Below are 72,089 nucleotides of genomic sequence, written 5' to 3'. Positions count from 1 at the left end.
TAAAAAATCAGAGAAAAAGGGTATTGATTTAAATATAAATTTAAAAATACATATTAAAAACATCAATTAAAAAACACATAATTAGAATAAAAGAAAAAAGAGAAAAGAGGTCAAACGCTATTACGTCTGGCTCAATTGAAAAGGGTTCGCGTGCTAAGGTCATTTTTTTAATTGTTATTAGGACAGGCATATTGATCGCCCTAAATCTTTTTGAAAAAATAAAGAAAGATAATATGTTATCTATTTTCTCTAAATTTCAGCTACTGTGGTGATCATAAAATCAAAGTTTATGATTTTTTACCTAAAAATATTGTCAATCCAGTTTGATCTAAAACACCTAAAAAAACACCCTATATACATTAATAAACCCTTAAATAGCCTTAAAAAACCTAAAAAAATAGCACAAAAACCTAAAACTAAAATTAATTTTTGGGAAAAGATCTGGGTTTCAGATAATTTGAAGGTAAAAAAACATTTAAATGAAACTCTTTCATCAAATAAAATTCATTGGCATCAAGATCGACTATTTTAATGGTTGAAATTGGTGTCAACCTTGATTTTCTTTCTTTATCATAAAAAACAAGAAACTTGCTCTCCTCTCTCAACCTAAATACTTGAAAATAAGAAAAATAATTTTTTGAAATAAAATTGACTATTTTGAGATTTTGGAAATTGGAGGTATAATATTTATAATTTGGAAAGTATATGGACTTTAATGAACATTGCTCTTAAATTTTGAAAAAAGCCATCCATTTTCTTTATTTTTTTCACTTTGATCCCCTATCTTTTAATCTCATCATTTTTCTTATAAATTGACCTCAATTGACATATAATGTTTTTCCTTTATGGGTGAAATAAAAAAGAAAGAAAGAAAAAGGATTAAAAAAAAATACTATGAACAATGAATCCATAATGTTTTGTTTGCAATGCATTTTAGATAGTGAATCCTCCATATATTTTAGAGTTTTGCTAATTAATAGTAATAACAGTATTGGAAGAAGAGGTAATAATATTATAATAATAGTAATAGTAATATAATCATAATGAAAATTATTTTTTAGTTATTTTATATGTATTTAATTTTTTAAGGTATTGTTCTACTTTATTAGTGATTTTTTTATGTTTTATGTAAATGAAATTTATTTTTAAAACTAAATAATATTTATTTTTAAATAATATTTCTAATATAAGTAACGTTACATAATATATTTTTATTTTTTATTTTATTCAATCAATTTTATAAAATTTTTATTTTCTTTTCTTTTTCACAACACTTCACCAAAAGTATCAATAAAACATGTTGCTATCCGCTCGAGGAAAGCATATATACATGAACTGATTCGGGATGCCGGTTCTCTAGAAAAGAAAAAGGCGTTTAAGTTTAACGCAACATCTACTCTTGCTGGATTGGCAATCCTGCGGTAGCTTCGTTTCCGCTTGAAAACTAAAAATAGGAAAGATAAAGTAAGTTTAGAAATGCGACCGAAATTATATTTTTTTAAATTTTATTATATGTTGATATTAAAAATATTTTTTTAAAATAAAAAAAATCATTTTAATATATTTTTAAATAAAAAATACTTTAAATCTTAATTACTATTACATTTTCAAACAAGTTCTGATTAGAAATTCTTTTTACATATCTAACCAATAAAATGAAATTGGAAAGTAAAGTTTATTGAAATTGTATCTCTTAGGCATCCATCATTCCTCAATAATTGGCCATGAAAAATTATTGAAAATATAATAATAATTGTTTTTAAAATATTTTTTTATTTAGAAATATATTAAAATAATATATTTGTATTTTTTTAAAATTATTTTTAATATTAATATATGATTTGAAAATATTAATAAAAAATAAAATAAATAATATTTTTTTAAAAAAATTTTAAAACAAAAAGACAAACGCTAAATGGAGAGTAGAAAGTTGAGGGTATCTTTTACGTGGAAAATTAATTATACCATGGATGGCGTACGCAACAAGAAGTGTTAGATTACTAGTACTATTAGAGTTCCACACGTCTATGCTTTATTAATGCTTGTTGCCTATTATAACTTGTCAGGTCTCCTTAAGTAAGCATCGTTTAATATCCATTACTTTTCTTCAATTAAATAAATTTGAATTCCATTTATTCTAGTTTATTTCATCCGTACAAGGAGGTGTTTCCTTATTTATTTTTATGTTTTAAAATCGTTTTTGAAATGATTTACAATTTATTAAGAAAAAACTACCCTTATTATAGAGCTCAAGCTCAACCACGTTTTTTTTAATAAATAAATAAATAATGCTTGCTAGGTCCCATTAACCCAAGAACTCCAGAGGTGTTAACATTAAGTTCCACGACTATATTTCTTAATTTTTTCTTATTTATTAAAGAATATTGTGTACGAACTGTGAAGCCCACCAAACAATGAACCCCACAAATCAAATCAAAACATTGAGGATTAACAACCACAGGGCAATGCTTTAGGTGAGGGAGGTCTGGACTTCGAGAGTATTTTGTTGCGAATTATATTCCACTAAAATTTTAAATTATTTTTATTAAAAATTGTTTTTTAATATATTTTAAACTATTTTAATACATTGATTTTAAAAAATAAAAAAAATTATTTTACTGTATTTTAGCATGAAAAACATTTTAAAAAACAACTACAATTAGACTTCTAAAAAAACATACTAGCATCCTCTAATGCAATAATAATTAAATATTTTTTATTTTTATTTTTTATTTAAAAGTATTTGAGCTGAATTATATATATTTTAATTAATCTTAAAAATTTTAAAGTTAATAATTATATAAATTTTTAATAATTTTTAATATTTAAATTAATAATTTCTAAAAAATAAATTCATTTAAGCTAACTCAGGATTAAAGAACAAAAATAACTAGCCCTTTCGGAACAATTCTATTTTATCTTTGGATGAATTCACGGTTGTGCTTGATGGTCAAATGTTTCAGGCGAGGGGTGGTACGCCGTCTCTGAGTCCAGCGGGTAATAACTAGCTTACACAGGAGAGGACGTTTCTCTGCCCTTATTCTTCCCTCCCTCAGGCCTTGTAGACGTTGCCGCTTTGACTGTCAAGCTCAGGGGCGTTTCTCCCTGTCCCCGAGAAGATGGTAAGAAAATTAAAGCAGCCACCATTAATTTAGACCTCCGTGAAGGGAAGTGGTCGACCAGCGTGCCGTTCTGGTCACGTTTGCACATTGATCGCCCTAAATTCACGTGCAACCCTAAATGCTGAGTCAGACGCCCGTACCGAATAAATGAAGATTCTTCATTTTTTTTTTATTTACGTGGGTGTTGGGCCAACTTGCGTGCACCACGACTAATCTCATGATTCACTGGACATCCTGCAAATCCAATGAGCATGTAAGACACTTCAGGGATAACAGGAGTGTATGGTGAGATTTGAACCCAGAATGCAGAAAAAAAGAATAAATTCCTTTAATTGCTGGGCAAGACCTCAAGTAGAAGAGATGGAAGGGAAATTTAGGGCTAAAATCTTCGAGTCTGGAGCTGTAGATGCTTTATAACTGGTATCGCAGCTGATATGTCCAGCTGGGCACATTGTATAATTGCCATTGTTTTTTATGTCCAGCGTCAGTGCCATCATTGCTGCGGTAATTTATATAGACTACACTCACTTCACTTTCTCGGCATCTGCTTCTCCTGTGCAACTCTATATCACATCACTGGCAACTTTGCCCTTTCGGAATGAAGTACATGGAGGGTTTTTTTTTTTTTAAAATAAATAAATTAGCAAAGCAGTATGAGACTTCACGGGATAATACTATTTGAAAAGAAAGGAAAAAAGAAATATCACATTTTAATTTTATCATGAAGTGTGATATTTACTAAATATTATTATATCCAAGCATGATATATTATAAAATTTAAACTCTTACTAGTTTGAAGAGCACAACAGAGTTAACAACTCTCTCTCTCAAAACCAATGTTCATGGTCCTTGTCTATCTAAAACCCCATCAATCACCTTTTTTATTTCCCTTTAAAGCATCCAAAAATTAAATCTATTTTAGTCTTCAAACATCCTCAAATGTTTTCCAATTTAAAATTTGTTGTTGTTGCCACCCATAATGCCTATGCTCTAACCTCGTTTCTAGTCCTACAAGTAAGGTAAGCATAATACATCGCTATGAATTTATTTTTGATTTAGTTGAAATGAAATCATTGTTATTTTTTTTACAGAATATCTTATAACATATTTATATTATATCATTACCGTGATATTATTGTTTCTTATGTGAACAATATAATCACATATAATAGTGGGAGCAGTTTTTTTAAAATGATAATTTAGACATGACATATACAGGACTAAAAGAAACTATCTGTCATGGATTTAGGTGAAATTATAATGACATTAATGTTAAAATAACTTGAAGGTGTCAAATTGATGAATAATAGTATTATCCTATATCGATTATATACGATGAAAGTTTTAAGACAATAATTGATTTTTTCATCTAAAATGAATTGAACATGATTGTATTGTATTTAAGTAGTTAACCAAAATCTTTGTGAGTCCCAACTTCTAGTTGAATATGTACAAGTGCCTCACAATCCTTCAAAGTCAGTTAGTAGAAGGAAAAATTATTTATTGTCAAATGATTTGCTAAAAAGGATTGATGATACTATGTTTGACAATCTATTTACTAATCAACATAGATTTGACTATTCCAAGTTTAGTGACAATAAAGATGATGAGATGTTAGCAAGTGAAACTACATGAATGAGTTCAACCATATATATTCTAGGTTGATTTTTTATACATCCTAGAGCATATCAAGCTTGACCATGACTTGATCCATATATCAATTGAGGATGTGAGACACACACATTTCATCTTAGGTATAGGGAGATAACACTAACACTACAAGACATTGTAGTTTTGTTTGGACTTTTTATTGATAGATGTGCGATCATATCTACTAGCATGTGTAATCAAATTATATTATACATGCGTGCATTTTAATTGGCACCCCCTCTTTCTGAATTGAAGAAAGGTAGCATGCATCTTAAATGGATTGAGGAGATATTTACCACATCATTAAATGATGCTAATGACGATGTCTTGTATAGGCATCTATTAAATTATGATTTGAATGTGTTGACTATTTATTAAGTATATAAATTAGTATGATAATCTTAATGTGTTATGTATGTATGCCAATGCATATAAATTACATGTATTTGGTAATGTATTATTCACATACCTCATTGAAAGATATGTGTTTTAATTTATTCGACGCTTTTAGATGATTTTGATGTTAAGATTTGTTTTTTTTTTTAATGCTTGTACACACATTTATGTTTTATATGCATGAAGAAAGCCAAATAGGTAAGGCAATGTTTGCTACTTCTACAAGTATGAATCAAATAAATCAAAATAGCAATTGGCATTTTAAATATTTGTTGTTCACATGAAATAAACAAATCGTTTTTTACTTAATAACAATTATGGTCCTAAGAGCATTTTCATATGAGCCGACCCTAAATGCCTAGATTGCCACTTATGACTTTCTAGACTATAGGGGGGGTTATATTTCAGCTCCCATTAAGAAACAAGTATTACAATGTGTATTTTTTAATTATATGCATTTATATTTTTTAATTGTAACTTTAAAATGCAATTAAACAAACATATTTGTAATGTTAGGTGATGTAGTAGTAGAATATTTGTGATAATCCAACACATGTGTTTTAATTTTATTAGAGCGAGCTGGATGTACAACAACCTATCCATGTATTTTTCAAACCATATGCTTAGGACAAGAACTTCGGTTCAACAAGTTATTATTGTTTAATATTTATGATATTTGTCTTCTACAAGTCATATGGACTCTGTATAAGGAGACAAATTAACAATTTCTCTAGCTGTTTGCATTAGCGAGACAAACATACAGACATCAATTTTCCTGTTGATAATTTTTAAGATGGTTGAGCTGTATTGCCCAGAACAAGTAATGCAACAATTCAACTATAGACATCACATTTCAATCGACATTAATATGAGTTATACGTTGCATGCCATAAATTATTGGGATAAAAATAATGATTGGTTAAGCCACCTTGAAGCTTATATATCATAGTGAAGTGCATGAAAGAATGATATATTTACAAAGATGCATCCTGTGATTACAAATGAGAAGTACATGATTTGGTACATGAGGATTACATGTTGGGTCATTATATCAAATCCCAAGCAAGTTCCTCCACCTACATACATACAATACGAGCATCATGCCCACTATTGCCTAGCATATTCAAAATATCATAAGTAATCAAATCTTTTTAGAATTAATACATGTTAAATATTGAATTTTATTTATTGATCTTTTAATTTAACATTAATGCTTTATTAATATTAGGTTGGCTTGTTCCAACGGGAGGGATGAGAGGTTTTATATGTGCCTTGTAATATTGATGAAGAAAATGAAGGATACACCTATGCATCTGAGTGATTCAAAGTTTATCGCAATGGATTTGATATTTTTGGAGAGAACTTAACTCTTAAGGATGCCATGACAAAAGATGAGGTTACAGAAGCAAAAGCAGGAGCAAGATGCAGTCATATTATTGACGAGCTCGTATCATTCAATAGATGACGTAGATATTGATAAATAGATGAGTTATATTGATATATTTTGAGATTTCAATTCCTATAATTTTATATTAATTAAATATTTGAGATTCCTTTAACATGTATATTTATTTATTTGCATTCCCGAGTGTGATTATGAAATGTGATAATTTATTATTTTGGTTATTATAGTTCTTTACAAGTATTTTTACAAAATTTTGTGTATAGTTTCTAATTAAGAGAAACTTTTTTCAAATTTTGTTAAAATTAGAAAATTTCTTACTCTCTAACATTGTTAACTAAATTAAATATAAGATTAATAAACTAAATAATAAATTTCATAATAATTATTTTTTTTTTGATTTAGATACATAGAAGATGTGTTATTGGAATCCTTATGGAATGACTACTATAATTTAATTAATATTACGGTTTAGAATCACAGTATTTAATTAATGTCACAATTTTGAATCACAACATAAATTATATATCATAATTCTTAATCATAACTTTAATTAAATATCATGATTCTCAACTGTAAAAATATTCTACCAGAACTTTTTATCAATATGCTAATTCACCATTTTTTTTTAAATTTCGATATTAATTGCACAATTTGTCGTCTAGTTAGAGTGCATTAGTACGCTACATACAGTAAGAGGATAAGATTGGGTTGGACAGTCATTAGCAATAGCTATCTTAGTTTGGTGCACGCTGGATTAGATCGAGCCATTGTTTTGTTTTGTGATCGGTAGGTAGGAAACAAGATAAAACGACAAGGCTTAGTGCCTTTATAATTCCTCGTGTATATAAACATAAAAATAATAATCTAACTCTTTTTAATTTTATTCAACTCATATAACTAATTTATGTTAAATAAGTAATCATTTTATATTGTTTTATTTATTTCCTTCTTATAAATAATGTAGTTTTCAGTATAATTATTTTTAAATAATTATTTTTATTACTATATTTAATTACTAATTTATTTATTTATTAATATATCTGATTACCCTCTTAGATAAAATTATTGTTTATTTTATTTTCCAAATAAGTAAAAATTCTTTTCATCTTAAGAATAAATAAATTTATTTTATTTTTCGTAAGTAATTTTTATCTAATTTATGTTTATAAAAATATATATAAAAAAGTTCAAAGTCTAAAAGATTGAAGGATAATTTCGAATTTAAGAAAAACGAGCATGGGCTGTACTAAAATGAAGCTTGGATAACAAAACAACAGTGTCTGCATCATCCGGAAGAGAATAGCAGCCTCAAACGCCAACTCCAAAGTAAATGCAACTGGGCAAGCATCAAACTGGAAAACAATCTGATTACAGCAGTCAGCATGCAGATGGATGTATTTTGATTAATTTGGGACTAATTGTAGTTCAGTTAAGCATAAACATTCAAGCACCAAAACACACACACACACAAGCATGCAGATGGATGTATTTTGATCTTCTGAGGTTTCCGCCTGGGTTGTTGAACACTAAGAGCCCGTTTGGCTACGAGATAGAGGTTGCGTTTTTTTACAAACATACTGGCTTAGTGTTTGGTTAAATAAAAAAAATTGTTTACTGTGCATGAGTCCCTTAATTTATTGCATTCTAGCCACAGGAAAATAAAAAACAACAAATTGCTGCTTTTTGCATGGCAGACTACTGTTCAGTGAACACTGGAGCATGCCTCCACTGTTCACTATTTTTTTTGAAACAATGGAAGCATGCACTGTTCACTAAACAGTGGAGCATGCCTCCACTGTTCGTTGAACAGGTTTGTTTTTTTTTTTTTACCAGTGTATTTAATTGATTTCACTCGTACTATTTACGTGAACAAAATTTTTTTTTTGTTTTTTTAAAATTAGTTTAAGGTGAATTAAATTTACTCGTAGTGTAATCTTAATTTTATTCTTGATAATATTTTATCTAATTTTGTAGTTCTTGTTGGATGAATTTTGTACGTAATGAAATTGTAGATAGTTTTTTGTTAAAGTAATTTTTTTAAGTGTGATTTATTTCATGACATAATAGCAATTGTTAAATCCATAAAATTTAAATTAAAAACCATCAATATTAATATATATTTTTTAAAATTATTTTATAACCTTAATTTCAAAAGCATTCTTAACTAAACACATTAAAACTACTTTTTCTTCAACCTTAATTTCAACCACAGTTTTAACCAAATATCTATTTTTTTAAACCAACCTCAACTAAAAGTATTTTTTATAAAATAATTTTTTTCAAACCACAACCACAACAGCTACCGCAATACCAAACGCGCTATAGGAATGTAAGTGGTGAACCTATCAACGTACGTTACCTGGTTTAGAAGCTGTCTTGTCACAGAGATCCCAGGTTGTATAGAAATTCATGGTAGACTATAGCTTACAGGTCTATGAACAAGGTAACAATATGAACTTCCATTTACATGTCAGCTACCAAATGACCAAGCCCTAGAGCAGAAAACAACTCGGAGAAGGAAGATGAAACCTCGATTTTCTCCTGTGTCGATACTGGAAGCTTTGTTTGGAGATGGATCTTACTGAGTTTTCCAAGGCTACAATCATATTTTTGACACTCTGCTGTAAAAGGATATATTCTCGGATCAAACAGTAAGATTTTAGATTTGCACTTCACTCATATGCCATAATAACAGTGTACTAGAAGGATTCGTTGTGATACTTGAAAGGTTCTTAGGAAAAGGATTGAAACAGAAATAGCTTTAACTTGAGAGCATCATATAGTGAGGTTGAAAATGGAATCTTTCTCTAACCTCTTCTTTCATATTTACAGCAGTCTCCTGAATCTTCTGTAATATTATTGCTAAACGCCCCACCTCACCTTGCAATACCTGAGTATGAAGCATTCAGAAATGCTTTCAGAAACCAATATTCACTAATGGGTAGAAGTCAAATAAGCAGCCAACAGTTTCAACCTTTTTCTCAGAAATTAGATTCTAAGGTGATGCTCGTTAAGGAAGCTCATAAGAAATATCCTCAGCTAATACAGAACTCGTTTTGTTACTTCCAGCTGCTCTTCTAGCTCTGAGATGAGTCTGTCCTTTCTTCAGAACTCGTTCTCATCATTTTTAATCATTTTCCAAGTTGCAGATCCTTTCTGCAAAAAGCAAAGTGAGTTTAGCTCCATCAAGTTATAGCTGGATCTTGAAAAGCTATGTTAATTCAAATCAAACAATACCCTGAAACTAATATGCTCCGATCCTCAGATCATGACTGGCATTGTTGACATTGATAGGAAACAACTGAGCTCATATCTTTCAACTATCCTCAATCTTGAACTGGTTGGGGATCTATCTCTCTCGTTCAGTTCTGCAATGAGCTAATCTTTATGCAAGCTGGTATGGCATTGATCTTTATTTATCACTTCAACCACCTCATTGTTGATCTCAATATATCCACTTTGATAATCCATTGGAACATCCCTAAGCTGGCTCTTGATATGATATGACCTAACCATTACTGAGTAAATGTCAAAACTTATTCAAATTGAAGCTGGACCTGAGGCCAGTGCTGATCAATCACGAGTTTCTAGATAAATCGAACAGGGTTTATTAAGTATGGTTACCATGTTTTAATAATAAATTAGCTTGAAAATAACTAAAATGAGATATATTTAATTGTGCCAACAAAATAACTAAAAGAAGTTTTAGGTATCAGAGATAATTCATTTGTCAATGAGTTTCATCACGAATTAATTAATTAATTATGAAATGGCAGGAATTGATGCTCTACTTTTGTTAAGCTATGAGAATCAATAAGAATTATGTAATGACTACAAAAATAAAAACAACCAATTTTTTGTTCTTGTTTACAGAATTTGAAAATAATAAAAATTAAAAAAAAAAAAAACAATAATATCAAACAACCGGCCGGCCTTGATGTATCCCCTCTCAACTTGCCTAATTTCTTCTTTACATTTTGGCTCCTACGAATTCACCAATATTCCCCTTCGCTTTATTATTTAATCTCCAAGAAGTTAATTTTATAGTTTTTAAAAAGTTTCAACATGGTTCCTTAATGAATAGTTAACAAAAACTTTCAAAACTTTCGTTGTTTTTCCTTTTCTTTTCCTTTTTTATAAGTTTTCAGCTCTTGTTTCTTTTTCGAAAAATAAAGGTAGATTGTTGTAAATCTAAAAAGATAAGAGAACTATATTTTTTTTAAAATTGCCAATCACATGTACAAAAACAAGTTATGATGATGATACATAATTCAATATGTTAGGTAATTTGAGTGTTTTAGCGTTTAACTAATATATTATCACAACTTCATGTTAATTTTCTATTCTTCATAACTAAGAGTCTAGAGGATTAGTGATAAAGACATGGATTCCTACAAAACAATACTTGTTGGTGGGATTTTAGGACCCTCTTAATTCTTATGATTAAGTCAATAACTTTATAGTGAAGAGTTTTAATAAATAAGTATTAAATTCTAAAAATAAGAATGTTTATTTTTAGTTTGTATATGATAAATGCTGAGAATATATTATAAATGAGTAAAGATTATGAACCCCTTACCTGGGTCATTTAAAGAGTATTTATAACATTTGTATCTTGAACTCTTCTTTTTGTTCGAGTGGTCGAAAGTATTTTTCTTTTTCATATCCAAATTGAGAGAGAGTCCCTTACATCAACATTAAGTTGATGGGAATACCACGTGCCTATAGAAGACAGTCCTATATAATTCCATACATAACATTAATGTTGATAGAATCAACCCTTATAATTAATATTAATGTTGATTAACACATAACCAGTTCTTAGGAGATTTTCACATAGCAGGGGTGTAAGGAGATGATAACCCTAGGTTATCCTATTGTACATTAAGGTCTAGGACAATCCTATACCAAAAAATATTGAGTCTAGCATCCATCTAGGTTTAAAGGCACATGGATTTATAGTGTAGTCAAGCTCAAGGGAGTTGGATTTGATATTTTGTCAAACCCACAAGAGCTTGGTCTTGGCACATAGCCGAGCTCAAGAGAATTGGTTTGGCACCTTGTCAGACCCACAAGCATTTGGACCTAGCATGTAGCTGAGCTCAAGGGAATTGAGTTTAGCATCTTGCCAGACCCACAAGTGTTTTAGCCTAGCACGTCACCAAATCCTCAAGCGTTTGGGTCTAGCACGTGGTTAAATTCAAGAAAGTTAGGTTGATATCTTGCTAACCCCTTTTCCATGGGTTTTGATCTCTGTTGAGCTTTTATGATGGATCATCTTCTTTTTCAACCCCTTTATCCATAAGCCTTTTGGGTAAATGGGTTTTAGTACAAAATACATTGATCCATCATGATAGAACTAAGATTTTTGGTATTTGCAAGTGCATTTATTTTTCACAAAACGATTCCAAAAAAAAAAAAAAGAATTGAAAAAAAGTTTTACAAAGGTAAAAGATCAATTATAAATGTTAATAACTTTATTTTCGATAGCAAACCGGTTCCAAAAAAAAAAGAATTGAAAAAAAGTTTTACAAAGGTAAAAGATCAATTATAAATGTTAATAACTTTATTTTCAATAGCAAACCGGTTCCAAATTGCATGTTTTTTTTAGTGCTACTAGTGCCCTAGTGGGACCACACCCAAATTCTTGTTCCTTGTCTATTGTATTGGAAGCTTGGTTTCTAGTCCAATTCTAATGGGTTTATCAACTTGCTTTGATTCATGTTGTGCCATGTAAAATGTTGATTTTGGTGTTAAATGACTATATTTTATGAATTTTAAATAGTTCATATCTTTGAAAACTAAACTAGCAGATGATATATTTTTTGGTTTATTTTTTAAAAAATTAAAAGGTGGATGACATGTCCTCTACTATTAGGAAAAAAGCTTGGCTCGCAGGCCAGACGCGTGGGCGGGCCCACACTTGTAAACCATTAGATAAAATCCAAAATTAATAAGAAAACTATTATGTTAAATGAGTAAATCAAGTTTCAAAATTAAAAAGATGACTTTGGATTTTGAAAACTTGAAATAAAATATTCATGTGTTAGTTTCAGAATATTCATGGATTTATTCTCTTAGAAATCACATTAATGATGTTTGGACAATTGTTTTATGTTAAACAAAAAGATTAATCCAACCTTTATTTTTTTTTTTGTTTTTTTATGATTATCTGATTTAATAAAAAATTAATTACAAAAAACAAAGTTACTCAATATAATTGGGTCAATTGTCCATATCATGAGATTATATATCTTGATACATATTTATTTCTTAATTTTTGAATTTAAATTTTAGTTATCATCAACGAGTTTTATTTATTATCACAAATAAGTCTTGGTTTATTTAATTAAATTTGTGCATATAATTTTTGGTATGCAATTATACTCCTTTTGTTTTGCCCAAAAAAGTGTTGTAATTGTGTGCACATTCTTTTTTTTTATGATGAAAAAAAAAAAAAAAAAGATAGTTGTGGTACTTATTGAGAAGAAAAGAAGGCTAGAAATCTTTTTTTGTCAATAACAGATCCTTTATTCTTATGGTTTTGTTACTCGTCACTTTATACAAACAAATATGTATAATCAAACTCTTAGGATTTGAACAACACACTTAAAATAATGCACTTCCTTTTAAGTCTATGAGCAAAAAAAACATTTTGAACTCAAAATATATCTACAAGGATAGGATCTCAGGCTCTATAATAGATGGTCAAAAAGGGTAAAATAGACAGGATATCAACAAAGAGAAAGCCTAGAGATGTATGCAATGAATCTCTTGGAATTCCAACAACATACTTGAAAAAATACACTTCCTTTTAATTCTACGAAGCAAATGAATTTTAAAGGAAAAGGAAGGCAAAAGAGGTTGGATAACAATAGAAAGAGAGGAAGGTAAGGGATGTGCTGCAAAAATGTATAAAGCACCTCTTATTTCAGCCCTAATTTTACTAATTTCTTCAGGGATGAAGAGTTATGTTATGATAAACTCAAATCCAAGTCCAAAAAACATTATCAAAAGACAATCTCGAACCCAAGCCCGAGGTCCTGCCAAGTTAAGTGTACGTGTGAGTTAAATTCATATTATTTAACTAATATTTGATTGTGACTCTTCAACTTTTTTTAATGAGATAGAAGATCTTTGGTTTCATGAAAACATGTAAATCAACAAAGATTTATTAAACAAATTCAAACAATATACCAATCGATCAATACAGTCGAGGGGAGAGGGAGGGAGAGAGAGAGAGAGAGAGAGAGAGAGGTAAAAAAATCTATGACAATGGCTATATTTTTTTTTTAGATTAACGTGGGTGTCCGGGCCAGTTTGCGTGCACCTCGACTAATCCCACGGGTCCTGAAATTAACGATCATATAAGCCTCCAGTGGCCATCATATGAGCAATCTAGGGTTCGAACCTGAGATCACAGAAAATACAAACCTCTTTATGCCAAACAATGGCTATATTTATGTGTTTGATAACGTGTTATAAGTGATTTTGCAAAACTATGTTTGGTATTGAACTGAATACCCGAACTGTGAGCTGCAGGCATAACAAGCTGTGGACCCTTTACCATATTTCGAGTAACTTGGCACATGACATGCTCTATATATATATATATATATATCGCGTATTTTGCTCGTGGAGTTTCCAAAACTACACCGATCGACTAAAGACATTGGGGTTTTTTTTTCCTCGGGATCAAATAAAATACCTTTCGGAGTCGCCATCTCGAAAGAGGAGTTTGGGCTCGAGTGCCCTGCTATCAGTGCCCTACGATTCTTTCTTGCTTTGCTGGCTGCCATTTATAACATTGCACTGAAGGAGACACGTCCAGCAAATTAGGATTTTGCCTTGAGCACGTTGAAAATCTGCTGCCTACAGGTAATAATGATCTCGAGTAGCCTCTTTGCTCTCGAAAGACTCTTTCTTGGACGCTTTCTTGGACTGGTTATGCCTTATTTAAATGAGTTGGGTGATTATTTTCAGTTTGATGTGATTTTTATTTATAAAAATAATTAAATTGAAATTAAAAAAAAAAAACCAAAAGTAAACTTAACTTAATTCCAACCAAAAATGCACTTGACATTCATCTCTTATTGCCACCGGATAATTACATGAAATCCAAAAGTTCTCAATAATAATCTAGAGGATTTTTTTATTGAATTTTTATTATAATTTTTTATCAAAATTATTTTTATTTATCTCATCTTTTTATTTTGAGGTGGTTGATAACTTAACTTCATAATTTGTTTCTTTTTTATTTATCCTTTTATAAAATTAGCGTGATTTGTAGATTTGATAAGATAATTCAAGTTTTTTTTATTTTACGGGTTTGATTGAGAGTCTTCATTTTTTTTTTAAAATTGTTCTTGACTTTTTATTATAGCATATTTTTTTCTTATAAAGTTAAAAAAATAGTTTTAGCAAAAAATCATGTTACTAAACTTTTTTAAAGTAACAAAAATAAAGGGTGTGAGGATATATCATTGTTCTCTCACACTCATTGTATTGTAGATTACAATCTTTTGTTTTCTTCTTTTGTTATTGAATATTTGTTATGATATTTTTTTCAAATTTATTTTTGTCAATTTTATTTTTTAATATTGGGGTGGTTGAGGATTTGACTTCTTAGTTTGTTTCTTTTTATTTTTAATTTCTATAGGAATGATGTGAATTGCAGGTTTTTTAAGATAACCCAGATTGCTCCGGTTTACGGGTTTGGTGAGGTGTTTATTTTTTTAATTAAACCTGATTTTTTTTATTATCTATTTTTTTTCATATAGTTAAAAAAATAATTTTAAAGAAAAGTTTTTTTTAAAATTTTATAAAGTCCATGGACCTATTTACAGTTTGGCTAGTTGACTTGGTTATTGGGTTGACAAGTTTAACTCTCTTTTTTTATTAATTTTTTTATTTTATCCTTAGATATTGGATTAATTGTATTCAGTTTCATAATTAGTTTTGTTTTTTATGATATTATCGTAGTCTCAAAAAACTTCTTAGTATTGGGTTGATGTTCGATTTTGAATTGTCAATTTTTGCTATCATATAATTAAAATAAATAGTTTTTAAAAAAATTATAGTTCTAGTGGATTCTATAACCTAGTTCATGAGTTTGGTGTGTTAGCCCAAGCTATCCAATTCACAGGTTTGACGAGTTTACCTACCAGCCATATTTTTTTTGGTCCTTTCATTATTTTTAATTTATTTTTATTTTTTAGATTTTATCCTTTAATGTTGGATTGTTTGAGAAATAAACCACATAATTATTTTTTATAAGATTATCAATATCTCAAATAAGTGTCTATTTTTAGATTGTTGTTTAATTTCGTGAGCATCTCTATTTTTATTATATAATTAAATAAAAATAGATTATATAAAAAGTTATTAAATTCAATATAGTCCATGACCCGAGCTGCAGGAGGGACCAAGATCAATTCAATTTGTTATTATCTCGACATATATAAAAAAAAAAACTATCATCTTGAAGTTTTTTTTTTAAATCTAAGCCATATTTTTACTGGCCATTAAGATTGTATTTGAACTCATAAAATTGATTAATTTAAATTGGGTTAATTCTAACATGATTTAATTAAAAATTTAAGTTAGACAAAAAAATGACTCGAGAGATTTTAAAATTGATCTATTTAATTAGATTTAATGATATTGTCAAAAAAAAAATTCTTTCTACTCTAAATAATGTGATCTAACCCGTAGTGTAGCGCCGTAGAATAGACTAATGTTCTTCCTACAATGATCTAAATTTACTTATATATATATATATATATATATATATATATAACCGGTATGGCTTTTGAAGCACGTGAGGAATTAACACCTTGTGCTTTGTAGTTGTATAACATCAACAGGGCCACTTCTTGCATGGATATAGTAAGCATAGATACTCCGAGGGAGATCCCATTTCATGCACATCTCTTGTTTCTTTTCCTAGAGAACCAGTGAACAGCTATTGCGATAACGAAATATATGATTGGACTTTATATATATATTATTGGAGAATTTTTTATATATAAATTTTGAGTGATTTCTCATAATATAGTATATATCTAATAGATTTTTGCTTGAACCAATGAAAACCCATTGTTGTAAGCTTTAATTTAACATGTATATTGTATTTTTTTTTAGATATAAAATAAAACAAAACAAAAATGGATCAAATATTATGTTAATCTATCTGAAAATCCTTAGTTGTTTAAAATTTTATTTTTCTATTAAAACTGGATTATTTTTTTACTTTTATTGCCTTTCAGTTAAATCATTTTTTTAATGAAAATCCGAAATTGTATAGGTGTGTTGTTAATTTATTTTCAACAATATCACACTTGTTTTTAAGAGCATGGAATTATTTTTATATAAATATTATTAGGAATATTTAAGATGCAAAATCTACCAATTTTATTTTTATTTTTTTCAAATTCTACTAATACCTATGTATGTTTTAAAATTTTATGTTTGATCTTGATATATATATATGCTTTGGCACATTAGGCTGGCATGTTGGATAAATTTAGATCCTCTTTTGGGTTGTACAATCTATTTTTCATCAAACTTTGAACAATAAATTCTTCAAATTAGAATTTTTCATTTTTTTATATTATTTTGATGTATTAATATCAAAAATAAATTTTAAAAAATAACTTTTACCATATTTCCAATCATTACAAAACTAGATTAATTTATTTGTGTTCAAATGGTCTTTCCATGGATGCATTTGAGTCTATAGTGTATGTGATATTTTTAACAAACATATAGATGCACACACAGTGTGTATTCAAACTTCAAATAGCTCACCTAGGCCATAAAATTAAGTGAAATACTAAATACTGTAAGTTTGTTTTTTATTATTATTGTAATTCATCTATAGTGAAATATGCCTGGGATATAGTGAATTTTTTTTTTAAGCTTTATTTAAGGGGTATGATGGTCTTTACACACAATTAATTTGTCATTCTTGATTTATTTGAGAACAACATTATCTTTTATTTTTTTAAATAATAGTGCAATTATTGTACTGTCCTTAAAAAATATAATAATTTTAATTTTATCACAAACAGTTAAATTACGCAAGCATATTTACTATGCAAATTTGATAACCGTAATTTTAAGAAATTGATTGTCATTTTCTAATTGTTTTTTATGTTATTGTTATTTAGTCCTATGAACATTATATATATATATATATATGAACAATTGAATTATTTTATTATCCTTGTCATTCAATTTTTTTAGCCTTGACTTCAAGGGTTTAATTGTAATTTTATAAGGGTTTGTTTTTGTTATTGTTGTTTAGTTATAGAGGCATTTCAGTTTTGTGCGCACATATATATATTAAAAAAAAATGTTTACGTGTGTCTAGCAGGTATTTGCCAATCTGCCATCTTTGGGCATATTTATCTTTTGTTTTTTGCTAATTTTTTTTTTAAACCTATGATGAAACTCGGATCATATAATTAGTTCTATGTTATAGTATTTAAACTGTAATTACCTATATTTACAATATTAAAAGATAGATAAAAAGAGAATAGAAAACAACGTATTTGATTTTACCAAAAAAGTAGTATGATTTTTTTTCCTTTTGTGTTTATCTTTATTTTTAATATCATAAATATTAGTAATTATAGTTATGAATTTCTGAACACATGTGATTATGTCTTTAAAAACAATAAAAGTCACTAATTAATAGTGTTGTATGCAAGGATCGGAAGGGTAAATTATTATGTCTTACAAGTTACAAAATTATGTTTATCGTTGAAGTTTTACCTAAAACAGTTAAAATCCCACTTCTGGATGATTGTTTAATAGTTATTGTTAAGGAGTAGAATATATATTAAAAAAAGGGAGATTATCTCTAATATTGAATTACTAGAAATATTATATGGTGTTGAAGTTATAATAACCCATACTTACAGATTAGGAGAGAGATAAACGTAAAAATAAGAGAGAGAAATCACATTTATGTAGAAACAAAAAAAATTTGCCAATCAAAATTTGTTATTTTTTATTTTATTTTTTTTATATAAAATAAAATAAATATAAATGACATAGAAAATAAATGGTCTTTTATATATTTCTTGGTAAATGAAAGATTGACAAATGAGATGTAATATTTAAGATATTTTATCATAAATACAAGATCTCATAAATAAAAATCAATCAATCAAATAATATGGTATGACATTGAAAAAATACATGAGTATCCCTACAATTCTCTATAAAAAGCGGGCTCACCCTAGACATGGATGAGAGAGTTTTAATGGAAGATACAAAATTTTATTTAAGATAAGCAATTCAAGCAAGAAACTCTCTCAAAAGCTCTCAAAGCTCTTTCATCCATGCGTTTAAAGTCTATAAGGAATGAATTTTTGTTGGATCTAACCTGAATGTCTCATAAAAGTTCTTTAAAAACACTTTAGAGTCTAGAGATAAATCTAAAGCACTCTTCAAAACATCAAATCTCCCTTCATCTACGCGCTCAAAGTCTATAATGAACGAATCTTTGTTGGATCAATTCTAAGCACCTCATAAGAGTTCTTCAACAATACTCTGTAGACAAATCAAGAGTACTCTTCAAAGCATCAAATTATTAAATTTTGCTCTATAAATACTCTTCTAAATTCATGTTTTTGCAGGGCATAAATCTTGGCTTGATTTCATAAATAAATCAAGTCATCATAAATTGGATTCAAGTGAAGAATCAAATGATTATTTTATTTTTTAAAAAAAAAAATTTAAATAAAAATTATAAGTAGTTATATATTTTAATAAAATTAAATATTTATACAACTGTGCTTATTTAATTTTCAACTACTCAAATTTGATCCTAAAAAAAGTGATAATAATTCATCTCTCATATTTCTCTCTTCTTTCTATATGTATATCTCTCCTAGTGCTATAAATATTGATAATTATAACTTGAGTATCATAGAATTTCTTATTAACTAGGCATCTATATGTATAAGAAAGAATAAGAAAAAACAGTGATAATGTAGGAGAGAGAAAAGAGAGAATAAAAAAAAAATAGTGTATAGAAATATGGTAAATAGAGTTGGAGTTCCAATTATACAGTAAGAATTTTAATATGTTTATCTATTTATGTTTCAATATGCTAAGACATAAATATATTTTGTGCATGTTTTATTAAACAAAAATATGAAAACAAAGACTCTCAAATATAACCAAAAAAATGTAAGACAATAAGATTCTTTTTATTAAAAAAATGTTAACAATAAAAGCTTTTTAAAAATAAAAAAAACCTCAAAAGGGTGGTTTATTAAATTTAAGGAATAAAATGAAAATTTGTGAAAGTACAATTTAAATCTCACCAATAAGATTTTTTTTTAATCTTTACTCATCCTTGTAGATCGTAATCGGATCAATGGATGTGATGTTAGTAGGAAATAACACAAAATAAGCTACATTCATTTTCAAGATTTATCCAATGTGATGGATTACAATAGAGCTAAGGTGCATACCACCTAAGTTTAAAGTTTTTTCATTTTAATCTTAGATTTTTAGTTTTTATAAATATACTCTTAAATGTAAGGCTTATTTTATAGATATCATAACCTAAATTTTGACCCTCTTTATATATTCCAAATAAAAATAGAAAATAATAAAAAAAGTATTTTCAATAAAACTAGTCAATTTTAATTATTTTGTTTTTTTTGTGATTTTTATTTAATTTTTGCGTGGCTAGAAACAATCATAAAATACAAAAACAAAAAAATAGGAACTAAAATCTTGGGAAATCAAATAGGAAAGATAAAATGAGCTTAAATGTTTGATTAGGAAGGAATCAATGAGATTGCTTAAATGTTTGATTTGATTAGGAAGGAATCAACGATATCATAATTAAAAAGAAAATAACAAGATTTTGAACTTAACGAAAATATTTTTTGTATATTCAAGATCATGGTAAAAGAAAAATCAAATATGATGGAAAGAAATATTTTGTGCAACAAGATTTTTCCATTAAAGTAGAAATCTTCAATTAATTTTTCCTTAAAGGAAAAAAATATTCAATTAATTTTTCATTATGTAAGAATCTTCAATTAATTCTTTCCTAATTAATTTTGCTATTATAAATAGAGGACAACAGAAAAAAGAAAGGGGGAAAAGGTTTTCTATAAGAAGAACAAAATAGCAGAAAAGAAACACACAAAAAAGAAAAGAGAAGGTAAGCCACAAAGAAAAAAGAAGAAGAGATTTCTCCTTCAAGTTTTTCCTCACCATGACAACTACCCTCTCTCCCTCACATTTTCTCTAATATTTTTTTCATCAAGCCTGTTATTTCTGTAGCACCACAGTTTTTTATTTTCCAGTCATCAAACCATATCAATTTCAGCCAATAAAACACCATCCAAACAACCATCTTCCATAACAAAGAAATCTATTCGCAGCCATAAAAAAAAAAAAAGAAGCCTAGAAAACCTTTTATGGAGACGCCCCCATGAAACAACTTAGAAACTCTATGAGAACCAAAACATTGTTTGATTTTTAATTCATAACAAGAGCCATGCATCTCAATTTCAAGTGTTCTTTAGGTTGATGGAAAGCTAATATATAGGCCTATAATTTTTATGAGAGTTAAAAATTCACTCTACCTTTTGGAAGCCTAGAAAATAGCCAAAACAAACAAGTTAAAATTTGTCAAGAAGTTCATTGCAGCTTAGACTTGTTTTGGTTTTTAACCTTTATCTAGAGTTACAAAAGTAAATAAAAAAAATACAAACTTAGATGTTTTAGAAAGTCTAGAAGGTGATATCAAACTTTTTTGAAAGGTCCAACTCAAAATATGATGTCTTGACATTCAAAATCCAGTTGGAAGTTGCGGCAGAAATAACAGTAACACTCCACAACAACATTAACATGCCACTACTGTTCTGACTGCCTCTGCATGTTTCGACAATCCATAGACAACCAAAACCACCCTAGAAGGTCGATCTCTAATCCTAAATCATTTTCTTGATAGATTGATAATTTTTAGGACTAAACATTAGTTGCATATGTGATTTTGGACTGTTTGATGATAAGTTGTGATTATGTGAGTTTGATTAAGGATAATGAGTTTGTTTCTACATATGGGTGTTCTTTTGTGATATTCTTTGTGTAATTTGATGATGATGATCATGTTTGTATAGTTGTGAAAAGACTAATGGGTTGATTAATGTGATAATGTATTAGAGTATGAGGTATTGCATGGCTATTTCCTTGAAGCATGGATTGTAACAAAGTAAAAGAGGATAATATAAAAATTATTGATTTCACTTTTTATTTTAGCAAGGCCAAGTGTAAACCCTTGAAGGGAAAATATAATCAATGAGGTAAAATTTATACAAATAGAGTAAAATGAATATTTAACTCATAGAGATGATGATAGATGTGTAAAATTAGAATAAAATGTTTATGTATGAATTTTAAAAAAATGATTTATGAAAAATAGTTGGAAAGGAAAACACGGAAATGAATAACTTGTAAAGGAATAACAACAATATATTGGTGAAAATCTTGGTTAAAATAGATAATGGTACGGAAAATTAAAAATAAGTGGTAATTGAGCTTAAGATTGAAAAGTAGAATAAGATATTTTGGAATAAGAAAATGCTCTTAAAAATTAATGGGAAAAAATAAATTTAAATACAATATATAAAAAGATGAAACAAGAAATTAGGAGTTTTAGTGCAAAATCGCTAATCGGACAACTTTACACTATCAAACGTAACTTTAAATCTGACTTTCAGATAGAGCTAAAATTTTATGTAGATCCTTAAATATATTATTTTACTGTTGGGAAAATTTCTAGATGATCGAAGTTTAGAAGGGCTGCGAAAAAATGGAGACAACCGATATAATTATAAAGGTCTCATTAAAGGTAAAATGATCATTGGACAAACAAATTAAACAAAACAACTTCTTCTTCGTCTTTAAAGTTGTTGAATAAGTTGGAGAAAAAGAGAGAAAGAGAGAAAAGAAAGGGGAGAGCAAAACTATCAAAAACATGAGAGAGCAAAGGCAAAATCTAGGCTAAATTCATAAGTTAGGAAGTGTGAGGCATTAACTAACCCAACAAGCAAGGAATTGAGAAGAAATTAAGTGGGAAAAAAAGAGGGAAAAACAAGGTAGTAACTCACGGCAAGGAAGAACAAAATTGGGGGAGTGAAAAAAACTTTAACTGGTTAGCATTCGAAGTTCGTTTTAGTGTTGGGTAAGAAGTTTTAAGTGTATTTGAACAAATTTAAATGGAAAGAAATGAAATTGATGCATAATTGTTGGATTTTTGAACTAGGGTTCCTAGGAGAAATTTGGCATAAATGTGAAATTATTATGGTTTGATGCAATTAGGATAGTATAGATTATGAATGATGCAAAATAATGGAGAATGAAAGACAAAAATTTGTGTTTTGGAAGTGGTTAGGCCAAAACAATTTGTGCAGAAATCAAATGAATGTTCGTGAATTGTGTGTATTTGAAGTGTTTTATAGTGAATTGGAATGGATTTAGTTTTTTTTTTTTAGTGCATTTGTAGAAATCACATTCTGATCTCATTACTTAGGTTGTGGATTTGACAGGTTAACTAATTTTTTTTTAAATTTATATATATATATATATATATATATATATATTATCCTTAAATATTGAGTTAATTGAAAATTGAGCTTTATAATTTGTTTTGATTTACTTTATATGAGGTTATTATGGTCTCATTATCCAAATCATGAATTTGGCAAGTTAACCCAAACTGAACCAAGTCGATCCAATATGTTATTTTTTTAATATTAAAATAATAATAAATAAATAAATTCTTTTTATTTTTTAGTTAAACTATGTTTTTTATTGGTTGTTCGTGTTATCTTTGAATATATTAAGTTGACCGGGTTATATCGAGTCAACTTCTACATATTTTTTTTCTACTAAAAAAAATATTAGTAACGCTTGAATATTTTTTTTACGTTAAAATAATAATTTAACCCTACCATAATGTAGCTAACAATCTAGTGCTAAATCTGAAATTTTTGGATTAGTGATGAATATAGTAATATAGATGATTTATAAATATAATGTGAGGTTAAATAAAATTAAGCTAAAGTATCTTATATTAATACATGCAATTCTAAAACCCTTGTTTTATTCTTGTTATCTATCCTACACTCATACAGCGTGTATGCTAGTTTTTTCTTATTAAAAAAAAAAAAATTCTAAAATACATGAAAAAAAACTTAATGAAACCAAAAAAAAAAAAAAAGTCAGATATGGCTAAAACTTTAATAAGGGGCCGCTCAAGGGTGGGTGGTCCTCAATCCATTCCTAATCCATGATTATCGGAGATCAAGAACCATAATTATGGGAAACTTTAACGTGGTTCAACATCACAATGATACACGTAATAATAGCAATCATTAGATGTTATTACGAGAGTGATACGTTATTCAAACAAATACCTAGGATGATAAGTATATCTTAGCACATACAGCTTATTATTCAAAATTATAGATTTAAAACCCGGCCCGGTAGGTCGACTCGACTAATTTAAAGCTAAAACCGGATCAGGTTAAAAAAAAATAGGAAAAGAAAAAACCAATGTGACCTGGTTGATTTAACAAAACTCGATTAAAAACCCAGTTGCAACCCATTGATTATTATTTTTTTTACTAAAACAATTTTTTTTTTTTTTTAAAGAATTGATCCGGGTGATCTGGTGATCTGGTCAAAATCCAGAATCTAAACATTGGACCAGGCGGGATCTAAAAACTATGTTCAAAACCCCATGTCGTTAAGCAAACTAGATTAGATCAAGTTTTTGGTTTAGTCAAATGGTATGTGTACATTGTGCTAGCTAAACTAGATAATATAAATTAACTTGAGATAATTATTTTTTTTAATAAATTAAAATAATAATAAATTAAAAATTATTTTTTAAAAAATAAAATTTTTAATCGAGTTTTGATTGAATCAAGATTAATCTATTAGGTCAGTTAAGTCAACTCTATATTAGCTTTTATTTTTTTTTAATCCCAACTCAGGTTAGCGATTGGCTGGCTAGTCGAAGTTTATTAATAGCAAGTTCAATACAATTTAAAAAAAAAATTTACATTAATTATTTAGTATATCAATTTTTTGTTTTTTTTTATTGAAGTATATGTACTTTTATTTTTGATCAACTAAAAAGAATAAAACAACAAAATAGTAAATAATAAAGTACACAAATTGTTTAAAAAAAAATAAAGAAGAATAAAATACAACTTGTCTAGAAAAAAAGAAAAAAAAAAACCTAGTTCATTCAATTTCCTTCACTACCTCAAAATCCAGGTAAAACTACGCATCTAATGTAAAAGATATCAAATTTAATTATTTTTACAAAATAACAATCTTAAATTCAAATTTGTACTAAGCTTAGTCTATAAAAACTCACCCCATTCAATTGCTTTACCACTTTATCAAGGCCAACTCTTATGCAGAATTATTAAATCCAACAAAACCTTTATTATATTCAAATTTACAGTGATTATTCAGACAACATCCATATGATTTTTTTTCTTAATTCAAGGTCGGATAAAGATACACTTTATAATAACATCAACATTTAATAACAAATTTTAATAAAAACACTTAATGGTTAAAGTTCTTAAAATTCAGTAACTAAAACAACAAAAGATATAATTATATTTGTGCTTGGCATGTAGATCCAAAACTTGATCTATAAACCGGGATTCAAAAAAATAAAAAATAGATAAAAATTAATCTAGTTAAATTAAGGTTACTCTAATTTAACCAACTTAATCAAAAATTGATTTATATATTTTAAGAAAGTAATTTTAACTTTAAAAATTTAAAATGATATTATTTTAATTTACTACTTTTAACATATCTAACCAAATCTATTTGAGTCTTAAACTTGGACATTTAATAACTTTGATATTCATATCTCATTGACTATTTAGAGCGTGTTTGGTAGTGTGGTAGCGGTTGCTTTTCAAATAGTTTTTCATGCCGAAATACATGCTAATGATGTTTTTTTATTTTTTAAAAATTATTTTTGACATTAGCACATCAAAACGATCCAAAAAGTACAAACCGAACTTAATTTTAACAAAAAAAAAATTTGAATTTAGGCAAAACACCGTTTGGAATGCAATGCCAAACAGTGTCTTAGAAGTGTTTGGTTTGGAGGTGTGGTTGATTTTTTTTTTGTGGGATCCATATAAAAAGCATGTATTTTTTTTCACTTTTATGCTATGTGATTTGTGTTTTAAGATGTTTGAATCTTTGAAAACAAAGTTATCATACCTTTAAGTCAAACAAGCACTTGATATCGTAGTAGTTCCTGTTTTTTAAATTGTTTTTTATTTGAAAAAATATTAAATTAATATTTTAAAATAATTTTTAATAATCTGGTGATATTAAAAATATAAAAATTATTTAAATATATTTTTAATTAAACAAATATTTTTAAAAAATAATTATACCTCAGGTCCCCCAAAGCATACATTGAATGCTATGAACAACAGAACGCAATAAATAGATGAGCATAGATGGGAAAAAGAAAGTGTGACGGTGTGAGGAAAAGAAGAAGCAAAGGTAGATAGGCTGGGGGGAGAGAGAGAGAGGGAGTGAGTGAGTTTAAAGAAAGGAAAGGTTATACTCTAAAAGGCTGGAGGCTTCGAGAATAGCTCATGGCTACTGAAGTGACACGCTCACTCCGTCCACTGTAAGGAAGTGAAGACTATTTAGTTACAACTCCCGAGGAAGTGAGAGTGGAAGCACACTGCGCACCAAACTCCACTGTCTAAGGAGATCACACACCAACATCGTCACTTTGTCTCTCTCTCGTTCCCTTTCCCCATCTACTGGTATTGGGATTTTAATAATATTTAGAATGGATCCGCCTGCAATGATGAATGAAGGAGGTCCTTACAGTTTGGAGGAGATCTGGCAATTTCCCATTAACGGGAGCGGAAGAGGGCACTTTGATTTACTTAATTTAGAGCAGAGAGCAGCAGCTTCTGTCAGGAAACGTCGCGATGTTGATGATGATGATTCTTCAAAACCCACTACCAACGGACTTCTGGTACTTTTATTTCTGATCTAATTTATTTGTTTTTATAATAATGTTCTATTGATCTGTTTGAATCCGTAATGTTTTTTTGAGATTTAGGACTTAGCTGTTCCTATTTTTTACCTTTGAACTGAATTGGGAGCATTGTGATGGTAAGCGGCTCAAAACATCAGGGAGTAAAGATGAGGATCATCATCGTCATCATGATTCTAAAGATGAAGCAGAACCCAGTTCAGGCAAGCATGTGGAACACAAAACTCAACCACCAGAGCCATCAAAACAAGATTATATCCACGTACGAGCAAGAAGGGGTCAAGCTACTGATAGCCACAGTCTAGCTGAAAGAGTAATTTTCTTTATTTATATATCCTCCTATACTTGTCCTTTAAAAAAAAAAAATGAAAACCCTACAATTTAGCAATAATGAAGATGCCTTATCCAACAACCTATGACTTCTGCTTACGAGAACTTTCTTGTGGACAGGCTAGGAGAGAAAAGATAAGCGAAAGGATGAAAATTCTTCAGGATCTAGTCCCAGGCTGTAACAAGGTATGGTACTGGAATTACCTTAAAATTCATATTTATTTAGTCCCAAAACACTTGCAGTTCTGTTCCATTATTCATTTAGTTTTGCAGGAAGATACTGTGAAATAAATTTAGTTCAGTTTATCAATGGACATGTTAGGATAGAATAATCAAGGACAGGGATTTAGGTAGCAACAAGCCTAAGTTCACCACTGTAAAAGTTATCGAGTATTTTAAAAGATCACTTTTGAGATTTGTTTTAAGTTCCAATACACTAGCATTTATTGGAATAAAGTTTGATAAGGCAGATGTTTGGAGCTCGCTTCTGTAAAAGTTATATTATAAAAGAATTGTTTTGAGATTGATCTTGAGTTTCCAGATTATGTATAAATTAGACTAAAGTCGTATGCTTGAATGCAGGTTATTGGCAAGGCCCTGGTCCTTGACGAGATTATCAATTACATCCAATCATTACAACGTCAGGTTGAGGTATGAATTCTTATTTCTTATATTGGATTCAGTGCAGAAACAAGTTGTATATGTTTTGTTCTCTTTTTATTTCTGTTGACATTAATATTAAGTCGACAAGTTACTGGAAATTGCAGTTTCTATCAATGAAGCTTGAAGCAGTGAATACGAGAATGAACCCTGGAATTGAAGTCTTTGCTTCTAAAGATGTAGGTTCCAACACTTTGTCCTGGTGTTGTGTTTAGTTAAGCTGCATACTTGAATTTTAGTGTACTCAGCATTTTTCATGGTTGTTTTATGTTCAATTGGTGGGTTAATTCAACATTTAACTGCCTTTTGTGGGCAGCATATCATAAACCTTAAGGTGTTCATCAAACTTGTCTGATTGATGGGTGATCAATCATTACTAAGAGGAAGAGGGCGTCCAAAGGTCCCCCGGTCTTACTTTACCATATAGGTGAGATGGTTGGCAGTTCAAACAAAGCAGAGATGTGTTATCGCAGAAGTTTATTTGAGGATAGTTAACCCAGCTCCGCTTCTTTTAGATTTCTCCCTCCATATTTCCTTTGATTTTTTTTTTGTTAGGTTTATTAATTATATTTGTAGGAAATAAAGCTTCTTCACTCACCAAATTTTGCATGATACGCTTGGTTATGCAATCTTGCTTTTGCTGATGCCTGTTTCTGCTTAGGAATCACTATAGCACAAAATTAAATTCTCTTGTAGATGAACCTTGCAAGTGGTAGACATGCTTAAAATGACAGGTTGCCTTTTGTGAGTTAACCTCCTCTTAATGGTCTTTTCATGGTGATTATTTCTAGATATGTGTAGTTTGATTCTTTTCACGGACCGATAAGGGAAAAGAGTCAAAGAGCCTGATATAGGTCTGAGCTTATGTTAATAAATAAAAAGTGCGCAAAGATGTTACGATTTCCTTTGTATTGTGAAAGAATAAATCTCACCACAAATCAGTTTTTATTGCAGTTTGGACAAGCTTTTGACACTGCTGGCATGGCATTTGGTTCTCAAGCCCCGAGGGAATACAGTCGTGGTACATCACCAGAATGGTTGCATATGCAGGTTGGTGGTGGTTTTGAAAGAACGTCATAATGTAGAAAATCCTCACCAATTACCAGTAAGAACTCTAAGTGGCAAATGCTTCATCCTTCACTGGCTGTCAAAATATATATACTCCACATGGTTAAAACGAAGACCAGATTTCCAATTCAACTTCAGGCTGCTCTAGGTTACTATCTGAAGTCTGAACATCCCCATTTGTTTGTGTTGGAAAATTATTCTTTTACTGCAACATCTCTTAGCAGGCATCTTGTTCATGTCTGTGCTAATACGTGAACAGACAGAACCTCCTAAAATGAGTATTAATCTTGTAAAAGAAAGTTATTTGTCCTATATTTTCGTTACCTGCTATGATTATCAAAAAATAACAATAATAAAAAAAAACCTTCTGGTGAATTCTACCAATAAATGAGCATGTTTCTGGGTGAGGAACAGACAGAGTCCATGGTTTGATGTTTCGTTCTGTTGATAGCAATTCGAGCTTGGCATTACTTTATCATCATTTTTTAGCTTAATGTTAAGCTTAAGTGGGCTAGAGTTGATTTATTTATTATTATAATCAACCTGTTGCTGTTTTGTACCCCGATTTCACTCAGCTGGCCACTGATGATGCGGCCTAACACAACTCTGACTGTTAGATCCTGTGTTAGGATGCTTCAACCTCAAGCCCATATGCAGCCCCTATCAGTAAGATCCAACCAACAATATTATTTACAAATAACCAGGCAACAGCCTTTGTATAAACTCACCTCACAACCAAGGTAAATATCGAAGCCAGGTAGACCTATGTAATAATAAACTAGCAAGGGCAAACCACCTGTAATAAACAATTGCCATCACTAAGTTATCAGCTCATTTCTCCGAGATAATATCGACCACAGAAACCACACCACCGAGCAAGATACTTTAGGTTCACTTGTCTGTTGATAGGTTCCTCGAGAGACACATTTCTCCCACAGAAACATGGGAAATACGATATTTGATTGTGCTTGTATTATCTTATATATTGGTCCTAACAGAAAGTGTAGTTAAATAGGAGATCTCTTCTTTCCCAAACAGATTGAAGAACACCTTCTCAAAAAAAGAAAGGAAAAAATGGATATCATACATGTTCCTAGTCCTGGTGCACTTTTAACACTGAAGGCATCTTAGCCACTCAAGATTGGCAATGGTAAAGGGATACCTCAAGAAGTGCTTTAACAATAGAAAGTGCATCCAGTAGCAGCATCCCATCGATGGGAAAAGACAAAAGAAAGGGAAAAACCGATCAATTGATTAAACTGAAAAAACTGAAAAAAAAAATTAATTGAAAAAACCGAACTAATAGAAAAAACAGAAAAAAACAATTAAAAAATAAAAAAAAATCACGGTCTGGTTCGGTTCTGGTTTAAAAAAGCTTAAACCGATTGAACTGGACCAAACCGAACCGGTTTTAAAAAAAAAGAGTATAAAAAGAACAATTCATAACCCTAAATCACTTTCCTCATTAACAGTTGTCAACCCCCTCTCCCCTTCCCCTTCCCCTTCCCCTTCCCAGAACCCAGAACCCTAAATCATTTTTCTCCTTTCTAGCCACCAACCCCCCTCAAGCCTTCCCTTCCATTTCTGCCTTCTCAGCCTTCCCCTTCCAGTTTCACAATCCAGATGTAAGGGAACCATTATTCAAGAAATCTTGCCTTTGATAGTAATACAAAATAACTTATACTAGTTCCATCATTGTGTTGGGCGGAGGGAAGTTTGAGATTCTCTACATATCCCAAAAGAAAAGGTTTTGCTAAAGCCAATATGGCATTTACAGCTGGCAAAAGAGCCAAAGACCCAAGAAAATTTATGGTCAATCAGCTCTCTCAGGACCTCCCTTTCCCAGCCCTCCCCTACCCCTACCCCTTCCCCTTCCCCTTCCTAGCCCTTATGTGAAAAACTTTGATTAGTGGTTGCTTTTCTTGAATTTCTAAGTGGTTGCTGTGATTAATAGCTTAGATTGGTATTTGATGTCAGATTTTTCCTTTGATTTAGCTCAATGATGAAGATTAGTCTAGTTTTTATGCAAAAAACCGACCCAAACCAAACAAAACTGGTTTGGTTTGAACCGGTTCTTAGTTTGGTTCAGGTTATATTAATAAGGAATACTATTTTCCGGTTCAATTGAATTTTTAGGTTAAAATTAGACTGAACCGGACCGTGAACACCTCTAACTAGGAGCCTGAAGTGGCTGTGTTTGGAACGCTCCTTGCACCTTGTTTGTAAAAAATTTATTATTATTATTTTAAAATAATTATATATATATATATATATATTTTTTTTTTTTTGTTAGATTGATTTAATGTGCTGATGTCAAAAATAATTTTGTTTTTATTTTAATACATTTCTAAGCGAAAAGCACTTTGAACCGTCACCACTACAACAATTCCAAACAAACCCTCGGAGTATGAAAAAAAGGTGAGAAAAGGATAACTACAAATTCATCCTCAACTTATTGGGAGATTCACAAATCAATCCCTACTTTTCTTTTCTGTTTTCCTAAAGCCTAACTTATCATCGAAATAACTTTTTAGGAGGTGTTTCAGAGTGTGATAAGAGTTTTTTTTTTTCAAAGTGTTTTTTCTTGCAAATACATCAAAATAATATATATTTTTTAATTTTTAAAAAAATATTTTTAATATTAGCACATTAAAACGATCTAAAAATATAAAAAAATAATTTTAAATAAAAACAAATTTAAAAAAACATGAAACATGAGTTGTACCGCAACTCTAAATAATCTCTTAGTCCTTGCTATTAAAAGCCCTACTTGGACCGACTGAACAAACTCTGTATAAAAAAATTTGACCGAGATGAGAAAAGAAGAAACTAATTTAAGATTTCCATTAATCCAACATTTTAAAATTCTACTAATTTAATAATTTTTATTATTTTGTTTGAAAACTCATAATTTATTCATTAAGCACATATCTAGTATTAACATGGTGGCTTTGAAAACTCTTCATTTTATACTTTTTTTTTTTCTTTTTCCTTTTTATAGTGTTTATGCGTGGTCATTTTTTCTATTTGAGAGTTAAAACTTTGTTTTTTTTAATCAGATTACATGTATTATCAAAAATTGATTAGTTAAATCTAATTATTAACTTGATTTGAAATTTATTGTGTCCATTGAGTTTTTGTAACACCCTATGTTTTATACATAAAATGTAGACAATCACTTCAACTTAAATAAAAATATTGTACACAAAAGCTTCTTACGTGTGCATATAATTAAATTAATTGAGAATTATGTGTGTTAATAAATAAATAACTAAAAATATAAACAATAATTAAAATAAAATAAAATTAAGAGATATATGTAGATCAAGATAGTTAATTTTGCAAGCCGGAACATTTACCCATTTTTGTTTGCTAAATTTATTTATTAAAATAATTTTTTATTCAAGCAAATGATAATAGAAATAGAGACATAAATTAAATTGATTGAATAAAATAAAAGGGCAAAAAAACATTATACAAGGCTACACACATTAAAAATATTATCCAAAAATAAATTATTCTTCTTATAAAAATGAAGTTCATATATACAAAAGATAAAAATAAAATATAGATGTATAACAAAAACTCTTTAAAATTTAAATGTATAACAAAAAAAATAATCATCATTTAAAAGAGGTTTTCTAAACGAAATGAAAAAAATAAGGGGTATTAATCTAAATATAAATAAAACATAATTAGAGAAAAAAAAACATATAAAATAGCATTAATTTTAAAAAATAATTAGAAAAAAAATAATTTACAAAAATAAAGAAAAAAACAAAGGTCATGCACTACTAGGCCGAGCCAACCTGCCTGACCTATTTTGTTAGGGCCTGTGTGATTGGGTCTATTTTTTTAATTGCAATTGGGGCGATGACATCCGCCCCAAATTCTTTTGAAAAAAAATTTAGACGACATGTCGCCTGCTGAGTCAAATGATGCATCATTTGATTTGTCTAAATTCTAGTTGTTGAGGTAGTTGAGAAATTAGGGCTTGTGTTTTTTTCACTCAAAAACCTATTTTTCAACATATTTTTTTTTTATCCAAAACAATTTACAAACCATGATAAACATATTCATGGCCTCAAAAAAACCAATAAACCGTCCCAAAAACTGAAATCAACCCGAGACAAAATAAAACCGAGCTCAAATATGTTTTTTCACAAACTATAAAGGTAAAAATCTCTTGTTCTTTTTCTCACAAATCTCTTCCAAAACTCCTAAATTCTTACTAATTCTGGAGGTTCTTGTTTCAAAGTTCAGGTTTTTATGAGTTTTGGGTGCTGGGTTTTGAGAGATAGTGAAGAATTTGAAGTTGGGGTTTGATGGTTGTTGACAAGAAGATAACTTCGAAGCAGAGAGTGACAAGACAATAGATTTTGCAGTCACTTATTAGTTTAAAGTATGATAATTGTTTTTTTAGGTTAACCCAAGTCAACCCATCTAACCCGTGACCTGATCATTAGACTGGATTGACTACCAAGTTGGTTTTCAAAACTATGCTTATTTGTCTCCTAAATAACCCAAGCATAATAGAAAAAAAAACTAATTTATTCAAAAAAATAATAGACAAATACATTTTGGAACTTGATTCAAATGTGATTGTTATGTAATTTTAAAGCACTAGAGTTGAACCCAAACCTAACGATATTGAAATGACCTAAAATTCAATATGTAGTACCTTTATACCAAAAAAACTATAGATCTTAGTTTATAGGTTGTTCTCTTATGCCTAGTTATCAAAATGTATGATTAGTCTGTGGTTGAATTAAACCCCAAACTAAAACCTCAAGAAAAAAATAACTAAATAATTCAAAATTTAATATATAGTGAAATTTCACCCCCAAGAGTAGTGTATGAAATTTCAATTAATTTTGAGGTGATTTTCTACGAGTTGTGTTTCTCTGCGGCAAAATTATAACAAGTTTTGAATAACATCTTTTCTATTCTATTTTTTAAATTTTTTTTTTTTACTTTTACGTAATGATATGTTTAGAGATAATAACAAAATGAAATATTAATTTTTTTTTACTAGTATACAAAAGACACAAAGAAGAAGAAGATTGACATAAACATTGAAAATAACTTAACGAACATTAGGAAAACAAAAATTTCAGAAGGATATGACTTGTACTTGGAGCCTTGCTCTAATACTAATTGATGTGAACTTCGTGATTAAGTGATCACACAACTCACAATCAAGATTGAGATATGATTTCAAAAAGCGAAAAAAGGTCTGATAGAAGTGTAACACAATGAAAACCTATCATAAGGCATCAACACTATGGGAATGAAGTCAAATGATACCACAAGCCAATTAATCTTTGATAAATCATATTTAATTTGTTTAAAAACCAAAGAATGTAATAATCTCTCTCACATGTTAAAACCGAAAAGTTCAGAAGTATTATTCATTAAAGGTGCTAAAATTTAGGCTTTAGATTTGTTTAAATAGTTTTGAGAAATTATCTTTGATGAGTTTACCTTTGTGAACTGGATTAATTCACTTACAAAAACTAATTCAAAATCTTTACTAGTAAGCTCAAACCTTAATCCAAATAACCCTTGGATCCTAGCTAAAAAAATTATTAATTAAGCCCAAACAAGCTTTGAGCTGTAGCTAACAAAATAAAAATAAAGCTCATAAGTCCAAGTCTTGTTTTATTGTGAGAAAAGAAGAAGAAAAGAAAAAATATTTTAGATCTGATATAATACTTATTTATAGTCTATAACATTGCCGAATAATCTCAGGAATTAAAAGAGAAGTTGTCGCTCTTTTGGTTTCCAAGTTAGAATAAGATTTTGATCTCAACCTTTTATTTGCCATTCTTTTGAAAGAAAAATGATGTTGTCTTTAATGTTTTTTTTTGCCGCCACATATGTTTTCTAAGTTAGCTTGAATTCCTTTGTTTCATTTGCTGTGTTTTCTTCTCACTTGACAAGGAAAATAAAATAAAAATAAAAAATCCTAATATTTAAAGAAAATAATTAATGTTCACACACATAATAGAAAATCCAAAACTAGTTTGGAATCTATAAAAAGTATGGAAACATCATAGAACAAGGCTGATTGAAACTGATACAAAATTAACAGATTTGTTGTCGAAACTTCATGGTCCAAATAAAAGTGGATTGAGTCTTTCTTGCATATGAATTAAATGTACCAAGGCCTCCTTTTGATGTTTCAAAGGATCTTGAAGTTTTTTCTTGGCTGAAACTTGCATAACTAGTCTATTCAATTCTTTTTTCAATACCTTCGCTTTCAACCTTGTGATCTGCTTATTTGAAACATGTAATGGGTTCTTAGTGTTTGTGGGCTGATCCCCATCACTCTTTCTTTTCCTAAATGAGGGACCTGAATAAGAGAAAAATGATATTTTAGACTAAAATTGAATTTATGAAAACCTAAGTAACCAAATATCTTTCACTTGGAAATTATTAGAACTAAAGTGATATTTTTCATGCAGATTTGGAAACCTTCACCTATTTTCTCTGTTTTTTTTTTTTACTTAGCTCCTTGTCTTTTAATGTTTTTCTTTATTAACAAATTAGAAATAATTAACCTTTAATTTGCCAGGAAAAAAAGACTAAATAAAAGAAAAAAAATCAAAAACTAAAAAAAACTATTAAAGTCCATAGCTTTTTACACCATGCACGTGCACGGTAAAAAAAATGATTTTTTTTGGTTTTTCACTGAATTTGACTAGTAATAATTAAAGATATTTTTTTTCTAATAAAAAAGTTAATCATCATAATAATTAAAAACCCAAAAATTGTTTAGCTTTTAGATGTTTACGAGGATAATTCGAATATTGTTCAAATAGACAAACTCTGTGCCATCAGCAACTCCCAAAAAAAAAAAAAAAAAAAAAAAATCCAAAAACTCTCCGGTAAGAAACGTGGGCCAGCTGTCCAAAGCTCTAATAACATGTTAAACTAACCCAACCAACCCTTATCTCCAAAATTTAGGGACAGGTCCCACCCACGGCCACCAACTGAAAATTCAACGAGATGTCACATAAACGGCGCCGTTCAATAACTTCAACTCCCCCGAATATAGAAGTCCTTCCCCTCCTTTGGGTTTATTTGGGAAACTTCTATAATAAAATATTCCGTCCAACTGGTCGTGTCTGTATCTATCAACCAAACCAATGCCTATCCCACCAGGGCTGGCTGGGCGCGACTGTCAACGCGCCCCAATTGCGCGTAAAGTTCGACTTTTAATATTGACACAATTAAGCAATCTCATTTCCATGAGATCACACTGTTTATTGGATTTATTTTTGGTTAGAAACTAACTAGAAGAACCCACGGAAAAGAATGAGAATACAAATAGTTTTGGGAATTAATCCAAACAAAGATTAAATTATACTTCGGTCTCTAGATTTTGCATTCAATTATAACTTAGTCCTCGTTTTTATTTGAAAACCAAAAATCTGTATTATAAACTAAGAAAAATCTTAATTTTTCTAACCAATCATATACTAACCAAATACAATCTACCTCGAAATTGAACTCAGGAGTGTTGCATTATGATCTTGTGTTACACAGTGGAAGTTGGAACCTACTAATTTATAAATTTAGTTGTTAACAAGAGTTTAGAGGCTAATGTTTAAATCTTCAAACAAGGGGGACTAATTTATAGCTATATTCAAATATCTAGACCAAATAGTTATTTACTAACAATCAATGATAAATCAATAATAACCAAGAAAGGCTGTGCTGTAACTGCAAAAATAAATAGTAAAAGAGAAAAGAAAAGGCAAAAAGGAAAAATAATCGAAGGAGGAGAAGAGGGAGGGGCAGGGGAAGGGATTTTAATTCGTTTTTCTCTCTGCTTCATCGACCGTACTTACACTGGCTTCTTTATGAACGGAAAGAAACTTCTAGATTCCATATTTTTGTGTTGAGAAAAAAATCGAAGAAAGAATTTTGGACTGGTGAGAAAGATGAGTGGTGGATGGGAAAGGCTTAGGGGATCCAGATCGAGAACGACTCGCGACTCCAGCTTTCACACTCCGGCGCCGTCTCGGACTGTAACGCTCGGCCGAGTCCAGCCTCAGGCCCCTGGTCACCGCACCATCTACTGCAATGATCGCGACGCCAATCTCCCTGTCAGATTCAAGGTTTGTGTCGTTTCTCTTTTATTCGGTTCGGTTCCATTTAATTTAATTAATTAATTTTCAATATATGATATGGTTTTCAGGGAAATTCAATATCAACTACCAAGTACAACTTCCTTACATTTGTACCCAAAGGATTGTTTGAACAGGTTAGAAGTTATAATTTCTGTTGGTTAATTCATTTTTTATTTTAGTTTCAAGTTTAATTATTTAGGGTTTAGAAGATTTGAGTTAATTTAATTTATTTAGTTTAATTGGTTAGGCTTAAGTGTAAAATTCATAAGGTCGGTTCTTTTAATCCTTTTTTGGCGACCTTCATTCATGAAAATTCGGTGTTTTAACTCTGGCAGTTCAGGCGGGTGGCGAATTGTTATTTTCTATTGATCTCGATCTTATCAATGACACCAATCAGGTATGCTTGTTATTTCAAACCTGCGGGTTTTGTAACCATCGATATTTTTCTTGATAGACCTGCATTGTCAGTAGCTTGAGCAAAGTCTGCCCTGCAAATGCCCTAGGCGAATGTCTTGGACACGATCTCAACTTTTAGTTTGTCTGGGATCATGCACATGAATGCATGTGTAAACAGATACAAAAAAGATTCTCTCTTAGCATTTTCTAGATAGTTCTGTTGTACGAGTTTGCAAACTTTTACACTCTGTTATTACTTATCTGGACTTGTGAATGGAGGAAACTAGGCCTTCTAATTGATATGCTCCAAGTGGTATGGTTTAGGGATAAAAACAACAATAGATCAGCAGAGTTAAGGGTAGAAACAAGTAGGAAGTTTTAACTGAGTAATGAACTTAGGGTTTCAGAAATCCCAAGTTCGTCAAGTTATTGATGATAAAAATGGCTGTATATCTGATTCAATGTTATCAAAGGTGAAAGGCGCTAAAAGGCACCAAACCTGTAAAATGCCCAAGGCACTAGGCGCCCGCCTGAATGAACCAAGGCAATATGCTATAAATTAAAAAAAATATTATATTATATTATATAAATCTAAAATATATATCTTCTCAATTAAGATTAGATCATTAGAAAATTAAAGGAAAATATAAAATACCATAACATAGTCATATAAAGTTATAGTTTTCACCCTTAAAACAAAATAAGACAATTTAAAGCAGTAAGTAGCCAAATAGATTAAAAAGAAAAATTAAATATCATCATCATTATTCTTTAATCTTCAAAAGCATCTCTATCCATGCTTTCCTCACCTTCACTTGAATCCTCCATGTCCTCCATTTCATGATTATAATCAAAATTCTCATCTCTCAAACTATATTGCTTTTGTTTAGAAAAAAATAAAGTATTAACTGTACAGATATGTTGTTCTTCAACTCCCAATGTTGAAAAAGAAAGTGTGGTTGGTGTTTCTTCTCTAAGTGTCCTTCACTGTCTGTTTGTCTCCCACTTTAATGATTTCTTTTAAAATTGTTTTTACACTAATCTTTGTTTTTTACAAAAATACCCCAAAATTGTTTCTTGTAGTAAATTAAAAATAAAGACAAATCCAACAAAAAAGGAAGAACTTCAAGCAGGCGCTAGCCTTAGTGCCTTGCACCCACTCACAAGGCGCTCACCTAGGCAGTGCCTCATTGAAATCCAACGCCTGAGGCTAATTAAGGTGCTGGGGCCTCGCCTCGCCTCACCTGGAGCATCTCAGCACCTCTTGACAACACTGATCTGATTTAAGGCATATTTGTACTAGGTTTACAGTTAGAAATTTTAATTTCAGGCCTATATTAAACTCCTACAGAAACTTTCTAATCCTAGTTGTGCTGTATTATAAAGTCACATGCTAGGCACATGACTACTAACTAATGGAATAAAACATAATACTAAAATAATAAAACAACTACAAATAAGCTCCTGCGTAACCAAGCTTCTGAAGCAGTTAGCTAATTTCAATTCAGAAGTGGGACTTTTCACTTTTCTCTGTACAAGTTTTGATCGCCTATTTTTTGAGTTATATTAATGTCATTGAAAGATTTTTCTCTCTTTCTTTCTTTTCTTTTCTTTTCTTTTCTTTTCTCTTAAGATTCTGCATGTGCTGTTGAATACCACCAAGGTTGGGCATCTTGAAAACTATCCTCAAGATTTTTTTTAATCCTTGCTATTTCATTTTCTATCATCCAAAATGTATACACATTGTACTTAATATAGTCCTTTTGATGGTGCAGTCCTGTCAATCCAGTGACAAATGTCGTTCCTCTGACCTTGGTGCTGCTTGTCTCTCTCATTAAGGAGGCATTTGAGGACTGGGTGAGTGTTATTCATGGTTGTTGTGTTTTGCAAGCTGTCTTTTGATTCCTCTTTTACAATGGTTTGTTTGAAGAATGAATTACTGTAGTATCTTCTTCACTTTTAACATCAGTTTTGGGAGAAATGCTAATTTTCTATTCTTTTGTTTCTTAATTATGTTCAACAGAAGCGTTTTCAGAATGATATGGTAATTAACAACTCTCTTATAGACGTGTTGCAAGATGATAAGTGGGTGGCTATGCCATGGAAGAAGTTGCAGGTTGGAGATATTGTCAGGGTGAGTGTGCTTGAGTTTGTTGTTATTTCACTGTAAAAATAAAATAATTTTATGCAATGCCATTATCCCTCCATAACCTCCCCTTTGTGTAAGGGTACAGGTCACTTGAGCTTAAAGGCTTCTGTCAAGCATGCTGCAATTTTATGCTTTCCAATGGATATGCTCATAGTGCTTTAGGACTAGAATAAGTTTTGAAGAATATTCTAGTAGTTGATGCAATCCTCTTTATGGTATTTACAGAGTTTCTGTAGGGGTGCTTTCTGTCACCTCCTTGTTATTGGCCCCAACTTTCTAACATATTTTCTAATGTTGCTATGCCACCTTATAGCAGTTTTTTTCAATTCCAATTTAACTGCTATTTGTTATTGTAAGTTTGTGACCATCAAAGGAAAGTATTTTAAAAAGAAACTTTCCTTGTGCTTTTTTGGTTAACACATCCTGCTATATTGTTTGTTAGCTTTTGCCTGGTAGGCTTTAAATATTTTCGGATTTAAGTTTTATTGGGAAGATTGATTTGGAAATGTGATGAAAAATACAGTTGTTTGAGCATTAGAGAGTTGCTACTTTGGGAGGAAATAATTCTGCTATTTGGGAGCATTCTAGGCAAAATCCATAAAGCATGAGATTGTTTTATGGATATTGTGTTATTGTTCTTGGCTTTTTCCCGTTCATTTCTTTTTTGATTTACTGCTGCTTCTGTTATTTTGGTGGTAGTAGTTGGTTTGAATGACATTATAATGATGCTGCAAGTCAAAGGTGACAAGATAAGGCTATACAGCAAAATCCATACAGCTGGAGATTGTTTTATGGATATGTTATTGTTCTTGGCTTTTTCCCGTTCATTTCATTTTTGATTTACTGCTGCTGCTCTTTTGGTGGTAGTAGGTGGTTTAAGTGACATTATAATGATGCTGCAGTCAAAGGTGACTAGATAAAGCTATACAGAACTTGGATCATTAATTATTTTGTTCCCTCACAAAGTAAAATTGTTGTCTAGTTCTGACTGTTATTCATATTGTCAACCACCATGTTGCTGTTATGCTGATTGTGTTGGGACTGTAAGAGATGTATGGAAATACAATTCATTTTTATTTCTAAATATGACCTTTTATGTTGACTGCTCAATAGGATTTTGGATTCAACATTGACTCAACTAACATGTGTTTTATAAGGAAAATAACCGGTGTCATTATAATCACCATATGTAAAAATTTCTGTATGTGTGTGTGTGTGTGTGTTTTTAAAGCTTTATTTTGCATTGATAACAGGTTAAGCAGGATGGATTCTTTCCTGCGGATCTGCTTTTCCTAGCAAGTACAAATGCAGATGGTGTCTGCTACACCGAGGTTTTCTTTTACCATACTCATAATATAGTTATTATTATAATAATAATAAATGCTGTTTCTGTTGGTCTCATTATTTCATAACTATTGCCCTGAAACTTTTAAGTGTGAACTGATCATCTGGTACCATTTATATTTTTATTTATTGTCTTTAATTTTGCCTTCTGTTTTCAGACTGCAAATTTGGACGGGGAAACAAATTTGAAGATCAGAAAGGCACTGGAAAGGACGTGGGATTACTTGACTCCTGATAAAGCTGCTGAATTTAAAGGTTATTTTCTGTTTGGAGGCCACAAATATACGTATCTGGTTTTTGTACATGCTCAAGGTTTAGAATTACTTGCTTAGGAAACTTTTGTTAATGACGTCAAGAAGTCTTGAACAGATATAATCACAATTATCTAATCACCTGATGCGAGGAACATTTTCATTGCTGTTATTATTTACTGAAGAGGATGCAAGTAGTGAGATAGGGTGTCCTTCAATGTCCATGAGAGCTTCCTAGCAGGTGTCAGTGTGGTCATCTGCTATAGATACTGTTTCCAAATGCTATTTGTTGGAAATTAACCCCCCCCCATCAGTTTAAGCTCATCAATAATCTTTTTTTTGGTAGATTATTAATTTTGTTTTTTCAAACAGACTTTTCCTTGCCCTCATTGGTATTACATTTTAGAGCACAATGCATGATATTCATGTTGTGATGTGTCTTGCATGAAATTGCTAGCTCTATACCTCACACTTCGTGCTGTGGCTGTACACCAGTCCTGACTTAATGTGAAGTGGATGGCTTACAGTAGCTCTTCTTTATTTTGTTTACTTATATTGGCTGGTATAACATATTTTTACATGATGTTTCCATATGCTAATTTATATCGCTTAAAACTGCCATTAATTATTCTCATTTAAGCAATATTTTTTCTTCTCTTTCCCCTGTGCTTTAAATTCCACTTTTTGAGCATGATCATGTGAATTACCTTACAAGTCTTCCTTTTGTTACTGCAGGTGAGTTGCAGTGTGAGCAACCAAACAACTCATTATACACTTTCACTGGGAATCTCATATTCCAAAAGCAAACGTTGCCTCTCACTCCAAACCAAATTCTTTTAAGAGTATGTTCAATTTTTTCTTCCTTAGACATTATCTTAATATTCATGTTCCTATTCTCTCTATTATCTATTATGAATTCAGACAGAATATATTTATTGAATGTTTCACATAACTGCTGCATGATCCTCAATCTAAAAGAAAACAAATAGAAAATATCCATTTTCTTAAATCTCTTTGATCAGTGACTTCCTGTACTCTTCAGTGAAGTAACTAATCTTGAATTTACATATTAACCACACGTTTTGTGTTTACAGGGATGTAGTCTTAGGAACACAGAGTACATTGTTGGTGCTGTTATTTTTACAGGTCATGAAACAAAGGTTTGTTATTTATAAACTGCTTTGCAGTTCTGTTAATCCTTGCTTACCGACATTGCATCTCTACTTTGTAACAAATGCATGTGGATTTCCTTGTTTGTGGCCCATGATTTAACTCCAATAGATTTCAGAAAAGTAATTCTATATTATTGTGACTGCAAGCCCTGACTTAAGTTGTCATTTTTCTCTACAATGGGTGGAGGAGGGTAGTAGATTCATTGTTCTTAATAAAGGAAATTTTATTATGATCAGACAACACAGGAAAAAGGAAAAAATCTTTCAAAAGAAAAGGTACAGAAATTATATCAGAAAGTACCTTTCCTGTTGAATGTCAGAGAAAGAAACACTTGGAAATCTACATGGAGGAGCATGGAGTCTTTAAGAAGCTAAGAAAACATATGTCAAATAAAGCTTGCATTTGGAAAGAGAATTATACTTGAGAATTCTCATAAGAGACCAATCATTCACACATTGAACAACGCTAAAGTGTCATACTTCCATAACATTTTGCTGTTCTCCCTTTCCCAAAATCTCTTGGGTGGAGTAGTAGTTCTTCTATCTTTGTCAGTAAATAACCCAATGCTTACCACCAACAACAAAATGGCAACACAAAGAAAAATGAAGGTAGATATGCAAGTCCCTACTAATTTTAACACAAAATAAATGTTTCGCAACAATGCTTTATAGGGTCTTCTCATTTGTAACATGTTATATTGATTTATTTTGAAAACAATCTTCATAATGAATGCCTTATTCTTGGATGGAACCTGGGGATTCAGACAACTTTGTCCAAAGGGAATGAAGCAAATGGGAATACTGAAGATGGGTAAAAGTCTATAAGAAAACTAGACCTGTCCAAGACTTCCTCACTTCTATCCTCAATGAAAAGTTAGAACTGTAAAGATTCAATGATTGGAAGTATGAAAAGGTCCCATATTCCCTTTGGCTGAATTACTGTGTTCTTTTCTTTCTGGAACAATTTTCCTTTGAGGAATAGAAACAACTTTTATTATCAAATTATGCAAATGTCATATGTTAGAATTCTACAAAATCTTGTCATACTCACTTTAAACTTGTTGGTATCTTCCATTTTGTGTCCTTTACCGATTCACTCTACTCATACTGCTTTATGATGATTTGATTCAATCACAGGTCATGATGAATTCCATGAATGTTCCTTCTAAGAGGAGTACTTTGGAGAGGAAACTTGACAAACTTATACTAGCTCTTTTTGCAACGCTTTTCATTATGTGCCTCATTGGAGCTATTGGGAGGTATGATAGTCGGTAGTCATTAAGAATTTTTATTCCCCTCCCTTTTGAATTGCACCATTAGATAATGTTTCCTGCTTTTTGAAATTCTGCAGTGGCATATTCATAAACCGCAAGTATTACTATCTACGTCTGGATAAAGCTGTGCCTGCAGAGTTTAACCCTGGGAACCGATTTGTGGTAATGAATCTTGCTTCAGTTATGCTCTTTTTTTTTTTGCTTTTCCTTGACATTTTTCTCTCTCTTTGTCGGACCTATAGGTTGCAGCTTTAACTTTGTTTACCCTAATCACTTTATACTCGACAATAATTCCCATCTCTTTATATGTTTCTATTGAGGTAGGTATCTTGGCTATGACCATTTTCATTTGCTATAGTAATGTCTACAAATATTCTCGCTGAATGTGCCTTTTTTGATAATGTCTGAATTCTTTGTCAGATGATTAAATTTATTCAGTCCACTCAATTTATCAATAAAGACCTAAATATGTACCATGCTGAAACTAACACCCCTGCATCGGCTAGGACTTCCAATTTGAACGAGGAACTTGGACAGGTAAACTGATGGTTTATGCATTCAGCTAGCTTATTTATTGTTGTCACTGTCATCAATATGTAAATTTCTATGCACATCATATCGTGACAGAGGACTGCCGTTGTGAACTCTGTAATTTGTTCCTTTTTCACTTTATGCCTAGTGAAATTTTTTGAATTGATGCTCTTGTCAGGTTGAATATATCTTTTCTGATAAAACTGGAACTTTAACAAGAAATTTAATGGAGTTCTTTAAGTGTTCAATCGGAGGAGAGGTTTATGGTTCTGGTGTCACTGAAATAGAGCTGGGAGGAGCACAACGGATTGGCATTAAAGTTCAAGAAGTATGTGTTCCTTTTCAATTTCTTAAAAAACACAAGTACTTATATTTGAGCAAAGATGTTTCACTTCCTATCAGCTTTTTATTCTTTTTTCCAGGTGTGGAATTCAGGAACATCTCAATATTTTTTTGAATTTCTTACAGGTGCGGAAATCATCCACTGCAATTCAGGAGAAGGGGTTTAATTTTGATGATCATAGGCTTATGCGAGGAGCCTGGAGGAATGAACCCAACTCTGATACATGCAAGGTAGCTTTTTAATCAGCAAGATTTCGAAACATTTTCTGTTTCTCTATGTGAATGTATTTCGTATCAGCATAGAGCCTTTTGTTGTGTATTTTCAATAGGAACTATTTGTTGAAAACAGTAATCTTGGTTCTGGTTGCTGTCACTCTCACCATATTGTTCTCTTCTTTTCTGGTTATTTGTTTATTTCTAATAAGAATTTTTGTTTGTTGCTGCATGGGTATGGCAGTGCCTCAGATGCTCTATATGTCTTATTTTTTAACCTACTTATTATAAGAAATCATTATTGATGGTTTGACATAATGATAGTTCTACTTTTATGCATATAAGAATGTAACTGGGAAAATTTTATGTTCTTGAAAAGGAGAGCTACAATTTTTTTCCTCTTGCTTGGATTGAAGAAACATTAATCACTGACTTTTGCCTTTTTTTATTCTTGATTTCTTGTGTATAGCTTTTGGTGCTTTGAAGCACTGCCAGTAAATTGATAGAAATCAGGGTTTTCATTTTTTTTTTTTTTGGTATTCTTCTATCATTGTTATACAAATTTTGAGTGCAATCTTGAAGATGTGAATATTAAAGTGCTATTGACATCTTATGAAGGATTATTTTTTAGGATTGTCAAAACTCCTGATTCTTTGAATTGTTTATCCATGGTACTTGAACGCTGGCTTGTAAGCATGCTATGGAGGATGTACCTTGATCCATAATGTGTGGTTGTTCAAATCATTTATCTTTCTTCTTTTGTAGGAATTTTTCAGATGCCTTGCTATATGTCACACTGTTCTTCCTGAAGGAGATGAGTCCCCGGAGAAAATCACATATCAGGCTGCATCTCCTGATGAGGCTGCTTTAGTTACTGCTGCAAAGAACTTTGGTTTTTTCTTCTACAGGTTTGCGATTGGAGTACTGTCAGATGTTGACTTATGTTTTGCGATTGTGATTTTTATTTTGTGCTTAAAAAGGAAGCCAAGCACGAAAAATTTGTTCGCATCAATCACTTATGAAATCTCTGAATAATTTTTGAGGCTAATAATTAGTTTTTCCTTAGGCGCACGCCTACTATGATTCATGTTCGTGAATCTCATGTGGAGAAGATGGGTAAAATCCAAGATGTGGCTTATGAAATTCTGAATGTTCTTGAGTTCAATAGGTAAATGCACATCCTTCCCACCAACTGATATTCCATTTATGAGCTGTGTTCGACAACCTTAACATCAATTATAATAATTGTTGTTAATATAGCACAAGGAAGCGCCAGTCCGTTGTTTGTCGATATCCTAATGGTAGACTTGTACTATACTGCAAGGTAATATATTCTGAAGATTTTTCATATAAGATGAACATTGCTTTTGGAATTTGACATGAAAATAACATGCTACTTGCAGGGTGCTGATACTGTAATTTATGAGAGATTGGCTGGTGGAAATGATGATCTAAAGAAAGTAACTAGGGCACATTTGGAACAGTTTGGGTCTGCTGGATTACGTACCCTTTGCCTTGCTTATCGGGACTTAAGTCCTGAAACATATGAAAGCTGGAATGAGAAGTTTATCCAAGCTAAATCTTCTCTCAGAGATCGTGAGAAGAAATTAGATGAGGTATATAATATTTGGAGATTTTTGTCTGTTGTTGTTGGGTGGGGTTTTGTTTTATCAATGATGGTGAAAGTTAATGAATGATCATTATTTTCATCATCTTTCACAATATAATTTCTCACATCTAAAGAAGTATCTTCATTGGTATAGCTGCTTTTTTTTTTGGCAACCAAAAGCTGCATGTTTTATCTTTCATGTGAAAATGTTTACGTAGTATTTCAAGAAATAATTTTTTGTTTATTATTTGTGTTTTAGTGAATTGTGGGATAATGTTAGGCTGCCAGATGCTAGTGCAGTTTTTTATTATGTAATGAATATTTGAAATTTGTTAATCGATAGGTTTCAATTATTGCAGCATAAAAATGGAATGAGCTTAGATTATGTCATTACAAACTCTTGCTAAATGATTTTTGAATGGCATAATCCTGAACAAATCAATATTTTTTTCTTTTCACAATGAGCAAGTCCTTTCCCCCTGAAGTCATTGGATTGTTAAACTTGATATCTCATTTTATTTAGATGCATTTTAATTCATCCTCACATATAGATTCTGAATCTTGCTTAGGTGGCAGAACTCGTTGAAAAGGATCTTATTTTGATTGGAAGCACTGCTATAGAAGACAAGCTTCAAGAAGGAGTACCAGCTTGCATTGAAACTCTTTCAAGAGCTGGGATTAAGGTTTGGGTGTTAACTGGGGACAAGATGGAAACAGCAATAAATATAGCTTATGGTGTGTGCTTGTTCTATTGGGACCAACTTTCTCTATTTTTGTATTGAGATATGTGCTATTTCCTTATTTTTCATTCTCAGTTTCTTGAATTCTCTGTGTCTATATCATTCCTGCAGCATGCAACTTGATTAACAATGATATGAAACAGTTCATTATCAGTTCGGAAACTGATGCAATTAGAGAAGTTGAAAACAGGGTAAGCAGCATTTCCTAGTCACCTTATTGTCAGTGCATACCTTAAATCATTCATCATGGTAACTGAATTCTTTATCAGGGTGACCAAGTGGAAATTGCACGCTTTATAAAGGAAGAAGTAAAAAAAGAACTAAAGAAGTGCCTTGAGGAAGCGCAGCACTATTTACGCACTGTATCTGGAACAAAAGTGGCACTTGTTATAGATGGGAAGTGTTTGATGTATGCGTTGGACCCAACTTTACGAGCAATGTTGCTGAATTTGAGCTTGAATTGTCACTCAGTTGTTTGCTGCCGAGTTTCTCCTTTACAGAAAGCACAGGTGATCTTCGTCATGGAAGATATATCTATGTGATGCTTGTACTGGGTTTTGTTCTCTTTTTTATTTTGCTGTTCATGCTATGCCTGATACCAATCTCAAGTCCTAGAATGTTGCATCATAAGTAAGTATTATATTTTTTCTGTCCTTGGGAATAAATATTGCAATGGCTATGGCATCCTTACAATTGAAAAATTAACGTGATTGGCAACATTAGAACTAAGTTCTTGGTTTGTGAACCCAAGCCTTTTAACATTGCCTCTTAATACACAACTTATTATTATTAATATGAAATACAGATCATTTCCTGGTGTTTGGTTTTTACAACTTTGAACTTATTTTGCAGGTGACTAGTTTGGTAAAGAATGGTGCACGTAAAATAACACTCAGTATAGGTGATGGTGCCAATGATGTAAGCATGATTCAAGCTGCACATATTGGTATTGGAATAAGTGGGTTGGAAGGGATGCAAGCAGTGATGGCCAGTGATTTTGCAATTGCTCAGTTTCGCTTTCTTACAGATTTACTTCTTGTGCATGGACGGTGGTCATATCTTAGAATATGCAAGGTCTCTTGTTCTACCAAATTTTAGGTTTTGTGAAAACTAACTAGGCGATAATATTCCTGATATTTCTTTATTGCAGGTCATCACATACTTCTTTTACAAGAATCTTACATTCACTTTGACACAATTTTGGTTCACTTTTCAAACTGGTTTTTCTGGTCAAAGATTCTACGATGATTGGTTCCAGTCATTGTATAATGTCATATTCACAGCCCTGCCGGTGATCATTGTTGGGCTTTTTGATAAGGTGCTTCTTCTTTTCAAATCTTATTTGACTAGAATTTCTTGCTTCAGCTGTTCAACCAGATGTGGTTATTTTGGATCAAGTGTATGAAATTAATCATTTGGTGGCATTTCCAAAATTTGGAAATAATCCAAACTGAAGTAAAATACTTACTCGAACTGATAATAACTACTGGTTTAGTCTGTTCAGTTCATTTGTTTTTTTTGGCATTCTAGATTTGGCTTCTGGTTTTAGTAAAGGTCCAAATGAAAAGCATCCTATTGTATGCGTGTTAATTTATCTCCTTATTTGGTTTTTGTCTCCAAAACAGAACAAAAAAAGTTAAATTCTTTTAATTATTTTAAGCTGAATTTTTAAAATAACCAAACTTTATTAACCAAAACACCAGTTCGAAATTCAGTGTTGACTGAATAATGAACATAGCTAGTTGGGGCTTCTGATTTTCTTTTGGTAATTCAGATTGAGGGATATGTGCACGATGCTTAATTTTTTTTTTTTGTTACACCATTTATTTTTTATAGTTGAAACTCGATTTGTTTTCCCAGGATGTCAGTGCATCCCTTTCTAAGAAGTACCCTGAACTGTACAAGGAGGGAATAAGAAATGTCTTTTTCAAGTGGAGAGTTGTGATCACATGGGCTTGCTTTTCTGTGTATCAATCGCTTGTCTTCTATCACTTTGTGACCATCTCCAGTGCCAGTGGTAAAAATTCATCAGGCAAGATTTTTGGGCTATGGGATATCAGCACGATGGCCTTCACTTGTGTTGTAATCACTGTCAACTTGCGTCTCCTGATGATATGTAATTCAATTACAAGGTGGCATTATATTAGTGTTGGAGGGAGCATTTTGGCATGGTTCATGTTCATTTTTGTATATTCAGTTTTACGGGTTAGTCATTTTCATTGCTTCTCTTTACTTGAATTATATTCTGTCTCTAGAATTATGGAATTATATACATGCTGACCCTCTTCACATTCATCATAGGAAAATGTTTTATTCGTCATATATGTGTTGATGAGTACAATCTATTTCTACCTCACGGTTCTTCTCGTTCCTATTGTTGCACTTCTTGGCGACTTCATTTACCAAGGGTAAGATTCAGGAGTACCTTGGAGAGCTTCAAAGATTTTTTATGAACCAAATGCATTTTCAAGTTGTTCTTTGTTGGGCATTTCCCTGTTGTTTCAGCTGTTTGTTGGTTTGTTTGTTTACAGGATTCAAAGATGTTTCTTCCCTTACGATTATCAGATTGTTCAGGAAATTCACAGGCACGAGCCTGATGACAACACCAGGGCAGGATTGCTGGAGGTTGCGAGCCAGCGCACACCACAGGAAGAAAGGAGCTATGCCATAGCTCAATTACCACGAGAAATATCAAAACACACTGGCTTTGCTTTTGATTCACCTGGGTACGAGTCATTTTTTGCCGCACAGCTAGGTATATATGCTCCGCAGAAGGCGTGGGATGTAGCTCGGAGAGCCAGCATGAAGTCGAAACCGAAGATGCCCAAAAGGAACTAAATGAACAAATATTGTTGTACAAAATTTTATTTTAGGTTCCATCTTAGGGGTCAATCGTAGTAAAATCTGTAAATTTAGATCTGTCATTTCTATTTAGAGCCGTGTTATGTTCTCTTCATATTTTTTTGGATCTACCTTAAATACGTTCCTTGAGGAACTTCATAGGTTTTGTCGGGTCACAACTTATGTACAGCTGATTGGTACACATTTAACTACAATGACAATTTTGGCGGTGCGAGTTCATTTTGTTTTCTAACTTCACGGAGTTATTCCAGTCGGATAGATTGCTTTCGAGGAATCACCGAGTATTATCCTATTATTAATTGATTTTTGTTAATCAATGCCATTTTTAATCAAGTATTATGCCTATTATTAATCAAGTAACACTCACACTCAAATTTAATTGGTGTTTCAATGCAATTTTTTCATGGATCTATTGTCATGCTCAGTTTGCACGTAGTTCTTAAGTGTTTCCATTTTAGATGTTAGAACAAACCCTAGTGTATCATGCAAAACAACTTCCATTTCAAATTATATTGAATTTTCTTCCACTCTAGCTTGTACAAGAAAACGACATTTTTCTTTTGTAATTTCACGGTGTCATTATTCGATATGGAACTATTTGGAGGTGTTAATGTCACTGTATGGTGTTCATGACTTAGACCATACTAGATGCCATGCTTGTGCGTTATCACGGGTTTATAGTATGTCTGTGTATTGCCGTGGACTTGTAGAAAAAATCATATACAAAAAATCATATGAAGAAAAACTATTGCAATTTACAATATATTTTTTTAAAAACTACAAAACTAATTTTTCAAATAGCTTAATATTAGAAAAATAAAATCAATAGATAATTTTAGAAAAAAAAAACATAAAAAAAAATGAAAAAAACCATATAGAAAAAAATTATAGCAATCTATTGTAATTCTCAATCAGCTCAGAATTAAAAAAAAAAAAATTTGACAAAAATCCATGTGGGGGAATGATTGTAGCAATCCACAATGTTTTTAAAGGAAAAAAAAAGTAAAAAGCTAAATTCTCAACCAACTCAATATTAAAAAAATAAAAGTAACAAAGATAATTTTGAAAAAAATCATATAAAAAAACAAAACTAAAAAAAAAGAAAAAGAAAAAAAAACCTATGTAGGGAAACACTATAGCAATCCACAATGTTTTGTGAGGAAAGCTACAATTATAATTTTCAACCAACTTAATATTAAAAACATAAAATCGACAAAGATAATTTTGAAAAAAATCATAAAAAAAAACATAAAAATTATGTGGGAAACACTATAGCAATCCACACTGTTTTAAAGAAAAAAATTGTAAGGCTAAATTCTTAACCAACTCAATATTAAAAAAATAAATTTAACAAAGATAATTTTAGAAAAAAAACATGTGAAAAAATACTATAGCAAAACAAAAACCATGTGGGGAAACACAATAGCAATTGACAATGTTTCAAAAAAAAACAAAAACTATAAAGCTAAATTCTTAACCAACTCATTATTTAAAAAATAAATTCAACAAAGATAATTTTAGAAAAAAAACATGTGGAAAAACACTATAGCAAAACAAAAACCATGTAGGGAAACACTATAACAATTGACAATATTTCAAAAAAAAAAAACTATAAAGCTAAATTCTCAACTAGTTTAATATAAAAAAAAATAAAATCGACAAAGATGATTAAAAAAAAAAAAAAAACATGTGATGAAAGCTACGGTACTTCCCCCACGAGTTTTAAAGTATCAGTTAATATGTTATTGGTGTCTGGGCTATGATATGGGTTTGTATTATTTTTTTAGTAAAATATTCTAGCATCGCAAATGTGTTTTGTTTGAATTATATTGAAAAATAAAGAGGTAACGATAACAAACAAAAAACATAGATATATAAAAAAACTGATCAATGAGAAAAAAAAAACAATATAGTATCAACTTGGATTGGAAGGTAAAATTTAAAAGAACAAAACTTTCATAAAAGAGCTTAAAAGGGAAAAAATCATAAGAATAAAAATCAAATTAAAAACATCAATGCATGATCAAATAAACTTTAACATGTTGAATTTTTCAATGTGGTTTTTTTACATAAAAAATCATAAATATAAATAAATTTTTTTTGCACGTATCTAATCAAATAAACAAATGACCATTGTATAAATAAATGGAAAAAAGTAATGAACAATAAATAAAAACATAATTGAAAAAAATAACATACCAATATAGATAAATATATTTAATATCATAATACACGTCATTTACTTGGTTGTATGATGAATTTGTTCATGGAAATCAATTTTTAATAGAGATTGACACACACATAAAATTTCTTGAACAAAATAAAAATAAGAAAACAAATACCATGCCCCCCACATCATATGAAATCATTTGACATAAGATTCGACTGTTCCGGTGACTTAAATATTTTCCAATATCAACTTTTTCTTTGTAGTTCAGAATCCAGCAACCTCCTCTTTCTCCTTCACCTAAAAAAAAAAAAAACTAATTAATATGCCAGGGGTTGACTTGAGGTTTTTTCACTGCTTTATCGTCACTCCTCTCCAATTATGAACAAGTGGTGCTCAAATGCAATAGGATTTGGGAAAAACCCTCCAAATGGTCTGTATGATTTGTATCAAATGGGAAACAAGCTTTTATGAAAAAAAGATTCGGTTAAAATCTATATTGCGAAATTTAGCCAATTCAACTCAATTGCATTAAATTGAGATAATATCAATTATATTTTTTAAAGAAATAAAAAGGTTAATTTTTCTAAAAAAAATTAAAAGTTTTGAAATTCTTTAATAAATAAAAAAAAATATATTTTTTTAAAAAATATAAAATTTTCAAGATGCATAAAGAGTTTTTAAAAAAATTGTGGAAATGGTTAGGCTTAAAAATAAAATAAAATCATTAGTCATTAAATTTTGTTATTACTTTTAAAGGAGTAAGAAAATAAACTTTTGTTAAAAGAATAAAATAAAATACATAAATAGTAAGCCATTAAATGTTTTAAAAATGTTTAATGCATAAAAATTCAAATATTTTAAAAATACTTAAGAATTTTTTTAAATATTTAAGAAATAAAATTTAAATTTCTGAAAAAAAAAGCTAGAAACTACCGTCATTAATGTTTTCTTTTCAAAAACAAATTCAGTAAATAAAAAAAAATTATTTTTTCAGAAAGTTTTCCAAATGAGAAAAACATAAAATGATGAATAATGCACTATTCTTATTTTATATTCGGAGTATAAACATTAAAATTATTTTCTTTGACATTTTCATTTTCGTTTAATTTCATAAATTTATTTATTTTCATTATAAATATCATATAATTTATTTTGGAGTTAATAACCTTAAAATCTCCATGATAACTATTCACTTGAAAGAAATAGCAACATTCTCCGACAGTGCAACCCTCTTCTCTTGCAACGCCTCCTCTGCTTTCCTCTACTACGTCACCGCCTGGATTCTCCTCTGCCATGGCTGGTGAATGCCTTCTCTTGCAGCCCACATTTGCTGCCTCTACTGCCGCAAGCATTATCTCCCTTTCTCACACTCATCAAGTCATCTCCCTCAAATTAACAAACACCAATTATTTATATTGGCGTATGCAAATGCTGCCTTATCTCCTAGGCCAAGGAGTTTTTGGTTTTGTTAATGGCTCCAACACATGTCCATCAACACATGTTCTTGCCCATGATGGTATCTCTCTTCAGGTAAATCCGCCTTTTCAAACCTGGAAACAACAGGACCAACTCATTCTAAGTGCTCTTCTTTCCTCCCTATCTATGGAAGTTTTGCATCTTGTTGTTGGCTGTCAAAGTTCTTGTTCAGCTTGGGGCACTCTTGAGCGAGCTTTCACTTTCACTTCCACCTCCAACTCTCGTATTATGCAACTTCACGGCTCTCTTCAGGATCTTCGACAGGGTGATGAATCAGTAACTCAATTTATGCAAAAAGCGAAGGCCTTATTTGATGAATTGGCCGTTGCTGGTCGGCCAGTTTCACTTGAAGATTTCAATTTATATGTGTTTTGTGGTCTTCGGGGAGAGTTTAAAGACTTAGTTACCAGTCTTATTACCAAGGCTGAACCTTTATCATATGTAGATCTTCACAGCCATCTCCTCACACATGAATTTCTCACAAATCTTCTACTGCCATACATGCTCCTCTGCTGCCCATACCCAGCATTCCATCTTCTGCTCTTGTTGTACAACGCCATACTTTTGGCAATTCTGGCCGTAGTAGGGGCCACTTCAACGGTGGCTGGCGTCCCAACCAGTCCAATAGCAGAGGCAACCGATTTGCTGGCTCCAGACCTGATCACCGCAGCTTCCAAAACTCCTCCTTCGGTGACAATAGGCAGGGCTCTTGGCAGCGTAATAGAGGGCAGAATCTACGCTACCAACTGTGTCAGAATTTCAACCATACAGCTCCCCATTGCCCTCAATTCCAGTAGCAAGGTTATGGCCAACAACCTACTGCCAACCTGGTGCAGCGCAATCTCTCCTCAACCGGTTCTGTTGATTGGTTTCCAGATACCGGTGCCAATCAACACGTCACACCTGATCTTGCCACCTTGACCGCTTCAGAACCGTACCTTGGTAATGATAATTTGCATGTTGGTGATGGTAAGGGCCTTTCTATATCTCATCTTGGTCATACAAAAATATATACACCACATCGTTCTTTCACCTTATCTAATGTTCTTCATGTTCCTGCAATCACAAAACCTCTGCTCTCTGTTTAGAAATTTTGTCTTGATAATAATGTTTATTTTGAATTTCACCCTCGTGTGTTTTATGTCAAGGATTTCAAAACCCATGAAGTCCTTCTCTCAGGTCAGAGTAAAGATGGTCTCTATGCCCTGACCAAGTCTTCCGTCATGTCAGTTCCTCAAGCCTATTGGTCTCCCTGCACTTCTGCCTCTGTCGATTTATGGCATCGTCGACTAGGTCATCCTACTTCACGTATCTTTCAATTGTTAATCTCGAAAAATAAGATTATTTGTAACAACAAACGTCTTAATTTTCAATGTCAAAGCTGTCCTTTAGAAAAATCATCGCGTTTGTCTTTAGGACCTACTGGTCACAAAACTTCTGCTCCACTTGAATTAATTTTTAGTAATGTATGGGGCCCTGCTCTTCTTTTTTCTTCAGATGGCTATCGTTATTTTGTTATCTTCGTTGATACTTATACTAAATATGTATGGTATTATCCTGTAGTTGCCAAGTCTGATGTTTACTCTGTTTTTCATCAATTTCAGACTCTTGTCGAACGTCAATTTTCCTTAAAAATAAAATCTGTTCAAACTGATTGGGCGGTGAATACCGAAAACTATCCATATTTTTTCAGACCATTGGTATTCATCACCGTCTGATTTGTCCCCACACTCATGAACAAAATGGAACAGTAGAGCGTCGTCATATGCATATTGTGGAAACATGTCTTACTCTTTTAGGGCAATGTAAAGCACCTTTTCGATTCTGGAATTATGCTTTTGAAACCTCTGTTTATCTTATAAATCGCATGCCTACTCCTATTCTTGCCCATCGCTCTCCGTTTGTTTATTTATTTCAACGGTCTCCTGATTATCATTTTTTGCGTACCTTTGGGTGTCTCTGTTTTCCTTTTCTGCGTCCATATAATAATCATAAATTGGGTTTTCGTTCCTCTCCATGTGTGTTTTTTGGATATAGTTCTTCACATCTTGGTTATCGATGTCTTGACATTGCATCTCACCGTATTTATATTTCTCGTCATGTCCGCTTCCATGAACATGTGTTTCCATTTGATAATTCTGAACAGATTGCAAAGGTCTCCACCACAACCCCCACCCCATCGGCTACTGTCACCCTTCCAAATTTGCTAAACCACCCACCGCTACCCGCTTTCACTAGCCACCCAAACAGCCCACAGCACTCCGCTTTGCCACTCCAAACAGCCACCCGACCACAGCCTTCACCCATCCCTTGGCCATCATCTCATGCTTGTTTATCTAACCCTTATGATGCAGGTTCAGATCGTCAATTGGTAGCCTCTCCTCATGGTCTTGAGGCACTTTCTAGTCCTTCCTCTGTTTCGCCCTCCCTGGCCAGCACTCCTATAACTTCAGTCTCTACCTCCAACCACTTTTTTGTTGACAGTCCTGTGCTTGAGGCTGCTTCTTTATCATCCTCTCCCGCTGGTCTGCAACTTATGGTTGATTTGTCTTCTTATCAGCAGCCATAGGTCTCCTCGCTACAACCGTCTTCCCCTGCGTCTCCACCAGCACACAACAGACATCCTATGACTCTGAGACCGCGGCAGCCGAAGACAGCTAATCTGGTTGCTTCCGTTGCCTCTACTTCTATCTCCACACGGGTACTGTATTCTCCCTCTTCTAAGCCTTTTGCATTCTCTGATACTGAACGGTATGCAGTTTGGCATAATGCTATGTGTGATGAGATCGCCGCTTTACGCGAAAATCGTACTTGGTCTTTGGTTCCATTTCATCCTTTGATGAACATTGTTGGTAGTAGATGGGTATATCGGATCAAACGTCGTGTTGATGGTAGTATTGAGCGCTATAAAGCGTGCCTTGTTGCTATAGGTTTTACCCAGCAGGAAGGTATTGATTATTCTGAAACCTTCAGTCCAGTTATTAAGCAGGCCACTGTCCGATTGGTTTTCTCTATTGTGGTTCGCGAAATTGAAAGATTCATCAGCTTGATATTCATAATGCCTTCCTTAATGGTGTTCTTACTAAAGAGGTCTACATGAAACAGCCTCCAGGTTTCGTTGACTCTTCTCTTCCATCTCATGTGTGTAGATTGCACAAATCATTGTATGGTTTGAAACAGGCACCGAGAGTATGGTACACTCGTCTAAGTGATTTTTTTCTCTCCATCGGTTTCCGAGCTTTCAAAGTTGACACCTCCCTGTTTATCTTATCTGATGGTACTAATATCTTTTATCTCCTGGTGTATGTTGATGATATTCTGCTTACGGGTAGCAACTCTGCTATGCTCCATCACCTTATACAGTTACTCAGCTCTGAGTTCAAGCTTCGTGACTTAGGTGCTGTTCACTACTTTCTAGGTATTGAAGTTCAGTCTACCAGTATGGGTTTAATGCTGCGTCAACATAAATATATTCTTGACATCCTCACCCGAGCTGGTATGACTTCCTGCAAACAAGTTGATACTCTAGTCTCCCCTTCGAAAGTCATTTTATTACCGGATCATTCATTCTCTGATCCTACACGATTTCATCAAATCGTGGGTGCTCTTCAATATCTTACCTTCACCCGTCCAGATATATGCTTTGCTGTTAACAGAGTCTGTCAGTTTATGCATGCTCTTACAAATTCTCATTGGGCCGCTGTCAAACGTATTTTACGCTATCTTAAAGGTACGATATCTTATGGTTTCCATATCACTCGAGGCTCCTCTTTTGCTCTACATGGCTTTATAGATGCAGATTGAGCTGGTAGTATTGATGATCGCAAGTCTACGGGCGGCTATCTTGTCTTTTTTGGTCAGACGCCGATTTCTTGGAAATCCGGCAAGCAACGCACTGTTGCTCGCTCCTCTACTGAGGCTGAGTATAAAGCCCTTGCTGATGGTACTGCTGAAGTCATTTGGCTTCAATACTTGTTAACAGATTTGCAGGTTCCCTCAGTCTCTGCCCCTACCATTTGGTGTGATAATCTTGGTGCTACCTATCTCTCAGCAAATCCTATCTTCCATGCTCGTACTAAGCATGTTGAAGTGGATTATCACTTTGTCCGTGACCGTGTTGCCAAGAAAGAAATTCAGATTCGTTTTATTCCCTCTCGAGATCAACTTGTTGATGTCTTCACTAAACCGCTTCCTGTTGCATCCTTTACTGCTTTTCGATTCAAGCTTCGGGTTGATCCCCACCCTCAGCTTGAGGGGGCATATTATAGAATACGATTCTAATATATGATGTTGTAATCATTACAGTTACTCATGTATCTATCAGAATAGGATTCTAATATAGGATGTTGTAATCATTACAGTTACTGCAGTCTTCTACTGCCTCTATATAAATAGGAAGGTTGGCTAAGGCACAACCCAACACATTCCATTATTCTCAACTGAAACTAAAGTAGTGCAAGAAACCACTCTCAATTACTCAAAATGCTCTTGCAACATGAGAGTTTTTTTATTTTTTTTTATTAACGTGGATGTTTGGGTTAGCTTGTATGTACCTCAACTAATCCTATATATCTTAAAATTAACAATCATATAAATATCTAATGATCCTGAATTTTATAGAATATAAACTAATAATTTTTAAAAATTAAATTTAAAACTTCAGCTGTGAAGTTATATCTTTAAGAGTTATGTTAGGAGACAATTTACTTGTAATGGTAATGGAATATTGCGAAGGTTATTGTCCTTGGAAAAGAAAATGGCGAAAGGCGGCGTAGTTCCATAATTCCTCCTCATAGCTAGCTTTACATGGGATGTCAAGAACAATAGTAACTTGAAAATAATGGAACAATAGTAGCAGGTGCAGTTCGAGCAGCATCCGTATCTTAGCCCATAAAGGCTGAATTCTTAAATAGATAAGAGTCCGTACCTTCAACCAGAAGCCATATGCTACAGTGAAGCATTGGATTCTTCGAAACACACAACTTTTAGGTTTCTACTGTGAGATTCAAATGGAATGGATAAGACAAGATGTGCTCTATGCTTTAGCTTGCAATATATTCCCCATAACCTCTGAGGTGTAAGAAGAGACTGTAAGGAGGAAGGAAGTCTTCCATGGATGTACAAGCTCAAGTATGAATAGCAATGTTCCCATAGCACAGATTTGATTATGCAAAAACTTCTTACTATTTATAAAAACAATTACTCTTTTTGGTGCATGTGATGGTTTTGACTTCAAACTTTAAGGCCATCATTTATTATTAAGATTATCTAATGTATAAATACACATATTTATCAAATCTTATTTATTTATTTATATATTTATTCCCTAACATCATCATGGGATGTATTATATTTATAACAGTTCCAACTAAGGGTGGCTCAAGTGACCAAGGCATATATACGTGGACCATGGCGGGCCGATTTGTAAAGTAAATAGGAGATGTGGACACTATGCTTGCATGGAATCGCCCAAATTAATATATATTTATTACCAAAGCTAATTACTCTTCAATCCTACAGGTCAAGCAGCGGGCGATGGTGTCTCCTCCGAGGTCGAATAGTCTAACTAATAATTATACATGCTAGAGCATAACATGTTGTAATTAGGTGGTATATATTTTGCTTGCCTATAAGAATATTGGTGAATAATTAAGCTATAATTTAGATTTAATGCAAGATTAAACCTCTACTTAATTGGTCCCTTACGTAATGAAGGGTGATTCCTGCCACTATGCAGCATGTGTCGATCCGTTGTCTAGGAGCAATAATGGCATGTAAGGATTCTCATGTTACACTCGCATATGCTTCAAAATCATTTCTCCTTTCTCCCAATCGTACGAAAGGGATATAGCAAAGGAAGGGTTATAAGCTAGCACTACTGCATTACATAGTTTTATCGATGGATTTATTTTGTCGGTGTAAGATACATAACTCATTGGTAAATTTTTTACCGACGGCCTCACCGATAAAATCTATATATCAGAATATTGATCGTCAGTAATTCCCTTATGCATCGTTGATTCTATCGGAAATTAAAAAAAAAACCAAACACTAACGGTCTTATAGATAGGGGAAGCACGCCAAAAAAATAATTTCCCGGGAGAACTTTACCAACGGACGTGTTCTGTCTGTATTTCCAACTGTAAATCACCGACGGACTGGCCGTCGGTGATTGTGGCATGGGTGGTAAATATTTCAGAATTCTCTGTACAATATCGACAAATATATTCCTTTGGTAGTATCAATGGTAAACATTGACAGATTATATCCATCGGTGATTGTGGCATGGGTGGTAATGTTTTTGCAATCTCGGTAAAATACCGATGGCTCAGTTTTGTCTGTAAGGCCGTCGGTATTTATTTAAAATATTTTTTTAAAATTACTTATTAATAGTAAAAAAAACTAATTAACCAAATAAAATTGTATTAAACATTAAAAATATAAAAATAATGTTAAATAATATTCATCCAAATATTCATTACAAATTTAATATATTTCAAAAACAAAATTAAACTAGATTAACGGTGGACCTCTCTTATATTAGAGACTACCCACAATTTTCATACTTAAAAATATTGATAATATTCACAAGCCAATTTTCATTCTACACATCTACACAAATATTGCAAAATCAACTCTATACAACCTAACATCTATAGAAATTCAACATCTATATATTTTCAACTAACATCTATACAAATTAATTCATAAATAACAATTACAATTAATTGAAATAATAAAAAACATAACAAGCAATAATATATTAAAATTAAGATAAACTAATTAAATTTAATTCTATATTTCAATTAACATTTTAAAGGTAAATTCAACAATAAACAATTCAAATTTAACTAAATTTTCAATTATTATGGCAATACAAACAATAAAATAAAATGAACAAATAAAAGGAAAAAAACTAAAGACTTTAGGAATGAAAAATGTTTACCTTAATAGTGTGTTGATTTCAAGATTTTTATTTACAAAAATTCAAAAAAAAAAAGAACACTACAAAAATAATCATAATAAAAATAAAAAAGTAAAAAAAAAAACAAAGATAAAGAAAGGAGAATCATACCTTTTAATATGTTGAAAACTACAATCAAAACACTAAAAATACAATGAGAAACGCAAAAGATTTGTAGAAGGAGAAGAGAAGATGAATGAGAGGAGCCGAGAAAAAATGAACCATGGAGGGGGGGTTAGTTTTATACTGCAATTTTACTGACGGAACATAGAATAATATTTTTTTGGGCGGTGGCATTAAATTCCATAAGTATTTTTTAGAATTTTGAAAATCCCTCTAGATTTTTCATAGGCCGTTAGCACATTTGTCGGTAAAAAGGTGTTAGAGCACGAGCGCATTGGATTTGCCGCGTCAGTCGGTAACTGTGCCGACCAACCAGGTAGTCTGACAGTCGCACGCTTTGGAATGTGCATCATCCGTCAATGATTTTGTTGGTAAATGTGTCATTGATTATGGTAGGGGCTGTAATTTTTTTGCAACTTTCGGTAAAATACCGACGGGACATATGCCGTTGGTATAGTTGTTGGTGATTATGGCAAAATGTTGTATTGTTTTTGCAAATCTCGGTAAAATACTGACGGGACACAATCTGTTGGTGTTTGTGTTAAGATTTTGTATGTTTTGTTTGTATTGTCTGTCTATCCTCCTGCACAAACGTTTAAATTGCAAACTTACAACACACACAACACAATAACAAGAGCAAACAATTATAAAATAAATATTTCATGTTCTAAAATATCATTCATAATATTACATTATATAAAAAAAAGGCTTTACAACATATTTAGTCATAATTTTTGACTTCGTCCTCAATTGAAATGTTATCAGCTTCATTGCACTCTTCAATGTGGTTATCATCTTCTTCATCAACATTCTCTAATCCACTAGAGCTCAAAACAACATTCAACTTCTCTGTGTCAACATCAATAAGACTATTATAAAAAACATGAAAATTTGAATTTTCTTCTAAGTCAATCGAAGGAGCAATTTAGTATCATTCAACCAACTCACTAACTTGAAAGACTTCATTTATCACACTTGTGTCTTCGTTCTCATCCTAAACGACCTCGACACGACTCCTAGGTTTGGTTTTTAAAATGGATAACCAATCAAGTCTTGATCTATTATTTCTAAAGGAAGGGGTGTATGTGTAATAAAATTGTTGGCATTGCTTTGTAAAAACAAAGACATCATTTACGTTGCGGAGTCTAGCTTTTGAGTTGATTTTAATGAGACCATAGTGAGGATCTACTCTGATTCCTCTGTCAGTTATGTCATACCAATAACATTTAAATAAAAACACTCTATTATGCTCGCTATAATATTGTAGTTTGATGACCTTTTCTAATCTACCATAGTAGTCAACTTCAAACTCACTAGAAGTTGATCCCTTAATACAAACACCACTATTGTATGTCTTTCTTCCATGCCCGTATTCTTCAGTATGAAAGATATATCCATTGACAAAATACCTGTTATAGCATTTGACTTTTCTTTCAGGGCCTAGGCTTAGTAAAGACAGTGAAATAACAACACTACCTCCCATTTGATAAACATTCTATATCAAATACAACAATAATAAATAAATGGATATTATGTAATATTGATGTACGATTAATTACCTTGCAAGAGATAATGAGTTTGTGATAGGACTTATATGTGTTCTAAATCATGTGGCTAATTGTTCATCTTGTAATTGAAAGATTTGGGATTCGGTCAGCTGTGAGTTATTGGACAATAAATATCGTCAATGTTGCCTGCAAGGTTGTTCCAAATTATATGAGTTTATGATATCACAATATATAAATAGTACACTCTTGACAAAGTTTAAGTAGAACATCTACTTACTTAATAAAAGGTCTCAGCTCATCATAGTTAAATAAGATATAATTGTGTGCTTGTTTGAACTCTATTTCAGACAAATATCTTCTTCCCCTTATGATATTTTTAGGTGTGGGTCGTTTAGGATTAGAGAATATTGATAAGTTCCCACTTAAAGGCACTTCACCACCATCATCATGCCATAGAACACGGTTGATCCTCGCTCTCAAATAAGGTTCGAAATAGCATGAGATAAATGTTGAGATCTCTTCAATAATATAGGTTTCACATATTGACGCCTCGACATGCGCCTTGTTCTTGAATCCTTTTTTTTTTTTTTTTAAAGATTGAACAAGTACCTGCATATATAAAATTAAACAAAAATTATCAATTAAAAAAATGAAAAAACATTTAATTATGAATTACATTGCAACTGTAATATCTAACCTTTCGAATGGATACATCCATCTATATTGGACCGGTCCTTCAACTTTTACCTTAAATGGTAAATATACGGGTAGATGCTCCATTGAGTCAAAAAATGATGGAGAAAATAGTGTCTCAAGTTTGCATGTTGTCTCGACGATATTCATTTTAAGCCTTTCAATGTGATCAACATTCAACTTGCTGGAGCATATATCTCTGAAGAAATGACTGATCTCCGCGAGTGCATCCCATATCCCCTTTGGCAAAAAATCACGAAAAGCTAATGGGATGAGTGTTTGCATAAACACATAGCAGTCATGACTCTTCATTCCATATAATCTGCATTCCTCTATATTAACCAATCTTGATATGTTCGAGGCATGTCTATCGGGAAAACTCATACTTTTAAGCCATTTATAGACTAGTAGTTGTGCGTTTTTCTCTAACACAAAGCTTGTTCTTGGTTTTGCGACCCGTGACCCACAAACTAATTCTATATTTTTACGGTTACATAACAATGTTAAACCAATCTAGCCTTGATGTTGTCCTTTGTCTTCCCCTTTACATCCATGATGATGTTGAAAATGTTCTCAAACATGTTCTTTTCAATATGCATGACTTCAAGGTTATGATAGAAAAGATTAGTCTTTCAATAACGAAGCTCCTAAAAGATACTTTGCTTTACTCAATTATGGGTCAAACCAAAACCAGGAAACTTCTGCTTACGTGATTGAAAACTAAACACAATGTCACCATACTCTGATACAACATCATGCAATTCATCACCAGAAAGACACGGGGGTGCAACATCCTTTTCAACTCTGCTAATAAAGAAATCCTTTTTGTTCTTTTTATACCTAAGATTCGGTGGCAAGAAACGATGATGACAGTAAAAAAAAAAAGCTTTACCCCCGTTTGTTAGCGTGAATGCCTTGTTGTTTTCCATACAATATAGACATGCTAGTTTTCCATGTGTGTTCCAACCAGAAACCATTCCATAAGTTGGGAAATAATTGATAGTCCATATCAAAGTTACTCTCATAACAAAATTATGTTTCCTCGAGATATCATAAGTCAAAGCTCTAGAGAACCACAACTACGTCAACTCATCAATCAACAGTCGAAGACAAACATCTATATTCTGCCTCGGATTGCTTGGACCTGGTATGGCCATAGATAAAAACATGAACTCCGGCTTCATACACATCCCCAGTTGCAAGTTATAAACGGTCAATATAACTGGCCAACAAGAATAAGAAGCAACAAATGACCCAAATGGGTTGAATCCATTTGTACACAACCCAAGACGCATGTTCCTTGATTTAGCTAAAAAGTAAGGATGCATACTGTTAAAGTGCTTCCATGCTTCGCCGTTAGAAGGATGCACCATTACTCCATCAACCACATGATGTGATTGGTGTCATGTCATGTGCTCAGTAGTCCTTGGTGACATGAATAACCTCTGCAGTCTAGGTGTGATTGAGAAGTATCTAAGTTTTTAATATGCCATAAAAGTCTTTCCCTTGCTAGTTCTAGGTTTGTAACGGGAATGCCTATATGTCATGAACTCGGTTAGCTCAACATTTTCAAGGTAGTATAACATACAGAAGTTAGGGCACATGTCAATTTTCTGGTATCCTAAACCAAGGGGTTTCATCATGGACTTTGCAGCATAGAAGTTCTCTTTTAGCCTGTTTTCTTTAGGTAAAATGCTTCTCGCCCATTCGATAATCTTGTCATAATCGGCCTTACTTAATCTGTGATATGACTTGATGGTGACCACCTATGCTATGACCGATAATTTATTATGGTTCATGCAGCCATCCTATAATGGTTCATTAGAATCTTTCAACAAATCAAAAAACCTTGCTGCATCTGCATTAAGTTCTTCTTCTACGATTGGACATTCACTGACATTACCTTCATTCATTCTCATTGCATCTATAACAATATTCCTGTAAGGATTACTGTTGTCATTTCCAACTTCATACACGTTGCTAGCACTAGAAGTTGACCCAACCACCCTTTTTATCATGCTCTCATTAGGAACAAATAATTCTCCATGTGCAAACCGACACAAGTAATCCTCCATGAACCCTTTGGTTAGAAGATGCATCGTTACAACATCTTGATACATAAACTTTTTATTTTTACACTTTCTGCATGGACATCTAATACCGCCATCAGTAAAATTTATCAGAATAGATGTTGCGAAATTAATAAAACCCTGAACCTCGTTACAATAATCCATCCTCCGCAATCCTTAGGGTGAGTCCCAATACATTCATGAACGATCATCCATGACTTCTATCGAACCTTTATAAAATTATAACGACAACATGTATTAATTAACTATGTTATGTAAATAAATTTGCAAAAATATTGGTTTGCCCCGACATTATCCAACAAACTAAAAAAACACTAATGTTAAATATTCATTATCAATTATAAATTATTAACGTCCATACAAATTTATACATATATAAATTTATGGAAATCACAACTTCGCAATAGAATTGATAAAATTAAAATAGACCCGTTAAATAAACTATTTTTTATTTCATCACAACACATTTAATTCGGTGTAATTCAAACAAAGTTTCAACAATTTATAAACAAATACAATTTGACAAAATCTAAAACAAACTATAACAACTACAAAATTATACATTCATACTGCAAGTTTCTTTGACAAATAACAATCAAACAAGTTTAACAAAATACATATACTAAAAAAAAAAAATTAAAAATAATAAATTTGACATTTAAATGCTAAAACTAAAAAGAATAGATTTACTTACAAAAAAATGATAAAATCCACAATAAATTGCTTGGAGAACGGATGTTGTGACCACGTATAAAAGTATAAGAAACTTGAGTGTTTGTGTTGAGAAGAGGGGGAGAGTTGGGATGGATGGTTGACTGCAGTTTGGAAGGGGAGAGTTTGGATGGGGAAGAAGAAGGGGAAGAAGGAGAAATAGAGAAAGAGAGAGTTGGTAGAGTGGGTATATATTAGCTTTAACCGATAGAATCATCGACGGAAACGTTCCGTTGGTAAGTTCGCTGGTGACTGTTCCACGTCACTGTACTGGATCCCGGTTTGAATCCCTATGTCATTCCATTAGTAAAATCATTTGAAAAAAATCCAAGTCATCACACCATTACAACTTTTCAAAAATCTATATAATCTATCGGCAATACTGTGAGTATATACCGATGGATGTATTTCATCGGTATATACGACCGTAATGCCGATGGAAATGATCTGTCAGTATATACCAACAAAATTAGAGATGCAATTATTTCCATCGGTAAAAATTACTGATGAAAAAATTTCATCGGTAATTTCGTCGGTTTTCGCTAATTTTCTGGTAGTGTAGCTACTTGTTAATGTCATTATCACTACTAAATTATTGGGTACGATAAGGTATATATATAGCTGCATGAAAATACACAATATCAAAGCAAAAGGAAATTAAAGAGTATTGGGACCTTATCGTCAGTATATATCAGTATAAACTATAAAGTGAAGACGTACGTTCCCTCCTTGTAATGTTCGAAACCCAACTAGATACCTAGCGCTCTCTCTCTCTCTCTCTCCGCCTCCCAAGGTTCGAGAAAGTGCAACAGAATCGCTCCAACCTATAAAGAACACCAACCCACCCTAATCCTCAAAGTAAGAACCCCTCTAAAGAAGAAGAAGAAGAAGAAGCAGAAGAAGAATTCTTGCCTTAGCCCAATGCTCTCTTGCCTCTCACCCTCTCTCTTCTCTTCTCGCTAGTCCCATGTATACGCATCAAAGAAATCAAGCAAAATTAGTAATCTTCGTGTGATTTGTCCTTCACCTGTACCCCAATAAGTACCTACAAGCTAGGTAGGAAGAACAGATTATACAGGGACAAAATAAGAGAAGATATATATGGGTGGTAGTGGTAGAAGTTGCTCTTTGTCTTTCAAGGTGTTGCTCGGGGGGATTGCAACGGTGGTGTTTGTAATGCTCTTGTTGGTTGGAGCCTTGGAAGGTGGAGCAGCGTCCAAAATGACAACCAGCAGGCTAAATAGTGCCCAGGCTACTCAAAATGACCTGAAAGATGATCATGAAAAGGATGTGATAGGAAGAGAGAAGCTTGTTTACAATTCGGAGTTGGATCTCAACTACATGATGAGCAAGAGAAGAGTTCCTAACGGTCCAGATCCTATTCACAACAGGTACGTACACCATATACAGCAACAACTCTTTCGCTGAAGGAAACCTGTTTATAGCCGAATATATATATATATGCATGCGTATTGTACGTTTTTCATTTATATTTGTGTTTCTTCATTTATTTTTTCACTTTTTCAAATCTAGCTGGTATACTATATATTTATTAATTATCAGTAAACAAGATTTTTCTTTGTTGTTACACACGAGAAGTTTGAATTTGAATTTTTTTTAAAATAGAGGAGACACTGATATATCAATTAAGCTAGAATTTGTTGATAACCAGAATTTATTATATTGTGTGAAAATTATTTCATTATTTGACTTCTTATTCGTTATTAATTTTATATAAAATTAGAAAAAAAATAAATATGTACCATGTTAAAAACATGAAATTCATACTCTTAATACAGTGCACAACGTGAACAAGCGAACCCTAAATTAGGTTCAGGGAGAGAGTCCATTTTATTTATTTATTGTCATTATTATTGATAATCCAGGAGATATTATATTATTATATATATGCCAAAAACGTACAAGCCGCATGGAGAAAGAAACAGGAGATAAGTCTAAGTTGATGTCATATCTCTCACTATATATATATAAAAAGAAACTGTTACATTGATCTCCAGCGACTAGCAAGGATTATAGAAACATTATACAAGTTTGAATTACAAATTAAAGGCAAATAAAGCTTGTGTCTTCACTTTATTCCATCCGTCACCCACAGACTTGTTTATTCAAAGATAAGAGACATTTTACTTTGTTCTCCACATTTACGAGGCCTTTAAATTAACCTTTTTCATGGTGTCTTTTCTTTAACTCTTTTTATGCTTCCCTTTTCATTGAACTTTGTCCAATTACATGCATCAACGGATCATAATTACAAACAAATAATGGTTACTTGAAAAGCATGCATGGAAAAGTGCTTTAAATTAGGCTGAGGTGAGGTGAGGTTTGTGTTCTACCCCAATTATAGAACTGCACGCGTTTAATTCATCAATACGCATTATAATTTTATATCAATTATTCTACTAAAAAACTCTCTTTTGAAATAATAATTAAAAAAACTATAATTTATAATTTTTTTTAAAGTACAACTTCAAAAACTATCAAAATATCCATGATCTCAAGTTCAAATTTTGTGGTTGCTAATATGATAGCCATTAGAGATTTACATAATCGTTAACTTCAGGACCCCGTGAAGTTAGATATATATACGGCAGAATTAGTTACTGGACATTTTAAAACAATTAGCCATGTGATCATGATGATTAAGACCATTATTAGTTGCTTCTGTTCTTTTCTGTTTTGTTTATCATTATATTCTTTTTTTCAGGAGAGCAGGGAACTCCAAACGACCACCAGGACGAGCTTAGGCATCTTAGTTTGAGAAGCTTCTGCAAGCAAAACGATGAGACAAGATGTCTGCTGTGCGTCTTGTATGTATTCTTTATAAATGGGACTATAAAATGCTCCTGGTCGTGATGAATTTGTTTGACAATCCCAGCATCAAGTCTTTTTATTTATTTTTTTACTTCCACAAATTGTTTATGGGAGAGATGTTTTGGGGGTTAAAGGAAAAGAAGCTTGTCACACAAACTATGCTCGAAAGAATCTAGGGAAAGATAGATTAGGCAGCCTCTACAATAACTATACTCTAGTGTTAATTTTACATGTTCTTGTTTTAAAAAAAATTATCTAATTAAAGTGTGAGAGAGAAGACAGGGATGTACATCAATCATGATTTGCTAGCTTGCTAGAGCAAAGAAGAAAGCATATGGAACATGGAACATAATTCCAAAACCAAACATATCTTTTCGAGCAGCCATGCATGGAGAGAGGACATGCACCGATCTCTATCAATCAATCCACCTTGGGCTCTTATTTATTCCAACTTTTTTGTTAATATATATTCATGTTCTAATTATGTTCTTGAGTTCTTTTTATAATTACAACAAAAGGCGGCATGAATTGCCAAAACTACTAGCAAAAATACAAGTAAAAGAAGCACTAAAGTGAATCCATCAATTAAAGGTGTTGAGTCCATGAAAATATATAAATAAATAAAGTGAAAGGCACTGCTCTCGCATCTTGTGTTAGTCCTTTTCTATGGATTCTTTTGGTGGGGTTGATGTACTGCTTTGGTCTTTGGTCTCTTCGAACTTGTTAAACTGCATGAGATTCTTCTAGTCTCGTGGCAATCAAGACGCTAAAGAGCATACATGTAAAAGAAGGAAGGAACAAAAACATATGGCCTCCATTGCCATCAAAGTAAAAATCAAAAGAGGCCCTCTGCTTAGGCTTTTTATGCCCTTTATCTTTTCTTCTCTTTCATGTTTTGTTTCATTGGATCGAGGACAAAGACTGGGTCTAAAGCTATTTATGTATCTCGACTCAAATTTGGGCAATTACAAAACAGTGCAAAAAAGAAAAGAAAAAACCAAGATGTTCAAACACAGTGCTTTTGCTGCAGACTTACATGCGAGCAGCCTAGCAATAATACAAGCACTCCAATAATTAGTATATAGAAAGATGCTCAAATTATAATTTATAAACATTAACAAAAGTTAATTAGTCATGGGAAAAAACCACTGTAGGCACAAACCTTGTAGACACAAACCTATTTGCACTGTTTATTATAATAGTGTAATGATACATTTGCACTAAAAGATATTAAGCCAATTATTAAGGTGGTAAAATCTTTTCAGTGCATTAGTTATTATTAAATTGATTATAAAAAATAATTTTTTTATTATTATTTCGAAAGCATATAGTGCAACAACCAAAATGCTTTTAAAAGTAAAAAATTTAAAACTAGTGTCTAAGAGATATTTTGTATTTTCACCATGATTTTTTTTTTATCAGGTCATTTGAGGGAAAATTTGGTATTTGAGTAACTATAAAAAGTAATAAAAGAAGCAAAAAAAATATAGTGAAAAGACCAAAATACCATTGGAAGCAAAAAAACTTAAAATTTGTGCCCAAGTTTTTTTTATTATTATTTATTTTTCATAATGATTTTTGAGCAATTTATCATTTGACTGAATATAAGGGGAAAAAAAAATGGCTGACACCCATGCTCTTTAGGAAGCGTGTGTTGTGCTTTTTTATAGCCAAAACATCTGTGATGCCATATCGTTGAGAGTAGAGGTAATCATTTAATAATAATCAAACTAAGCTTTTATTTAAAGATTTAAAAGAAAAATGAACCGGAAACAAATCCATACAAATCAATTTGGTTTAGTTTGGTTTGGTTTTTGTTTTTTAGATTAAATTGATAAAACCTGTTTTTATTTTTTGGCCTTTAGAGGCTAACCAACACCAATATGTACTTCTAGAAAAATAGTTCCATATTCCAGTTCATATGCTTCATAAATAACTTCACCTGTAGATTCATTATTTTGAAACCTTTAATTATAATTAGATCCCTTACGTAAACTTCTAAAAATATAGAATACAATACATCAATTTACAAATCAATAGAAATAAGAGATGTTGATATTAAGTAAATTAGACATGAAATATAGAACTTTACAAAGTGATTTTAAATTAGACAAAATGTTTGTTACTTCTCGATCATGGGGTTTTGAAAACTCGGTGCTTCCTAAAGATTCTTTCTAGTGACAAGGTTGAATTTCTTCTTTTCTTGAGAATTTTCTATATCACACTTGGACATCGTGGTGACTGATTAAAAATGAAATCTCTTGGAAAAAAAACAAATATCTAGCACTTGTTCTTTGGGGGGAAAATATCCAGTTCAAGGAGTTGCCGTCTAATATTATGGTCATTTGGAACCCTAACTAGTCAATAGAGATTCTAATGGTACAAGAATGCTTATATGAAAGGGAAGATGATACCATCCCTTAAACATCGTACCTGAAGTAGGATGCATTGCTGGTTTTGTCTAAAATTGCTAAGAATATGTTCTCCTTTTTCTTTATCTTTATCTTTTTTTTTTTATTCTTCCTATCATGTTTCTAACTTTGGCGTTGGTGAACTGTTCATACAAATATTTTCAACTCTGGCGTTGATAGATATTGCACAAACCCAAAAAGTTGTGATATTTCTAACTCTAGCATTAGTGAATAATTTTGCAAAAAATTGAATTTGAAGAAGAATTTTTCCATGCCATTTTCTTTTTATTTATCCTTTATTATTATTTGCCCTTTTTAGATGGGAATAAAAAGGTATTGCATGACAGATTTGCATTTAACAGTAATGGTCAACAGATTAAGCACATAGCTAAAAAAAAGTACAAAACACAAAGAAAAAGAAAAAAAAATCAAAGTGTGAGGGGCCCACAAATAAATCAACGAAGAAGCCCAAATATTTTTGGAATTTTCAGATATAAAAAATGGGCTCATTTGGTGAAATATCAAACTAGAATGAGCATAAAAATTATGGTCAAGGCATAAAAGTGTGTTTTGCCAAACACACTCTTAGTAAACACAATTTGGGTCCTAACCAAACTTCTTTTTTTTTTTTTTTGGGGGGGGGTTGGGTCTAGCCCAACCATATAGGTTGTACTAAACCTAGCTGCCCGGCCTGATTATTGGTTCAAGCCAGTAACCTAGCTAATTTAATCTCTTTGGTTGTAAGCGTGTGTAAACTATTCATGCACGCTTGCTACAGGGCCAGGGTAATTAAAATACAGAGTGAACAGTCTCTAATGAATTAAAATGAGAGCGGGGGAAAGCAAAAGACTTACCTAGTTTTGCAGAAAATTTGCTCGAGATTGCTGATGCTGGGCGACATTTCAACTTTCAAGTTTTATCTTGTTCATTCTGTCTATCTTTCCCATTCTATCTCTTCCTATTTATTTTTTTTTCTTTCCTCTGTATACTCTCTTGTTCTTTCTCTCTTTTCCTTTTTTTTTGTTCTATTTTTCTTCCCCTATCATCTGGGCTCTCTCTCTCTCTCTTGATTTTTCCTCTGGTTCTTTCTCTGTTTTTCGTTCCTCCTGGTTTTTTTTTCTCTCTCAATTTTTCCTACTTCCTTTGATAGTTGATTTCCTTGGTATTTATAGGGATCTTCCTTCTCTACCTCAACCTATGTCTCTCCTTCTGATAAGCATGGCTTGGGGAGTTGGTTTCCTGCTAAGACTCGAACTCGAGATTCGATCCTTATCTCTCCCGAATTATGATCTTCATGAAGATAGGGATTGATCTTTGTGTTTTGGTAGGACTAGGATGCTGGCATTTCAATTTCT

At 31.8% G+C, this 72,089-nt stretch overlaps 3 protein-coding genes and 1 pseudogene across 6 annotated transcripts; 3 read left to right on the top strand and 1 right to left on the bottom strand.

The window, feature by feature from the left end:
- The first annotated feature begins 26,119 nt into the window (after positions 1–26,119).
- Positions 26,120–29,047, top strand: LOC118045469 (transcription factor BHLH089). 3 transcript variants are annotated; one of them, XR_012170842.1, is made up of 7 exons: positions 26,120–26,656; positions 26,787–26,990; positions 27,128–27,193; positions 27,590–27,658; positions 27,775–27,846; positions 27,984–28,094; positions 28,622–28,759. XR_012170842.1 is itself a non-coding variant. In XM_035054121.2 (6 exons), the coding sequence occupies exons 1-6, from the start codon at positions 26,465–26,467 to the stop codon at positions 28,745–28,747; spliced, it is 729 nt and encodes a 242-aa protein (XP_034910012.1). In that variant the 5' UTR covers positions 26,120–26,464; the 3' UTR covers positions 28,748–29,047. The 3 variants fall into 3 exon arrangements, 2 of the variants coding, with proteins under 2 accessions (XP_034910012.1, XP_034910014.1); XM_035054121.2 differs by lacking the exon at positions 27,984–28,094 and having other exon boundaries at positions 28,622–29,047; XM_035054123.2 differs by lacking the exon at positions 27,984–28,094 and having other exon boundaries at positions 26,121–26,656; positions 26,802–26,990; positions 28,622–29,047.
- Positions 29,048–36,459: 7,412 nt separating this feature from the next.
- On the top strand, positions 36,460–49,988 carry LOC118045468 (phospholipid-transporting ATPase 3). Of its 2 annotated transcripts, none has more exons than XM_035054116.2 (27): positions 36,460–36,861; positions 36,942–37,007; positions 37,209–37,270; positions 39,045–39,126; positions 39,293–39,403; positions 40,672–40,749; positions 40,921–41,017; positions 41,749–41,855; positions 42,108–42,173; positions 43,323–43,444; positions 43,537–43,621; positions 43,702–43,779; positions 43,880–43,996; positions 44,169–44,318; positions 44,459–44,563; positions 45,311–45,453; positions 45,612–45,713; positions 45,806–45,869; positions 45,949–46,161; positions 46,724–46,889; positions 47,006–47,085; positions 47,164–47,403; positions 47,747–47,968; positions 48,045–48,212; positions 48,755–49,099; positions 49,196–49,302; positions 49,426–49,988. In XM_035054116.2, the coding sequence occupies exons 1-27, from the start codon at positions 36,685–36,687 to the stop codon at positions 49,730–49,732; spliced, it is 3,660 nt and encodes a 1,219-aa protein (XP_034910007.1). In that variant the 5' UTR covers positions 36,460–36,684; the 3' UTR covers positions 49,733–49,988. The 2 variants fall into 2 exon arrangements, with proteins under 2 accessions (XP_034910007.1, XP_073267970.1); XM_073411869.1 differs by having other exon boundaries at positions 36,685–36,861; positions 37,214–37,270.
- An 11,222-nt stretch (positions 49,989–61,210) lies between these two features.
- LOC140956000 (uncharacterized) lies at positions 61,211–64,063 on the bottom strand (annotated as a pseudogene).
- A 2,170-nt stretch (positions 64,064–66,233) lies between these two features.
- LOC118045466 (CLAVATA3/ESR (CLE)-related protein 25) lies at positions 66,234–68,618 on the top strand. The gene is made up of 2 exons (XM_035054115.2): positions 66,234–66,882; positions 68,217–68,618. Exons 1-2 carry the CDS (start codon positions 66,593–66,595, stop codon positions 68,254–68,256), a joined length of 330 nt encoding a protein of 109 aa, XP_034910006.1. The 5' UTR covers positions 66,234–66,592; the 3' UTR covers positions 68,257–68,618.
- The last annotated feature ends 3,471 nt before the right edge of the window (positions 68,619–72,089 follow it).

This window comes from Populus alba, chromosome 10, assembly GCF_005239225.2.
Source record: "Populus alba chromosome 10, ASM523922v2, whole genome shotgun sequence".
NCBI classification, from domain to species: Eukaryota; Viridiplantae; Streptophyta; class Magnoliopsida; order Malpighiales; family Salicaceae; genus Populus; species Populus alba.
The sequence above is the reverse complement of the archived record's forward strand: the minus strand, read 5'-3'. Positions and strand labels throughout refer to the sequence as shown.

Bases quoted from the DNA above. Each gene is read 5' to 3' on its own strand.
- LOC118045469 (XM_035054121.2), top strand. From the start codon at position 26,465: ATGGATCCGCCTGCAATGATGAATGAAGGAGGTCCTTACAGTTTGGAG. The intron at 26,657-26,786 runs GTACTTTTATTT...CTGAATTGGGAG, and splicing joins CCACTACCAACGGACTTCTG to CATTGTGATGGTAAGCGGCT. The intron at 27,847-28,621 runs GTAGGTTCCAAC...TTTTTATTGCAG, and splicing joins AAGTCTTTGCTTCTAAAGAT to TTTGGACAAGCTTTTGACAC.
- LOC118045466 (XM_035054115.2), top strand. From the start codon at position 66,593: ATGGGTGGTAGTGGTAGAAGTTGCTCTTTGTCTTTCAAGGTGTTGCTC. The intron at 66,883-68,216 runs GTACGTACACCA...TCTTTTTTTCAG, and splicing joins CCAGATCCTATTCACAACAG to GAGAGCAGGGAACTCCAAAC.
- LOC118045468 (XM_035054116.2), top strand. From the start codon at position 36,685: ATGAGTGGTGGATGGGAAAGGCTTAGGGGATCCAGATCGAGAACGACT. The intron at 37,008-37,208 runs GTTAGAAGTTAT...TAACTCTGGCAG, and splicing joins CCAAAGGATTGTTTGAACAG to TTCAGGCGGGTGGCGAATTG. The intron at 45,870-45,948 runs GTAATATATTCT...TGCTACTTGCAG, and splicing joins GACTTGTACTATACTGCAAG to GGTGCTGATACTGTAATTTA.